The following is a 72,089-nucleotide window of genomic DNA, read 5'->3' on the forward strand; positions in this document are numbered from 1 at the left end:
TCTACATTTTGGTGCCATGTAATCAATGGAAAAGGGCAAGCCCCGTAATGGGGCCAGCCCTCCACAATGAGCACATCCAAACTTAAAAAAAGGGATTTTCGAAGAGGGGCTGGTTGTTTGTATGCAGTAGCATCTAGAGGCTGCACTGCATTTGGAGCTCTTCTGCAGCACTCTATAAATTCATAGATATACACACATATATACACATACGTGCTCTGTGTGTGTACATATGCACTACCCCACATGTGTGTGTGCACTGTATACATATATTCATACAATACAAATGGCTTCTCTACCTGATCTCTAGGAGATACATTGTTTGAGCTTAGTGAAGGGAAGCTGGAGCAGGGAAGGGGGGAAGAGAAAGAGAAGAAAGAACCATTCCATACCTAGGGATGGTTCAAGGTAACCCACCCCTCAGGAAACATCTGAAGACTGCTCAAAGGCAATGCCAGTACTATGATCCAGCCAATTTACAGAATGGGCTTAAGCAGGACAAGAAGAATAATGGAAGATCAAAGGATAAGCCGCATATGGATTTCAAAACTGTCAGCAGAATTATCATTTTGTGTAGGGAAAATCAGGTGAAGGCAAGATTCAGTCAAGATTTAGACCACCAAACTCCCCTTGTGACTACCTATATCCAAGTAGACAAAGGATCCTGAAAGCCTGCACGAGAGAGCAGCACTGGAGCCTGAGGATCCTCCCCAGGGCCCCTCTGGTGAGCCTGGGAGTTTCCAGAATCCCTTGCCTTAAGCACAGTCCTCTCCATGAAGAGGCACCCATCTTTCACACAGGCTCTGCAAGCTGCTGCTTCACATCCTGCAGACTTTACCTCCACCACTGAATGTAACAGACCTGGGATATTAAAATGCTCTGCACGTTGAAAGAGGTGTTTGCTGCATCCGGGGTCTCCTCTGAGCATACCTCTGCTACCCTTTGTGCACAGTTTTAGTTCAGTTAGCCAGAGCATGGTGCTAATAATGCCACAGTTGTGGGTTCAATCCCTGTATGGGCCAATCACTGAAGAGTGATCCTTGTGGGTCACTTCCAACACAGAATGATCTGTGATTCTGTGAATGTCTCTGGAGAGAGTGATTCAGGCTTTACCTACAAAGCTTACATAAAGAGCCCATGGTGGAAAGAAGTACCTTGCCACTGGAAATGCCTTGCCATTCTCCCTGGGCACCTTACCTGGCAGGACAGGCTGTCAAGAGTGAGCTGGAGGAGGAGGAGGAGGAGTTGGGGGGAAAAAAACCTCTCTATTCTTCAGGTTCATTGTCAGGGCATAAAGCTGAGAAGGGGGAATCAGAAATACCAGACCAGCTTCCATAGTTTTTGAGTCACTGCATGTCTTAGATAAGACCCATCCTCAGTCTCCTTCCATTTCCTAAAAACTCCTAGCTATACCAAACAGGTAATCTCAGGGAGCTGTTGCTCACACAGAGCTGGGCTAGTAAGGGGAAACTAAGGCAGCCTCTATTCCTGTAGAGGGTAGGAACACCATGAGTGGAGGCACAAGAAATGGCACATTCCCATGAAAAATTGAAGCGTGTCCCAGCATCTTCCTTCCAGATGTGGAGAACAAAAATATGAATGCTTCACTTCTGACAGCAGCCTCACAAAGCTGGGAAGGCAGCAGGGGACAGTTGAATGTTCACTCCTGCCCCACCATACAGACACTCAGAACAAACAAACAAAAAAGTTTTAATATTCATAGTTACAGAGTTGTGACTATAATATTTGGGGGTTTTCAGTGTCTAAATCTTGACTCCATTCCATTTATTTGGATTTGTTAGACCAAAACCCACCTCTCTCAGAGGCTTTTACCTCTTAGTTAAATATAGCGGTGAAGCAGTTAACACAGTTTTATGCATCACCGTGTTGGCATGGGGTTTTTATCTTTTATTGGCACCATTTTATCCCTGGAGACAATAGGAGATTGTTCTCGCTGTGTGTAAAAAGATCTTGTTCTGGCAAGTAGGGTTTTCCCAGTCAACAAGTTTGGAATCCTTGGTAAGGGAGAAACAGGCTGTGTTGGGACTGGCCCGCTAAGCACCTCCTGACTGCAGCAATCCCTGTGCCATTCACTGCTCACAGGGCTGCTGTAGCTCACAGCCCCTGCCTGCAGCCCAAAGAGGTGAAGGATGGAACACCAAACCCACAAGCCTCTGCTGTACTGCTATTACAAAGATGGGACAAAAGTCTAGGATTGATCTTCTCTAGGCATAAACTACACTGTAACTGCTAGAAGCTATGTGGCAAGAAGAAAATACATGTGCTTAGTAGCCTTTTTCTTTTCTAAAACCCACAAAATCCCTATGAAAATAAAGATTCTGATTCCCTGATTTGGATGCTTTTGTGTAGCCCTAAAAGATGTACAGCATTTTCTTTTTCACTCATCTCTTCCTGGTTGTATAAATACTACAATACACAATTACAGCAGTCAGAGGCATTAGGGATAAGAAGGTATTTACATCAGAGATGTACATACGAGATTATGTGAGAAAGGTAAAGTTTTTTATCTCCATCTTTAAATAAATATTATGCTTCATCCACACCCAAAGTCTTGAAAGAAAGCTGTTTTAGTGTAAACAATTAACTTCCTGGCCAATCATTCAATTTTTTTGATGACTTGCTGCTGAGAAATAAGGTTCTCTGCTGTAGACTACACCTTACAAATTTTGATCAGTCAGATAATCCACCCCAAAATCAGCCAGACACTGCAGTTTATTTGCAGTCATACCACAACATTTGGCAGGCCTGGTATTTCAGTTGTTCTTATTTGCAGAGGCTATAAAGTGATTTAGTTGCTACCAGGTTTGACAGCAATTAGGAATACAGGCATGAGTGATGGCAGCCTCTGCTGTATATTTCATGAGTGCCCATAGCTCAACCCTTCTGCAAAACATGCCTCAGATCTCAGATTACACTGGAAAATAAAGTCTCTAGTAGTTAAAGCTGCAGTCAGCTTTCAAAATGTTTACTGAGCATAAGGCAGTGCAAAAATGATTCCAAACCCAACCAAAGCCCCGGGCTCTGCGATGATAGGAACCGCCCAGGAGGTCAGAGCTGAACTGAGATCCTGCAGCCATGACTATTTTCCAGATGAACTGAAATTCATCATCTTGTGGCAGACAGAAAATGAAAAGTTATCTTCTTGCCCTGCAGGGATCAACCTGCAGCTGCACTTCCTTTGCTGCCTTTTCTCTGCAAGGCTCAGCAAGCTATAGATGTGTCAATAAATTCCTTGGGTTTTTTTTTCATTTTACTTAAGTCTTGAAAATAAACCACTGAAAGAAATTAAAAGGAATTTTTCCAAAGCAAAATGGGACTTGAAGAGCAGTGTCCTTAATGACATTGAAAAAAAAAACCAAACTGTTTTGGGGCACATGAAATGCTCAAGTGGCTGTGCTTCAGCATTATCTGCAAAATTAAGGCAGTAGTGCTTTTATTCAACTGCTAGCATGCTGGATTTCAGAGATACTGGTTCAGGATGTGGAATCCTTAGCAGTTATCTCATGGGAGAGGATCCTGCCTGCCCTGACAAAGCAGCCCTGTTCTGCCAAGCTCTGCTCCTGGAGCTGTTCCACTCCTTTGTATAAAGTAATTACTTAAATATACATTGAACAAAGAGAGAGGGAAATTACTTTAAGGCCTATCAGTTAGGGCACTCTGCTGGGAGGTAAAGCAAACCAGTAAATAATTCATTAATGATCTTGCTATTTCAGAGACCTAATAAATTTTTATTGGGTAAGAATAAAGTCATCATCAGGGACTGGCAAAATAGCCCCCAGACACCTTGTCACTTGGGGGTGCTGTTTTGGTATGGCATAACTGTCATGTTTTGAATGGATAAGGATTTAAAAAATCCCCTGCAGGCAGAATGAGAATTGCAGCTTTCCCTGGCAGGTGTTTTAGTGACACAATTTTTGGATAAAATGGGAAGTGGAGTTTGTTTCAGAGCCTTGGAAAGGCTCACATCTTAAAAGAAGAGAATTGGAACTAAGTTTTTTAAGGAGCTCAAGTCAGACCACATCTTTAATAAATTAAATAAACTGCAGAGTTCCTGTACTAATTGTTTTAAACACATCTTCCCTGCTTTATTTGTGGGCTCTGGACTCTGGGCAGGGTACCTCAAATGTCTGTCACAGCTCTTTTGCTCGCTGGCACTGCAGCCCAGGAAGAGATGGAGACAGACAGATGGTCTGAGAGCAATTTAGACGCCACAAAAATTAATAATAAGCTCCTACATTTCCTGAAATATAAGAAAGGAAGACAACCAAGATGCTCAACAGTGCCACATCATACTCTCCAAGTCTTGCTGAGGCAGGAACTGGCAAATGCAGCTTAATGAATCAAGTGTCATCATCAGGAGTAATGACCATGTCTGTCACAGAACTTTATGCCCACATTATTTTCAGCTTCAAACCACAGCAAAGAAAAGGAGGATGGCTAGCTCCAAAGGTAAGCTAATGTGACACAATGCACGCTGTTGGAGGATTTAGACACTCCTGCTGTAGAAAGTGGTGACACGGTGCCCTGAGGAGAGCTCCTTGTCCCACCTCTTTCCTGGCCATGGAGAAGTCTCCCTCTGACTTCCAGAGCCTGAAAACTTTGCCATCTGTTCTCACTTGAGAAAAATTCCCATTTTATCTTTTCCATTTGTATTAAATTGTTTTTAAACAGGAGAGGCTTAATATGCAGGCTGTGCAATAGTGTATGATACAGATAATTTCTCTCGCCATCTAATTTTAACAACATATGGAGACTGGCCTGAGCTGCCAAGGACATAAATCTATCCTTGCCTCCTGGTTTGTTCACTGAATCGCAATTTTCTATTACTGCACATTCCTCCACAGGACTTCACCAAAACACCTGGTGGGGACCTTCCAGATGAAAGAATTTCACTCTTCTCAAAGAAAAGACTCCTCTTCACCCCACCCCCAGAAACAGCCCACCTCCCACCAGTCTCCTTTCCCCCAAATCCAGATTCCCATTTCCATTGATAAAGCACATTCCATTAACAAAACTGATTCATGTCTACCATGTTATATAAATGTCTACAATGTTTTTTTAATGTTGTTTGACTTGTGGGTGACTTCAGGGCTCCTGATGGCATGGAGCATTAGTATCAGCTGGAGCAAAACCAGTGGCAGGCAGGTAGTGTGCCAGCTTCCTCACCATTTTGCCAGCTGACCTCACTCCTGACATGCCAGTTGGCTGCTGCTCCCTTCCCATGCCAAACTCTGCAGTGGTTTTGAGATGCATACAAATAAACTATCCAAAAGGCTGAATAAACCAATGTTTGAATTCAAGTTCCAGGGTGAAGATATTTACACAAACCTTGAACTCTGTTGCAACCAAATTTGGGCATTTCAAGGACACTGGCCATCACTCTTGTAGCTTTTATTACTTACTGTAGAGAAATAGCAGATGAAATACTGGGGATGCAAACTGTAATGACAATTTTGTACAGAACTGTAAATGGACTTACAGAGCAGCTCGCTGGAAAGCCATGGAAAAGGGAGCAATGCTGCAGACTTGAAATGGCTTTTTTCTTTCACTTTCCAAGTGCAACTTCAAGACAAACATGGATGGTTTTGTCCTTCTCCTTACATACAGCATTAAGTGTTGCATTCTTAGGTACATAGACTCTTGCTTGCAATCGACCTATGCCTCTGGTCTCTCACAAAGCCTGGATGTGAACAGTAAAATGGACTCAAATCCACGCTGTGAAACCCACATCTGCCTCAGGTGAAACCAGATGTTAATTGATGCCTGCTTATTCTCCTCTTTATGTATCCTGTCTCTTTACAACATATGTAATGTACATATTTCATCTTCACTGTAGCAGTATGAATAACTTTCAAGTCTGTCAGAGATGGAGGACTAGGCTGTCATCAATACAGTCTATGAACTCCTTTCTGTTAAAGCAAAAGTTAAGTATTAAAGTCAACTGGTAGAATTTTCTTTAAGAAGGCTTTGCTAACAGTCTGTGGAAAAAATCTGGCCAGAGTTGCCTGTGGAAGTTAATTCAGAACTATTTTAATAAAAAATACCTGGCCTAGTATTGAGCAATAATTCTTTTTTTTTCAGTATTTGCTGGAATAGCATATCATCATATGCCGGATTATTCATTATAAACTTCTGCCATATCGTCTTGCATACTATTAATCCATCTGGATTTGAAAGAATGTGCAAAGTTGCATCTTCACTTTTTCAATCACTCATTAATTATTTTGCTTTGGATTTCGGGCTTCTCCCCCATTTCTAGTTCTTAATCCCATTAGGAACTAGAATACATTATACCTAAATAATTTCAGCATGCAAAAAGTATTATCTCAAGGAACTGTGTTTTCTTTTTATGGAGAAATTAATCCAGAGTTTGTGTTTGGAGGAAGAATCCCAAACCTGAGAGCAGCAGGTAGAGGAGGAGGAGGAAGCAGGGCATGTTATGCCCCATCTAGACAGAGGCTGGGATCTCTCCTTGCAAAGCATGACACGCCAGACCCCAACCCACAGCTTTTTCGGTGCTGGGACGCACCTCACCTTTCACAAGCAGTGAAAGAAAGGAGGCTGCACAGTGCAAACGCGATTTTATCGCTATGTCAACAACGGTGTGGGCCCCAGCATTCAGCAAGAGATGTTTGCATTGGACCTGAGAAGTTCCTCATCAGCCGGGGCAGACAGCACACACCACCAGTTTCACCACAAGGCTCCTGTTTGTTTTGGTGGCGATACAGCAAGGTGCAGAAATGCCTTGTCCAGCTGCTGTATTTCTCAGGTGGCGAGTTCAGGTCGAGCTCTCACTGCCTCAGGCCCCATGGAGAGGGGATGAGAAGGAGGAGGTGGCTGCAGGGCAGAGAGCACAAGGAGCTGCCTCCCATCCACACTGTTTGCCAATGTAGAAAAAAGTCTCACAAATAGGTGACTCATTAAAACTTTTTATGGCTGAATTCAGGAAGCCTCTTCTCACTAGAACAATGGCAAAAGGAAAAAAATCAACAAAACAGGTTTTTATAGAGCCTTCTGGGTGGGCACAACCACCAGGGATGAAGACAAAGCCCAGGTGAAGCATTACCTCCCAGATACCCATCCAGCCCCTCAGAGAGCAACTGATTATCCTTTATGCTTGTGCCAACAGCTCTGCCATCGTCTCTGAACCTCATTACAGAAAACCAAATGAGGAAAAACACAACTAAAATATTAAACAAGTCACATTTTCTGTGTTTGTTCCTTAACCAAAAATATTGATTGAGATTTTAAAAAAATCAGAGATAACCTCAACCCCATAACAAAAAGTGTCTCTTCTAAACTCCCCCGCTCTTCAAGAACAAAGGGACCACTTACAAATGCAAAATGAAGATTATGTGCTAATGTTGGCATGATTTGAGGCCTTACAGCTTGTGAAATTACCCAAAGGGTGGTCTCCCTGCCTGTGTATTCGGTAACACACCTTCCTTTCATGACTGTTTGGACCCGGTATTTCAGAGCGCAGGGTATTTTCAGAGCTCTCTGAAACTGCTTTCCTTTGTGTGGAAACTGCCCTGCCAGAAGATGGGATGTGGAGTGGAGGTGGCAGCAGGCAGGCACTCCTATGTCACACAGAATGAAAATTAAATATTAACATGCTCCTTCTGCTACCTGCCTGGAAATCACACAGTCACAACATTTTAACTCATATAGTGGTGGTGAGGGTAACTTTGAGCTTACTAGTGTTAGGCTCTCCCATTCTCCATTTTGGATCACTTCTCATGTCATGTAACAGATTAAAACATTCAGGCTTAACCTTCCAAACCACATGAAAATCTTGCTTGTTTAGGAAAACTGACTCAGTTTTCTAGAGCTGACAGAAGGAGTCTCCACTACTTAAACAATATGGAGGCTTTTCTCAGGCTTTACCTGATTGAGCTCACAGCAAAGTAAATTTGTGGTGCTGTGAAAATAGGTTTTAAGGTTATGCCCACATTGCTCAATGAAGGAGTCATGGATTGAAAGCAAGCACCAGAGCCCCAGTGTTCTGCACACAGGAGTTGTTAGGTCATTCTCTGGTGCTATTTTGGACTGCTCTGAGTAAGTTCTCTCCCCATTGACTGGACTTGGATGCAGTTCAGGCATGAATTTATTCTAGAGGAGGCACCCAACAGGCAGGATGACTAAGACTGTACCAGGTTGTACTCTCTTGCCTCTTCTACAGTCTCAGTCCTTCAAACACTATCATCTCAGAAGTCTTAGGACAATTGAGCATTATATATATATGCAGCATGGATGCAGTCACTCTGCTGCAGGTCTGCTGCATTTGCACAAATGCAAGCTATTCTGCACCACTGGCCTGGGTGTCAAGGATCCCTTTTTGCAGCTACACAGCACTGAGTGTCCCAGGCTGTCTCTGAAAATCAGTTCAATCCATGCCAGTGCCAGTCCCTAACTTTTCCCATCTGGAAAGTGTTGTCTAGCAGCTGAACAGCACTCCTGCAGCAGGATTGTTCTTCTTTGTGCTAAGTGTCTAAGTAAAACTCAAACTGGGGGAGCTCTTGCAGTTACAGAGGAAGGATTCAAGAATCAAATGGAGCTGTATGCCTCAGAGTGCTTGGGTGACCCCTCAAAATCACTCAAGTAGCAAATAATCCCAAAATAACATCCAGAAAGATTGTTCATAAACCAAGTGAATGAGCTGGGAACATGAAAATTTTTGACCAGCAGCTTGCTGTGTGGCACTCTTAATGCACCTTGCCAGCTCTATCATGGAAACATACAGACCCCACAAGCCACACCAAAAAGTAGCCTGGCTGTGGAAACTGGTTTCTTTGGTCTTTGTAAAGAACTCAGCCACGTTTAATCACAAAAATTACCAAAATACTGGGGGAAGGAGTCCCACAGCTCAATGGTATGTTTTGTGAAAAAATTTTGAAATCTGTATACTTGCTTCATCATGTCCTGACAGCTCTTGGATCAGAAGGGAACAAACAGCTGATCCTTATTTGCTTATGAAACAAAGTCTGTAGGAAAACAGGATTTCACAAAGCCCAAACCATTCCATTCGAAACACCACAGAGTGAAGTCTATTGCCAAACACAAGGCAGGATCCGGGAGAAACCCAGGGGACTGGCAACTCTGGAAGTTGTGGTATCCTTAGCCACAGGACAGATGTTCCCCAAGGGCAGGAACACTGGAAACCGTGGAAAATTGCACAATTGAATTTCACAGAAAGAAAAGCAATTTTCCTATAACTGAGGAACTCTTCAGCAAGTCCCAGTGACACCAAAAGCTATTGTTTTCTAAAGCACATTTTTTGAAAGGTATTGAAAGGTGCAGTTTATAGTCCCAACGTTTTAAATGCTGATTCCATTGACTCCAGTTTGGACATATGGCTTTGAGTGGAAATAAGCATAATTTGAAATTGCAGTTCTTGATCTGGTGACAGAGTAATCCCTGGCAAGTAGCTTAGACTAGATGGCAAATGAATGCAAACTTTTAGGCAAATGAAATTACATTACATGAGTGCTGTGGCAAGTGATCCAGGCACTTAAACCTACAGTTAGTTAGTCGGAAAAAGGAATCATGAGAGAACACCCAGATGCCATGTATTGAGGAAGAGGCCTCATGAGGGAGATAATTTCAGAAGCAATTAAGATTATTCACAGCATCCAGTGCCCTGAGTGCTACAATGCTTAAACAAGCTGGAGGGAAATAGTAGGAGACCCACAATCCTTTTTTCAGTGTTGGAAATGTGAGCAATTCATTAGAATTTGAACATTCTTTCCCTAAAAATGCCTTCTGCCCTTTGTCACTTGACAGCAGAGCAGTTTTCAGGGCTGCTCCGTAACCCAGAGACCTGGGTTACATTTCTGCTCATGGCAGGGCTCCCCTGTCAAGAGAGAGCTCAGAGCTCTGGGGTGCTGTGGAAGGAGGCACTGAGCACATCCCTCATCAAATACTTGGTCAGGGACGACAACACACGGGGATAATCAAGCATTGGGACAAGTCACCCACGGTGTGTGGAAAATTGATGTGCTCTGGGGTTTTTAAGATCCATCTGACAAAGTCTTAAGCAATGTAGTCTGAATTCAGTACCAGTCCTGCTTTGAACAGGAGCTCACAGCAGATTACTTCCTGTGGTCCCCCTCCCACCTGAAAGACTGACTGACTGTGCAGTGAGTGTGGAAACTACCACTCCAAAGGAAGGCAAGTAAGAAGCTGCCCAGCCCTGTAAACAGCACTCATATGGGACCTGGGATTCTTGGGAAAGGTGGCATTTATTTATTATAAATGTAGAAATAATCCTGAAAGAAGAAATTCAGGCCAACCCGTTGTACAACCAAGTAATACATCTAAACCTGGCTTCATAAAGGAACTTAAATACATCAATCTAATACTCATTTCTCACTATCATTAAAAAAGAACTGGTTAAAATAGATAGTCAAGTGTGCTGAAGAGAGTGATGCTCATGCTCAACTTGGCCCAAAGGCGAGTGTTTCAGCCTCACCAAATGTGTTCTACTTGCATTACAATCAGCCATGTCAAACCCAAGCTGGCTCCACATCTAAATTTCTGCACCATAATTCCCAGTAGTCCTGACAATACTAATCACAGTCTAGGAAATTAAAGATAGCTCTGGATGCAGCTAGATCAGTTGCAAAGGTCTTATTAGCTCAGGATCAGGGAGGTTGGGTCACTGTGGTAACTTTTCCAACACAAACCTAAAGCCAAGCTCTCAGCATGTTCGCTGTGACTAAACAGATCCAAACACAGACTTGAGTGCCAAACAAGACCAGAGCGGGGGTCAGTCCATGGGATTCACCATGAAGATAAGCTGCCTCTGGATAGCTGAGAGTTAATAGTATGGTATCTATCATTTGAAGTACAAAACAACTCCATACTAATCAGGAGTACAACTAATACTGGACTGAATTCTATGCATTTCACAAGCCCCAAATCTGGATTAAATCACACATGTGATTTGTAATGTGAGCTGTTTAATCACTCTTGTAACACAGATGGTCTATAATTAGAAGCTCTGAAAAAGATGGGGAGTGGGACTGAGCTGAACACTTGCCCAGCATTAACACAGGCATGAAAAAAAGGATGAGAAAAAATCCAAGGAAATAAGTATGCAAAAATAACCATTACAAGTAACAGTTTAGGGCTGAGATGCAGAAGTAATAAACAGGCTGCTGAAACTTCAAAGTGAAACAAAAGCAAACTTCACTAGACTTTTTATTTTAAAAAACCCACACATCATCTTTTCTCTTGATAACTTAAATGAATACTGCCCACACATAAAATATAGTAGGTCACTTTATAAGCATGAACCACAGACAGAGATCAAATTCTATATAAAGTACTTATATAGCACAAATACCATGAGTAAGTCTTTAGAAAAGCCACAGGGAAATAACAAGAAACCAAAAATGCTGTGATAGCATTTATGTAGTTAGTTGTAGGAAACCTTTAAAGGTTATCTAGTAAGAAGGAACATCCTCCAACCTGGCCTTGAACATTTCCACATATGACACATTTACCACCTCCCCAGGCAACCTTTCCAGCAGTTCATCATCCTCATAATAAAAAATTTCTAAGATCTAGTCTATATCTAATATATTTCAATTTAAAACCATTACCCCATATCCTATCACAACAGACATTGCTAAAATAGTTTTATCCCATCTTTCCTGTGGGCCTCCTTTAGGCACTGTAAAGCTGCCATAAGGGGTCCCCAGAGCCTTCTTTTCTCCAGGCTGAACAATCCCAATTCTCTCACTCTTTCCTCACAGGAAAGCTGCTCCATCCCTCTGATCATTTTGGTGTCCTTCTGGAATCACTCCACCACGCCCATGTCCTCCCTGTGCTGGCACCCCAGAGCTGGATGCAGCACTGCAGGTGGGGTCAGAGCAGAGCAGAGGGGCATGTCTTCCATCACACACACTCAGATTTAACATCTACAGCCTGCCTTAGGAATTGTACTGGCTTCATGACAACCCATTGAAGAGTCTGATCATGGAGGTAAAAAGAGAATCCCATCAACCCTTTACCCCAGACACTCCTTAGAACTAACAGCAAGTGCAAAAAATTCCAAGTTAATAATTATCATAGGACAGATACCTTCTCAACTAACAAAATCATTAGTTTTCTTTGTAGGGAATTTTTATATAATGAATTATATGTGTGCTCACTGTGGGAAGACTCCAAATACCAATTCAACTATAAGGGCATAATTGTAAGGACACTTTCTTCTGCTGAGTTCTTATTAAGGTCAATGATGTGCAAGGCAAGATATTGCAGAACTGAAGATACTTTTTTATACCCAGGAATGGTGAAAAGTAAAAAAACTGACAGACTTATTTGAGGGAGTAGAGAGAACAACACACAGTGGCTTTTGCTTTATTTCTTGGGTATACCTCCTTGATCAATTTGATTCTTAAATTCTTGATACTTCATTGCTCTTGAAACTCAGATTCACACCTCAAAAATGCATAAGCCTCTAAGAACAAACAAAGTGACTCAGTCTGACAACTGTAATGTTCACCATTTAGATGTGTTCATTCGCCATTCACATTAAATGTGAAAATCAAAGTTAGAAGTAAAATAACACTGCAACATAAATAATTTAACATGGTACTCAAGAATTTTCACTCACTGAAAAATGTATCCTATTAGACATGATTAGTAAGAAGTGTTATTGTTTTGGTCTATGTTACCCCTACAGCTGTTGCTGTTACTGAAAAGATAACATTTCTAGTACGCAGCAGTTTCCCTTTTAAAAAGTGCTAATTTTATGACTAAAATGTTAATTTCTAAGCAGCCTGTCACAAAATTCACTGATTCTTTGCACCAGATAGTTGTAGAGAAGTCCTGCCAAGATCAGGAACAATTGTCAATGAATGCATCACATCCACTTCTGAGATTTTAAAAAGCATTCAGGGAGGGAACACACCTTTTTCAACCCTAAACTTGTGTAAGTACCACACTAAGCAAAAGGGTAAGGAAGGCACCAGCATCATGAGATTTGTGACAAAATACAAAGTTGAAAATACTGATTTCTTCATTCATATAAATTTCAGTGTTGAAAGAGTTGAGTCCATGACATATTATAAAGAAAAAAGATAAGGATCTCTGGATGGTGGAAAAGAATAATATACATTGGAGAAACAGTAGCCTGGACTCTGCTGTTTCTGGGTAGCTATGCACATGTTAATCATGTTTTAGTGTGATTATAAATATTTTTTTGCCCTAGTAAGAGATATTTACTCCCATATCAGAGATTATTCATCTTCTCTTCAAAAGTCCAGGAAGCTATATACTGTCATTTCATGAGATGAATGTTTTTTGCTCAAGTGAACAATGTAAGCAATGACACAGAAGGGACTAAGGCAGAATATCATGGGAAAATATTCTCAAAAAGTGGGAGAGAGATTAAAAGCTTTCTGATGTTATGATAACACACAAATAAAGCCACTTTTCCTCACCTGTTGTCATCATTCAATGGGAGGGAAGCAGATACAGAAAGAACAGGGTGTTGAAATCACGTTGAAAGGTGTTGCAGGATGAGGACTGTATCCATACCTTACGTGAGACAGTCAAAAAAGCTTGGAGGCAATCTCTGCTCTGTAAGGGGACTGAAAGCATGAATGACTGATCATTTCTGAAATGTGTTAATAGAGTCCCACAGGCTACCTGAATCACATTCAAGATGTCAATCTTCCTGTGGTATCTACAGCAATAGAAGTAGATGACAAAACTAGAAAAATTTCAGTGCCATCTGCTCAAATAAACCAGAACTTTCTCTCCTCACCTCCCTTCTTCAGCTGTTTTAGTCCCAAGCTTCAAAGCCTTATTTGCATTCATGCAAAATCTGTTTACAGTCAACTTCACTGCAATACTGGAGCTTCTCCCCCATACCCCTAAGACACAAAGCAAAGCTGGCCAGGTGTCTCTAAACCACAGAGCCAGCTGCTCCAAACCAAGCTTACAGGAAATAGCAAGGAAAATATGCAGCATTTGACACATCTGGAACAGATTGCAGAGTCTTTGAAAATACTGTCCCAGTTCCCTTCCTCCTGCTGATGAGATTTCAGGCTTCCAAACTGATGCATCAACTATAGAGGATTAGATAACGTGTACATTTTTAACTCTGCATATTTTTTCTGACCAAATGAGAATTTTTCCAAGGTAGTACACAAAGTATGTGTATGAAGCTTCCTATAAAATGCTTGGACCAAACAGAAGTAATTCTACCAGAAGTTGCTACTTAATATGGGAAAATTGATACAGTTGAAAGATAGTGCTAGCTGATTTTGGTAAGCATAGAAAATGAAGAAATATTGCCTGCTTTGCAAGGTTGCATTAACTCTTTATAAGAAATGTCCTCACAGCTTGTTGCCATAAAACATGAAATGAAAAGGAGCAGGGAGGATTGGTTAGTACCTATTTTGCCAAGTAATTTGTCTGTAATTCCATGTTGACACAAATACTGCAGTGTACATTTCTCAACGTGGAGTACAAAAAAACCCCAAAAAAGCATTAAGTCATAATTAGCAAAACAAAGCAATGCTTTATTATTCGCTTCTTTTTCATCTGGACAATGAATGCAAAAGAACACAGAAACAAATAGAAGTTTAGAAGGAAATCCCAATAGGATATTGAACATAATACTTAACTTTCTTCTTCCATAAAAAGCTGAGAAGTAGAGGTGCCCCTAAAGTTTTAGTCACTAACAGTTATCTCTGAAAGATTAGGAAAATGAAAATGTTTACATATGTATATTTTAAACATTAATTATAGATACAAAACTCAATACAGCACTAGCTTAACACAACATAAACCTCACTGTTTTTAACGTTAGTAATAAAAAAACAGAATTGTAATTAAAAAGAAAAATGGAGGAAACTATTTGTACATTTTTCCTCAAAGGTGCAACCAACAGCCAATGTATTTTTGCAACTGAGATTCCAGTTGTACAAAGGACTGAGAGATGTCGTCTTCTATTTAAAGAAGAAGCATAAATTTCACAAACTTTAAAAGAAACTACACGTGCATGAACTGCAGACAGTACCCCTTAAAGAGATGATATTTATAAGAACGTAATGGCATACCTTAAATGAATAAAGGGAGAAGTAAAACACATTTTCTACTTTCAGAGCTTTAAAAGAATTTTTTCCCTTCATAGATTACTTCCCAAATTACCTTGCATTTAAACTTGTTTGATCTTATGAAATGGCAATGTGTTTATTCTAAACAAGCATTATAAAGTAGTTGTATGATTTTTTTTTTGAGAAGCACTCAATGTGGATGTTTTATTTATAGTGACCTCAAGAATGCAAACCTCCAAAATTACATCTACTACTAACTAAACCTTTAATAGCCAATTAACAAAAAATATCTATATAGCTCTAGGATTAAACAAAATTTAGAGAATATGCTGTTACAAAATATATTTTGACATATTTCCTAAGAAGCAATTAAAACAGTCATTTATGCAGAGTTATTTACAGGGGACTCAAAGTGTATCAGTTTTAGCACAAACCAGTATATTGGGCTGAATTCAATAAAATACTGGTGAATATAAGTTTGTGACAAGGAATTTTGGGGTTTAGTAAACTTAAAAATGTTCTATACAATCATTAGATGAATCTAAATTATATAAAAAACTTGTCTAAACTGGTTAATCTGAATCATTTAATGCATTTCATTGTACTCAGAAGTGCAGATCACCAAGTCAGTGGTACACACAAGCTGTGAAACAAGTTACCACTCAAATCTTTCAGATACAACAAGCACAGATTAACTGAGTCTGACTGTACCTAATCTATACTTACAGATAGTTTGTTCTTACTTCAATACTATCTTTGTAACAAGCACATATTCAAATGTGCTAAAACAAAAGGCAGCAATTATAAATATTTACTAGAATGACCAGAACTGGTACTTGATCATAAAGCCATCCTGTCATTCATTTTTGAAGCCATATTTTCATTAATTTGTCTTCTGGTTTTAGTAGTCTTCTGTCTTATTAACTTGGAGGGTTAGAGATCATCTGGAAGTTTCACACCAGCATAGGAAAGGAATGTCTGTTCGATGCAGTCTGGAGATAAAGAAAAATTGTACTTGAGTTCATCACCATGATTCGCCAGAAGCAGTGTTGCTAAGTGACCAGCAAACCTGAACTGCAAGTAAAACAGCAGCCTCCCTACCCCCCTATGACAGGATGGGAGAAAAACCACAAACATTTTCTGTTATTCTGTTACGATTTCAGAAGAACGCCTGAGAATATTTCAAACTGTAGGGGTGTTATTATTTATTAAAACTTAGAATTAGTGTAGAGGAGTCACTTTAGAGGAGCTTACTTGTCTATGCAAGAACAAGGACACTTAAATGCGATAGCAATTAATTTGAACTTCTTGTTCCAGTACTTAAGATGCTTCAAAAACATAAATATTATATGTGTTCATCTCTCTAAACAACCCACAGACCTTATAAGCCCACAACCCATGCATCTCAGTGGTGCTTACAGGTAAAGAAAAAATTCAAAGCCACTGAACTCTGATAGGACAGCTCATTAACTTCAGTAAGTCCTGGCTTAAACAGTGCTTTATCCCAACACAGAATTTTAACTGCAGAAGAGCAAGGAATCCCAGACTGCATTATCCTACACTTTCACTTATTCTCTTCAAACTACAGTTCTCAAATACCATTTAGTCCTAACAACTCTTTTTAAAAACAGTATTTTAAACTTTACTGTACTGAAAGCTTACAGATATTTTCAGTCACATCTACAAATTACAGTATTCTGAAGAGGTTACCACAACGCTAAGAAAAGAAGCCATATCTAACTGTTGCAAAAAGGCAATACTGCCATGTAGTTGCTAATTTATATTGATTGCTAAAAAGCAATACACATCTCAGTTAATTAAGTTACTGCGCAATTTGGGGGAAAAAAAGCACATTTAAAAGAAATGTTATGTCACAGTTACATTAACAGATTTTTTTTCATAATCAAGTGCATATTGTATAGCACACATTCATCATTAGCTGTTTTTAAATGTTTGTGCTTGTCTTATATAAAAAGAACCAGGTTTTTTTTCCCCCAGTCAAATAGTGTCTCTGTTTTCAGACTTTGAAAATGTGTCGCAGGTTAATTCAAATTGATCCTGTGATCAATCCTGAAGAAAATTGATAAAAGACTTTTTTTTTTTTTTTACAACAAACATAGTTTCTCGGGTATGTCAAAATACAGTCTTTAAGCATTTTTAGTTACGTGCAGAGCAATGAAAATGCTGCAATACATATTTCTAGGCTAAATTTATCTTGTCATGCAATTTAAATTTAAAAAAAGTTGAATGCAAATAAAGACCCCTGGTTTAAGTTACGTAGTGAAGTCCAATAAATCCACTTAACGGATAAATGGTATTAAAAAAAAAAGAGTGGATACGTGCCAGACTGATTAGTCAGCTACCTGAAGGATACATAAAGCACATTGTTGCATACACAATAATCATACTTGTACATGACTGTCTTAATCCAGTCATGTAAAGAGAGACAGTACTCAACTATTGTTTGCATGTTCAGACCCATGTCAATCAGATTTAATATGCAGGCAGATTAGTGCTTCCTAACTTGCTGATGACAGGTTGACTACAAAAGCCAGTTTTTCCAGCACAAAGGACAGTATCCTGACAGAAGCAGATACTGTTTCTTAGGAAAAACATGTTCTTCCTAATTTTTGTTGCTGAACTTTCCAGGGCCAACAAGAAGCATTGAGGATGATTTCAAGTAAGAAACTTCACACATCTCCAAGCCCATGAAGAATATATATACAGTATTTGTGACAGATGTTTAAAAACCATGCAACATCTGCTTCATGACAGGAGTTTGACTATCTATTTCTAATATTTCTTTCTTCTTCATTTTCCTGGGAAAGATAACCACATTACTAAAAATAGCTTACCTTCAGTACAAGAAAAAAAATCTTGTTCTGTGAGCAGCTGCCATGCTTTCAGACATATTTCTGACTTTAAGATAATTAACAAAGCCTCGAAAGAACAAGAGGAGTCCTGGAAGTGTAGAAAATGCACAAAATTAAGTATATTAACATAAATACACACTATCCCACATTATTCTTATTCGCATAATTTTTAAAACCTAGCCTACAAAGTAAACTGAAGTCTTCATTTATCATTCACAAATTCAACAACTAAGTCAGCTTTCATCTTGTGATGCAAGGATTCAATTTTATGAAAGGTTTTCCACAAATTTTAGTGATTTAGACTTCAAGTCTCATCGGCTAAAAATACTGCTTGAAAATACTTACAAAGATGAAAAAAATCCTGAAACATAAAAGAATCTGTTCTGCAAACTCTTTTCAAGTAGAGCTCTCAAAATAAATTACTAGTGTGTTAGAAGAGTACCTGCTTCACAAAATGTATCTTTAGCAATAAGCACAATAAATATACTGTGAGTCAAAAGAGGGAAAAAAAGAAAGTAAGGATTGCTCTAGCAAGAAGCCAGTAATGAATTATAGTAGATTAGGACTTGAGATTTAGCCATCTGTAAAAAAACCACCAGTCCAAGAGGAGGAAGAACAATTGCCAAAGAAAATTACTCAACATATGTCAATATTACAGTTTTTGTCAACTCTAAATTTCAAAATCTTATAAATTATTTACATTTCACTGCATTTGAAAGAATATTTCAGCTAAGAGGAAAAAGATGTACACAACAGTCACAGAGAAATTACATTTCCAATAATGGCACCTTGAAGATATACGCTTACGTGAATATACACATGTGTGTTAAAACTCCAAAGGTTCAAATGAAAATCTAAACTGAGGTTCTACAAATTCAGGCAAGAATTTAATTATTTTTTTTCTACATGATTCACTTTTCCTTCCTGCTATCCTGGATGAGCCCTTGATTTTTTCCAATGATCAATTCCTCTCTAAATTATTTTTGTTTATGATTGTTTTAACTTTCCTCAGTAAGATCTTGACTGCAACTCTGCTACAAAACTTGCTACCCAAAAGCTACCAGAGACAGTCCCCCTTTCAACTGAAAAGAAGTTGAAACAGCAAAATGAGGGCAGGCAGCTCTTTAGGTGCTTGATAGAGTATTTTCGGCATCATACATGTTGGAAAATCAGTCCAAGTTCAACCCATATTTTACATTTCGCTGTTAAAGGAAGAAAGAAAAACCACTCCACTTTCCATTGTGATCCTCAATAAGAAACGCTGGCTAACACTTAAATTTGAAATTTAGAATTGTGTCTCTCCAATTTTTTCACTGATACATGATAGCTCTCTGGAAGTAGACCACTTTGCTCTTCCGTGATGCACATGCAGATTTTTCCAGCTGTTGAAAGAAGGAAAGCAAGCAGAAACGATCGATGAACAGCAGAAGAGAGGAGATGGCAGTAGGTGGGCTGAAGGATGTCAAAGGGCTATGCAAAAGAAAGACTCCAAGTCATTGCCTTCTGGAGAGAAGCTGGACATAGCACTTTGTGTGCTCTAACAAAAGGTTATCCAAAACAACAAAACACAGATCTGGTTGGCAGTATTCCCATGACATGATAATACTCCTCCATGTCATTGTAAGTAGCTTTTTTAGGAAGACTCCTTCTATGGTCTTCTAGCAATACCATAAAGCCACTTCATCAGTTTAAAAATTTTGTTGGCATACTTCATGCAAAACCTACATAAGACAAGGGAATGCTGACTGCCAGATGCACACTGTATGCCTCAGAGTGCTTTTTATTCCAACTCGTGATTTAAAGAAAAAATAAATCCTCAAACACTTCAGACCAAAAATAAGGCTTTCCCAAATAAAAGTGAGCTACTTCCTGAATATGTGCAAAAGACTAGTAAAAAGAAAAATGACAGCTTTTTCCATAGAGGGAGCACTAGGGGAAGAACACTATTTTTATCCTAATGAAAAAAGGTGTCAAACCTCAATTTCAGGCACCACGGGCTTTGTTTTAATTAAAGACTTATCTGGAGATGTTTGTGCCTGCAAAGAGTCATTTCACCTACTTCAATACAATAACCTCAAAAAAATACAAAAGCATTCAAGGGACTGATGCTGTGAGCTGTTAAACATTTGCAGGTTTTATGTATATCAAGCAACCAAGTGCACAAGAGCAGAGCAAGGTGGGCATTAGAGAGTCTGATGAATGCCCTTAAACGCTATTAAGAGGCAGATAGAGAAATTTTTAGGTAATGTTGTTTAAGACTTTTGACATTTCTTGCAAGATAAACAGTGAGTCACAGTGAAGATCTCAGAGTTGGTCTTTTTTCTTAACTTACTCAATGCTTCATTCTAACATTTGCTGTTAGCCACTTGAATCAATTAACTCAAAGGGAAGAGTGCCACCTACTGAACCAGCAACAGTTTACCATGCTTCCAGAGCTGGAAACAGAAATTAAAATGCATAGCAGCATTCACTTCTGTAAAAGAAAATCATTCCAGATTCCATATCCAAATTACAAAATCCACAGCTGGAGAAAAGTTATAGTGGTTGGGCTTTGGTATACCTTCGTTAAAAACAAACACAAGAGCAGAAGATGTGCATCAGACTTGAAACACTGGCAGACAGAGCTCTTAAGAGAAAGCTGACATCATGGGACCACTGTGATCAGCAAGCATGAAACCATTCTCTCATCCTACTGAGCAACTGCTGATGCAGTTTGCATTTCAAAGGACTCAAAAAGGACATTTTGTGACCTATGCACAAGACAGCAGACTCCACCTTCCTGGGTTCAGACACATTTCTTAAAATTTAATACTTGACATATAGGCTTATACATGTAAATACTACTTATCACATAAGGCCAAAGTTTCATTACACAGTTCTGCACCCCTAGAACAGTAGAAGCAATTTAAAAAGCACAAGTTACAAGTCTCAGTTTTACACATAATCCCTTATGCAGAACAAAATTTTTTGAGCTGAAGGGTATTTGAACAGTCCACAGTTCACACAATAACACCACTATGGTAACCAATAACCTCATGAATAGTATGGAAATAAAAACAAAACACAAAATTATCAGCAGCTAAGGAAAAGCACATAGCTAAACATGTTACAAAACTCTTATTTACAGCTACATGATTCATCTTTGAGTACTTCCACATCAAAACAGAAATGAATTCAACTGCCACTTACCAAGTACAAGAAATATCCACCAAAGCCAGTACTGTCCATTGAAATATCCAGTAAAATAATCTGAAAACTGAAATTCATAGAGGAGGCTTAGCTGCAGTAAGATAGATGACTAAGACATATTTAATGCACTATGCAAATAAAGAAAGCATGGAGGAAAGAGTAAGTTAAAATAAATGTATCCTACTAAAATGCAAAACTAGTATATGTACAGCAGTCTATTACACAAATAAAACATTTCTATTGTCAGTTGGTTTGCAACAAAGTAATGAAAAATCTCTAAAAAATACGTGTGTGTACCCATGTAAAATATACATGTATATATGAAAACACCCTTGTATTACTTGCCAGTAATCTGTCATTTTTTATTATAATGAGTCACCACTTGTTGATTTTCCCCTTTTCCCCTCAGTGCCTGCCATCCCAAACACATTACAGCAGCCTGCTGCTTTAGATATTAACACGAAAAGCCACATTAGTTTAATCTTATCAGACAGGGATGTTCTGCTGACCCTACAAAAGGGGAGCTTTTGACCTTCTGTATACCCCCTACTGTTAATCGCTGCCATGAATACCAGCCCCATAAAGACCCCCAACTCATTAAAGTCTTTTCATTTTCAAACCAGCATTCAGTTCCCAGCAGTGAGCTGAACGCAACTAAATGAACCTTGAAGTGCCATTTCAACTGTTCCTGCGAGTGACCACGGCAGACAGTTTTGTCCTCCCTGTGATGTGGGAGGCAGCTGGAGGGCAGGGTGTGATCGTACTGGAGACAGGTATCTGTGCCTTTACCAGACTCCAGACTTCATGCTTCACTGATAAAAAGGCTAATCAAATGTCTCCAAAACCCCCACAAAAAGTAGAAATGGGGAGATGAGTGAAGAGTTGCCAGAAGGAGTAAAATAACCTACTCAGCAGCTCTGCACACTTCTATACACTTCTACCCTGCTATCATTCATTATGTTTACTGCATCCTGACTTTTGTGCTTAGTGCTTCCATTTGCCCTTTCTAGGACATTTCAGTATATCAAACAAGAAGTAATGGGAGGGGAAATAATAAACCCTGAACAAACAAAAGAACCCCCACAAAAACAACAAAACAAAGAAACCCAACAAAAAAACCCCAACCAAACAAAAGATACTGGGCCTCATATACCACCAGATGAAAATCTAAGACATATAAAGAACTGTAGATAAAGGTGTTTTTTTCTTCAATTAATCCACGTGCTTGTTCCAGAATAAAGCCAGATTATGTGAACTCTTTGAGCCAGATTATGTGAACTCTTTGAGTATATATGAGTATACTTGTATAAGAGTATGAGTATTCATTTCGACCACCAATCAAAGAAAAAAAAGCAAGAAACAGAATTGCTCAGTTGAACTAAACAATTGCTATTTTACATTGCCCTTATATAAATACGCAATTCCTAGGATTTTGACAACACATTGACGTTGATCCCATCTCACTTGTTAGTCAGTATTTTCAATTCTCTAAACATTATATGTGTGTGTGCTTATAAATATATATCTATATACATACACACACAGACATATCAAGATACTTTTCCAATAGTTACCATTTCGTTTAATTGAAAAGAAGATTCACTAAAACCAACAATCAAATACTTGCCCATGTGCATTGCTCTCCTCTCCTACTTTCCTTGGGCAGAATCAGCCATGGCTGCAGAATCTCCCCAATAGCAAAATCGTGCTTTTGTTCCCCCTACCCTTCCTTTTCCCCAGTAAAAACTGATACAGATCAAGCATACATGAATTCAGGCTGTCTAGACACTAAAAAGTTTTGTACAGTTTTGTACTACTGACCCTGAGTGAAAAAGGAAGAGCTTGAAAGAAAAGGACAGAACAATTTGGTGCACACAGGCCTGCTTGTGTGTCACCATTAAAATGACTGTCAACATACACTTCACGAGCTTTCTGCTCTTGTCTCTAGAAAGGGAGACAATAGAGGAACATTATGATCTTCATTATGAAAAACTCCATCCGTGAGGTCTTGGCATTGGCCAGCTCTAATATTTCGTAATTAATAATGGATTACATACAATAATTTAATTATAGTCTAGAATACAGTAATTCTGTGTTCCAAAGGACGTTCAGCATATATTAATTTGTATATTTGTTTTGAGCACATTTTCCAGCAGAAAGGACTAATGAAACTGACATAATGAGCAATTTCTCACCTCTGTTCAGTATGCATTAAGGGAAGCTGAAAATATCCCAAACGAACGCATAGCTGAAAAATTTATGTCTTCTCTCTCTATTAAGATATATTCTATCCCAGCCCCTGAATTCCAACAAATACACCAGAATCACATCTGGTCCAGCAGCATTTCCCTGCTCTGAACGAGCAAAAAGGAAATTAAAAAAAAAACTTCTAAGAAAGATGCTGTACATGTCCAGGAAGGACCATGCAATCTTCCAACAATTTTTTTACTATCATGCTAAGTCTAAATCAAGTTGCTAACACACACACTGAGAAAAAAAAATTAAAAAAAAGATTATTGGTGGCAGAACATGAAAGATATCTAAGATATCCAAGATCTTTTTCTTCATTAAATGGGACAGGATTTTAAATGTTGTGTCTCACAGATAAGCCAAATTCAAGTTCAGAAAGCACCATTACATTTCATCTAGCATCCACTTAGCTAAGTATTTGTAGCATTTGGCTACTGTACCTTTTGGAAAAGTATCTAGTTTTGCAGTGAAAACATCAAGACTCAAGCATTTAATATTGTAAAAATGTGACTAACTTCATATTTAAGTTGGACTTGGTCCCATATGTATCTTACAAGGAATAAAAGAATCAAATACAAGGAAGAAATGCTTTCTTATATTTCTTTCCCAACAGTCTAAGACATCTATAAATTTTTCATGCTTGACACTATAATACCAGTGATATTTTAGGTACTTGCTCCACTTCTGTGGACTTTTAAAATAGACTTTTAAATACTTGTACAAGGAATGAGTCATTTGGTATTTATTTTACTAGAAATGTGAACATCAAATGCTATGTCAGGTAAAAAAAGAAAAAATACCCGTTTTCAATTCCCTTATTATATCCTTGAATAAATTATGTGTTTGTTGTACAGAGTCTGTATTGTGTGAATCAAGAAACATACCCGTACAATGAGAATCCATTTGATCAGGGAGAGACCAAATCCACAGATTGCACCATACCTTCCAGCTATGGTATTTGTTATACAGAAGGATAAACAAAATCCAATCCAGTTGAAAATAAACGCCACTATAAAATAAAAGAAACAGTAGCTTCTGTTAATCTGTATAGCTAAGCAAACAGACTTCACAGTAATTTCACTTTTAAACTACTAAGGACATGCTTACACAGTCAGTTAATTCTCTTCCGGTAATTCAGGCTTTCAGAGATTGACTTTGAACCCAGACATTGCCCCTGGTATAGTCACTTAATGACAAAGCAAATGGTAAACAGGCTGGAACCTACTACTTTACACTAGAGAAAATTCCAACATAAAAGAAAGTATTATACTGCCATAGACATCTAACCAGATTATACTGGACACGAAAAGTAAATTCACAAAAAGGACTATAACACACAAGATTTGGATTAAAACAAAGAAGAAAAACCCTTTCTGCACCTTTATAACCAAAAATATAGTTACATGCACACATATGTGCATGTATAAAGGCTGCAATGTTTAGCTTTATCAATTTTCGATCTAACAGAATAAAAGTATCCACTCTTGCTCCAGAAACTTAAGTGTAGAAATGAAGGTAAGTTGAGAAGCTGATGTTTCATGGGTCTCTTAGATCTGTATTTATGCCTTCTCTTTTGGCTCTATATCCCTAAGACATAAGTAGCCTTGGCAGCTTTACACAGAAGTTAAAAAAATCAATGAACAAAAAGGACATTGAGCATAACTACCACTATTGCTTCAATTAACACTTTTACACAACCCCCAGTTTAACAATTTAAAGTTTCATATCTGCATATGTACTTGGCAACCAGCATCATCATCTGCATTGACTACAGGTTGCATGCATTATATCAGAGCGTGAGAATTCACAATTAGGGGAATGACCCAGCTTAGAAATCAGTGAGGGCATCCAAAAAGAAAGCCATCAAACAGAAGAGATGGAGGAACTGGTAGAGGAAGCTAACTCAGGAATTCTGGAGAGAACATGACAGTGGAAAATTGAAAACATTAGGGAACTCCACAGTAAACACAAGAATCACAGAGGAGGCTAAAGAGGAATGGAAGAGGGGCAGCATGGAACAAAACCCCTGCCAACAAGTTCTCAGTGTTTAAAATCCTATGCTTAGCTACATAAAATTCAGACATTAAATCGTCAGAGGAAAAATGAGTCTGTCTCTTCAGTTAAAGTTTGAATACACAACTAGGAACTGAAAATTGCTCAATAGTTTTCTTTAATTAAAGCATTTTGAAATACTGTCTATAAAACCCCATTATTTTTATACTTTAAAACCTAATTAAAAATTTTCCAATAGTCTACATGAAGATGCAACGATATGCTCACAAATGCAAAATCAAGTCTGTAAAACTGCAGCTGGATTCCATGAACTTTAAACACATGGAAGTTCCAAAAGTTTTGGAGGACTTCAAAATAGTCATTTAGTGCAAGTGGGAAAACATCTTGCATTGCTCAGAGGCATGGGTAAAAGATGGTGGCAACAAGAATTCTTACTTGTATACAATTTACTAATCTAAAAGGACCCCAAGAAACAAAATTAAAATAAACCCAAAACTTTGAGCAGATGCTGATCCAAACTGGCATATGCAGAGGAAACAAACAAAACCAATCCAACCCCTGCTAAAAAACACCCCTATAGAACAACATTGTGACCCCAACATTTACCAAGTTTTCCAAGACACATTTACATTTGAGAGAGCCTAGATAAATTGTTTTGATTTCCCTGTTTTAAGCAAGTTCTCCAAAACCACCATCTTTTAACAGTAACAGATTTCAAAAGCTCCTTATTCAATGCATTCTTGGATCCTGCCTCACCATAAGAGCTCACTGCTCTTTCTCCCCACTACTCAAGCTACCAAGGGTGAGTTTGACTATGGTGAGGTATACCTAAAGACAGGTATCTTAAAAAGGACACAAGATTCACATATTTCTAATGGTCTATGAGCACTAGAGAAATTCTCAGAATATGAACAACTTTAATATATTTTTTTTAATTACCTCAACTCATTTGTAAATGCATGAAAAATATCAGAGATTTCCCCATCATAAATACAGGAGGGGAAAAAATAGCTTTTTATAATTAAAGAGGAGCACTAACAATTTTACCCTACTTTCAACTTGAACTAAAGGAATATTCAAAATAGATTGCATATAAGTATTTGATGGATGTTTAACATCAAGGTATTTGCCCAACTTTTGAAAGTAAAGGCATCAGCATGTTCCAGTCTTGTTCACAGTAGGGCTTTTTTTCTCTCTAATCAGTCTGCTGTTCTATCAAGTTACATAAGTAGCTTTTTACAAGCAGAAAAGACAAAGCTTATAAAAATTGTAAACTAGTGCAAGTTCAAATATTCCAATAAAACTGAAGTACATACAGAAGAAAAATCTCATTATTTAGGTTTTTATCTGCAACCATTTGCTAGAAAACTTGTACAGTCAGGACCTAATCAAAAAATCTGTGTCTTCAGCAGCACAAGGAAGATGTTACTTCCACTGCTCTAAAACACAGGCAATCAGGGAGATTCTCCCAAACTGCCTTGATGTTGTATCATTTTAACAAACTTAAGAAAGGCAACTATAATGTCTACATGTTTTCCATATTTGCCATTGCTTCTCTCTTACATCCCATGTCCCACCACTATTTTGAAAATCATTCTCCTTGTTTCATTCTGGTTATGAAATACAATATTGACTCTCAGAAATGCATCTTCTGAGCAGACTGCAATTCCCTCCGATTGCTTTTCTCTACATCAAGATCAGCCTCATTTGCCCATCTGTATATCTTTTTCCATCATGTGCATCCATGTGTATCTTCTGTCAGCCATGCAAGCTCTGAGCTTAACAGCTTACACTGTATCTGGTAAGAGTTGCTGCAGTAAATTCCTGTATAATTCCTGTCTCAACTTATTACTGCAATGAAAGTTCTTCATAATATTCATCCCTATGTTGTCATAGAGAAGCCATAGCACAAGCTCCCCCATCAAGCTGAGGGAGAAAATAGACCAGTGAGGGGAGTGATCAATAAAAGGAATTATGCACTAATTTCTCTAGAATTACCAACTTCCTTCTCTAGCTACTAGAGACAACTAAGTCGTTGTACAAGCTCCTTGCTGTAATAAATGCTATCCTCCACTACTTTTCTGCATCCACTTACTTTGTGCAATGTAAATGACACTGCTCAGCTGTTCAAGAGATGATCTCATCCATCACAGAACATATGATCTCATCCATCATGGAACATCAGCTTCCATGACATTCCTGCACAGACAATGTACCTGCCATGACACTAATAATGTGCTGTCATAAGGAAAGCCATTCCTAAATGTGAGGGGGAAAAAATCTGGTGAGGTGCTACAACCACATCATGACCCTAAAAAAGAATTCTTAACTTCTGCTTGCCCATTTTCTACATGCAGCCAGATTCTGTGTGCATCCTGTAGATCTCCTCTGCAAATCAAACCACTGTGCAAGATTTGTTTTCTATCCCAAAAGTGCTTACATGCCTACTTGAGCCCAACTTTCAATTACTGTCAACTTTCCATTAACATATTTCAGACATTTAGACTAAACTCACGCTGACTGCACTGGCATCATGATTTCAGTATCTACTTTTAATACTCTAGACCATTCAGAGAAGTGGGACTGATAAAAGTATCGTTTTTGAATTTTGTAATTCCTGAGGTGATTACAAAAGGAAAAAGTCCATATAAATGCAATTCATATAAAAAGAATATAAGCTTTAGCATTATCTCCTCATGACAACAACTATATGGGTGATAATGACCCACATAAGAAATGGGTTTTTGAGAGGAGGGTTGGACTAAAGGTCTTTTTTAACAGAGTGTTTGTGAGGCAATGTAGTCCCTACATTTATACTGTATTTCTCCTCAAGGTTTTCAGTAAAATAATCCCAGCCAAAATACAAAGCACAAGACTTTTGAGTTGTACGTATTGAAATACAACAGATGAAACAATAATGATAAGCACATTACATTGTGATTTTTCCTTAGCTGCTCCAGCACTTCACCTGCTGATCTTTTTTACTTGGCTTTCCACAACTACACACTATTCACTTAAGTTTTTAAGTATCACGAAAAGAAGGCAGTAAAGCTGATCTGAAGCTTTATGTTCCAAATTTTAGCCATGAATCAAGCCTGTAAAAAGATTATAATGGCAACTACATATACAAAAAGCAACTAATGCTCAGTTATGGTCTTTACTCCACAATTTGTTTGTTCATTTACTTGCTATTTTAATATATAGCAAACACCAAAGAGCTTAATGCTTTATACCTGGCCTAGACTTACTAAACATACTGCAATAATAAATAATTCGTTCCAGGATTTCATGGCACTAGGAATTGTTCTTCCCACTCCTGCATACAATTTGTTCCATTCTTTAACTGGGATATAGATCTTTGCTCCATCCTGAGGGTTCACTTACAGACTGATGATCATCACTGGAAGTGTTGGCTGTCAGCTTCCACAGAAAATGGATAACTTGTTTCCTAAGTAATTAATGTTCAGAAACATTCCTTGACAATTTATTCCTACTTCTTCATTACTCTTGTTGCTATGTTTTTCTTACTACCCAACTAGAAGCTTTCTCGTTCCAATTGTTTTGTATTATATCTAATGCATACAGAAAAACTGTGTAAGTCAAATTATTTCTGCAGTAAGAAAGAAGTTAAGTGACTGTGTATGAAGGTCAGTCAGCCTCCCCTAATAACCAGAGAGAAATAAGAACTCAAAACAGTTTCCCTATCTCCCAACATTTAAAATTTTAATGAAGTAACTTCCCCTCAGCTTCTCTTGCATGACTAAGGGAAACCTGCAGAACATTTGTGATATAGACATGCAGAAGTCAGGTTCCTAAAGTTACACAGAGGAAGCCTCCCATGGGAACTTCAACCATGCTTACCACTCCTCAGGAAGCACATACAAGGAGACTGTGCTCACCCTGAACTTGTGCTACAACTCTGCCTTCCAAATTGGGCCCCCTTGAAACCCCCAAATAAGGTATCCCAGCTTGTGTGCAGTTTATTGACTGCTTGAGACAATTAACAGGTTTGAAAACTGTATGAACATTAATTTACAAAACTTTGGTATGGTAATTTTCTGTTCCGGTATAGTGTCTAGGACATTTTGTACATTTGCATTTCCCTATAAAACCAGGTTTTATTGCAGTGAGTTGTATACAGTGCTTAAATAGCCTAGATGTTCAAAAAGATCAGATTTATGTATGAGAATTTAAGCTCTGGTTGTACTACTAAACACTTTTCTTCATTTTTATCGCCTTATTAACCTATCTGTGAAGTTCAACTTCATTTTTCCTATGCTGTAGGGACAACCCAAAACTCCCTTACATGGTTTCAAAGAATTCAGATAAGCTCCACAATTCCTCTTGGGGTCACAGGAAAAAAGGTTGGTTCTAAAGCATTCCTTAAATATAAAGGAAAACCATATAAGCCTTTTAGTAACGTCCAAAATGATCTCCTTCAGATAACATACCAGCATGAGTTTATCAGACATAATTCAAAAGACTTTCACTACAGGCAGATTAGCAGGAAAACCAAACCCTTTGTTCATGACAGTTACTTGCTGTATCACAATAACAGCTGTGTTCAAATTGGGAAGATACAGCTCAGAAATTCCTCCTTTTGGTTGTGCATACAAAAAAAAAAAAAATACTCTGAGAAACTCACCTACTAACTTCCTCTGACATTCTAGAAAATTTCTACCATGCTGTACAAGGCACTTAAAAATACAGAATAGAAAAAAAACATATGAAGTGGTCCAATATAATTTTTTTTCCATCTTGCCTTCATAGCCAAATGAATATTTACTTATATATTCATTTCCTTCAAAATAAGAAACTGACAGACACCGTCCTGACCATTGGAGAGCAGATTCTTAGCTCATCAACATAATCACAGACTAAGGGCAGCACCGATTTCCTGAAACAGGATTTTACCATATATCGGAAATAAAATTTATTGTTTCAAAGTTTGTATCAAAGGTTTTTCACCACGTTTCTGGATCAAGCCGAAAAATCTAGCTCTTCATGCAAAGAACTTCACTTCTTGAGTGTGTATTGTATTATTCTGTTTCATCCGGCTAAATAGAGCAACACTTTATAGCTTAGATGGGAAACAGGTCTGTAACGGGCATGCAGCAGGCTCCTAAAACAACCAAAACCCCCCAACAAACAGATCTGGCCACTAGATGGCCTGGAGAGAGCAATTTTATGCAACGTGGGCAGCTACCACTAGACGGTGAATACATATCACTAAGTGACTGCAATATGCAGGTAAGCTCAGTATGAAGTTTATTTTGCTACACTTCACTTGCATAAAATGAAATTAAAGAATTCTAACTTATTCTTATACTTAAAGCTACCTGCCCCTGCTTCCATCCCCAAGATCTTCCAATGCTGTACTTGACAGTCAGGGAGGAAGTGGGAGAGCATATCTGGAACAAGGCATTTGTTCATTCTCCTTTCACTAGAGAGCAGTTCCTGATACAGTTCTCTTACATTTTACCTATGCCAGGGAGTTTATTTGAAGCTTTCTGTGATCTGCCAACTCTACTTGCATTTAAAAATATCCCACTCTGGGGAAAAACCCAAAAGATAGTCTTATAATAAATTCATTTAATTGCTGCTCTCCTAAATCTGTATACATCAACTTCCTGGAGACTTTTATCTCCTTATTGGACAAGCATGAATACACGACCCACACATAAAGTATACCCTCATTATGTTAAGATCATTTTTAATTTAATTCACCAATTTCCTAAGAAAAATTACTAAAAACTAACATTTCAGGTCTATTACTATCTACAACTGGTTTTGTGAACTCCTCATACTATGAGCACAAACAGCAAGTAAAGTTTATCAATTTCCCTGTGTAACCAGTATCCATTATAACCAACACATTCCAATTAAAAACACACTTGCATAAATACCTTACAATGTGTACACACTCATTTTATGCGTTTCCTTCATAGGCAAGCAAAGTTTGCAATAAAATAGTCTCAGAACAATCATGAAAAATTATGATCTACAGAGTATTTTTGTCCAATGTTTAAGAGTACTGTTCTGTGCACTCAGACTCAGCTAAATACCTATTTGAAGAGAAGGTTGCCAATTTATCCAAGTACATACTTGCATTTTTGAAGGTGGACACCAGGTTCTGGGAATCCAATTTTGGACATCTGTGACTTAAAGGACTTAAGACATATTAAAGCAAACAATTCCCTTGGCCTCCTAGCGCAGTGCTAATGAAGGCCTGAACCAGAATTTAAAAGGAAGAAGAAGTTCACACAATAAAGGAACAAAATAGGTTAAATACAAAAAGTTATAGAACATAGAAAAGGGAAAAGAAAATAAAGCAAAAATGAAAAATTAAGTCATACCTCCCTTTGACCCCAAGAATATACTCTTTCTATGCTCCAACTACAGAAAGAGGTCAGGCTACAAAACTCACTTTGCTACTCTATAAACATCTTTATAGATTTGTTTTGTGAGGCAGACACATATATTTTGATCCCAAGATGCAAACACCACATCATATACCAACATGAAAAAACCTTCTGTGAAAGCATTGTAACCTGCATCTGCAACTGTTAAAGAGATTGCAAAAAAGATTACAGAAGAACTTCTACAAAACCTAGGGTAAAAGACATAATTGAGGCTTCAGTGGATAATCAATCAGCTTTAATCATGATGAATTCTCAGCAGAACAGGTATATTCTCAACACCAAACTTCCATCCAGGTTGCCAAACATTTATTTCAGAAAGGGAAAAACCCTCAAATTCAGAATAAATAAGCAATTGGTAAAACTAACGCAGCTTCCTCGTAGAAACAGCTTCTAGCTGCTAAATCTAACTTTGCTTAATGCAGTACACAAGTTACAAGACATGCACAGTGTACACACAGTACATGACAAAGAGCTACAGGAGGGCTTGTTGAAATCAGAGATTAGCTGAAAACAATACATTTTTATATAAACAGTGGTTAGTTCAACCTGAAAATGAGTATGGTTGGATTTGTTCCAAAAAATCAATCCATGGCTGTTTAATTCACTACACTAGCACCAGCAACTTTTATACAGCACATCACCTCTCTCAATTTTTTTCTAGTTAAAAATCAATTGCCAGATTTCTGTGATCTGATCTTTAATTCAAGTTGGTGGTCTAACCAGAAGATGATAGAATTTCAGTGCTAGACTTTCAAGCATTTACTATAATTTTGCTTTGTCTCCTTATCTGTGACAGATGCCACCAAAAAAAAGGCAACATATTTGCTGTATCTGGAACAGGAAGTGTTTATATTTGAGCACAGGCAGAAAAATCTGTTCATTACAGTACATTATTGCAATTCATCACAGCTCTCTTTTATATTCCATAGGAAAAAGGCACAATTAATATATACCTCAGTAGGTCTGGGATACAAGATAACTTACTGAAAAATGCCAACATGAAGATGCCATCATTGCCCACTCTAAGCTGATCTGCATCACTGAAATCATCCCGTGGTGGATACTCTTCTTCCTGGATTTACAGGTTAGTGATAATTTAGTGAAAAGTTTAGAATAACTACCTATAGGATAAAGTATTAATCATGTTTCTAAAGCTAGAAGAAAATTGACATTCCTGTAACATGTCCACATAAAGGAAGTTTTAAAAAAATAATTTATAAGTAAAAAACAAATCTTATTTGTTGTTTATATTGACAGAGCCCGAATTTTCTGTAGAAGATATGTACATACTGTCTATTCATCTTAAATGAAGCTAGAATTTTTCCAGATTAGTACTTTGACAATGAAAACCAACATACATTTTTTTAAGGTAACTATCTTGATATGTAGCCAAACTATTAAATATTTTTTTGAAAAGACATCACACAGTATACTCTATACTTTTCCTGCTGGAAAGGTCTTCTAATAATTTCCTTAATATAAAATAAAAGTTATAGCATAATGTTAGTATCTTAAGTGCTGATGCAACAGCACTGCACTAACCAATTTTATAACCCACAGAAAAACATAAGGAAGGCAAAGAACACCTCCAGGGTCACTAGAGGGCGCGAGCACATTAAAAGTGTCTAAAAGGCTTCCAAACTCAAAAGGCACAGCGCTTGAAGTAAAACAAAAGCAAACAGAGACGTCAGTCAAAACGATCCAAAGATTTCTCCCATTGAGTCAAAATGTTGGACCTTAAAATACTGAAAGTGAGTTCTGCTTCATTTCTCAGCACTCGATTTAGAACAGAACTTGGCAGATATTATATATGCAGTTTTGGGCACAGGTGGGAGATTGCTCCAGCTGTAGACTGGTAAACACAAAAGTTTTCACAATGACAGTTTTCATCAGGCTCTTTAGGAAGTGCTAACACCAATTAAACACCATTTTTAACCTTAAATGAGTAACATCAAAACAATGCAGGATGATACAAGTTAAATAATGTTGTCAGTAGCAGTAGTAAAATGGTCTAAGCAGAAGCACAGGTAATTCTTTTCCTAATTTTTCCTCCTATTACCATAATGTACTGGAACTGACATAAGAAATTTCCTATAAAAATAAATGAAATCAAGAGTGATCAAGGGAAGTTTACTTGGCTGTTTCACCCACAAGCACTTACTACAGAAATAATGTTTATGACTAAAAGGGCATTAAACAAGCACAATGACCTAAAGCTCTGTCACATGTTCCCCTTTGTCAATAGAGCAAAATAATTTACCAGGGTATGGCAGTTAGGTTAAAAACATCCTTGAATGACTGCTGTACCAACTCAGAGCAGTCAGCTTCACCCTTAGTGATACGGCTATGAAATTCCAGCTGTGCTCTGTATTTCAGATTAAATAACCAAGACACTGTATCAGATAACTTTTTTTTAAAAAACACTGCTATTCACACAGACAATTCCAATGGAAGCACAAAAAGCCAGTTAAGCGAGAATTCTAAGGGGCTATAATTCAGCTCCACATGATTTCAGGCATTCCTAAATGGTCATCTTAAGTGACTAAAAAAGCATCAGTTTGTTCAGCTCAACTTTGCTGCAGATACAACACTGATGGAGAGGAAGGGAACGGGAAGGAAAGAAGGGCTGAAAAAGCATTAAAAAAAGAGCCGCATTTGAATGTGTTTATCTCTGAAATGCATGCCATAAAACTTCCTTTTTCATGTCGGACAAAAAAAGCGCATTTTCAATTTTAATTTCACAAGGTCTACAAAACCCATACATAATAATTTTGGGCTTTTTAAAAATTGTCTGCTAACTATTGTACTTCATACTGGCATTTCCAAAACAATTAGTGAATTATGCCCCATGTAAATGTTGCCTCAGAAAAAAGGAAATTTTGCTCAATGACAGTAACAAATTTAGTTGAGGCTTCTCTGATGCTTACACATGTGAGAAACACAGGTCAATAAATACAGCTCAGGAACACGACAGCAGATATTTGCAAGAAGCACTGTTGTATTAAGCGTGAACAAGTATTAATTAATCACATTCCATGTCAAAAAGAAAGATTAAAGTGAGTTCTCTTTACTGTCTACAAAAACCAGTGTACAAAAATTATAAGTGTTTTAGAAATTAAATACTTAGAATACTAAGAAATTAAACCAGCCTATATCCACATCATTGAGGATTTTGAGGTTTTATGAGCAGTCCTGCAGACAGAAAACACTAACTGACCACTGCTCAAGCCCCACTAATACTGACTGTCTTTCAGTGCTCTCATTTGATCTGGTTGGTGTCAATTACCCTAGTCTTTCTTCAAAATATAATTGTTTGCCACCATGTATTGAGGAATGAAAACGGGCAACGAAGAACAATTGTCCTCTACGCTGATGCTCAGATTTAAACAGATTTTTACAAAATGCTTCTGTTAGATAGTGATATTTTAATCAATGAGGTCATATATTTTATTTATATTTTTCTTTTGAATGAGAAGAATGTAACACAACACACACAAATCTGTAAGATATGTAACACTGTTTCAGTATACCATTGGTTTTTGGCAAATTTAGCCAAATTAAGGAAGATGGACAGCATTCTTGCTTTCTAAATAAGTTGACATCTGTAGGAACAGAAAGTTTACTGCTCCTATGACCAGAGAAACATCTGAACAGCAAATTATATTATCAACATAAATGGCATGTCACACAGAGTAATTTCTCTAAACAAAAGAACATCAAATGGTACAGAGCATCTATTGAAGTTTAATCTATTAAACCCCCATAAACTTCAGTGCTCTCTGTAGTATTCTGCAAGAGAACTGCTTTTTCTCCTCAATGTTTTTTAGGTTTTTTTTTCAAACAGAAATCTAGCATGGCATATAGGGAGACAACCACCCTAATAAAGTAAAGAGTGATATAACTCTTCACAATGCAGTGTTTACAGAGAAAAACTTCTGAGGAAAGGGTCAAATTACTTAATAAACCCCATAAATTATACCTTCAGCATACAAACCAATAGGGAGAAATTAATAATGGGGAAAAAAGGCACAATTAACCCCAGAAGCATTTGTTCGCCAGCAGGAAAATTCATAGCAAAGTCTAAACTAGAGAGAACTATACCATACCTCTGGACGACTGAGGAATATTTCATCAAACAGACTCCTAGATTCCCTAAACTGGGCGTGCTAAGCATGTAAAAACAGAAAAACATAAGACAAATGCAACTGAAAAGCATTAAGTAAAAGCCATTCATTGCAACATACAAACAAAGTCATTAAATTGTTAGCAGCATTTTTGTCCATTTAAATTGCCCTTTCAAAACTGACCTTGAGGATTTGAAAAGAAAAAGCCAGGATTACTAATGCTATCACCACTGGTGACACAGGGCTAGTACAATTTCTTTGAAAAAATGGGATCTCTGGGAGCATTTGAAAGGAACACATGATTATACACAATCTATTCCTGCAAGACAAGCTATACAAAGAATTGTAAAATTATTGAAAGTTTCAGTAAATGTTAAGTTTGGAATTTTCATATTATCTGTTAATACAGGGCCTATGATGAAATATTTCATATGATCACATTAAGGATCTTTTGAAGTGGCCTACATGATTTGGGGGAAAATTTGAAAGCTGTGTAATAAGTGTGCTGCCCTTCCATGTCATTTTCCACTCTTTTGCTTAATGAGTAGATTTAAACCTTCACTGCACACTTTGGGGTACACCATGAAAGTGATCACCCTCACACATTGCTCAAGGTAAAATAAGGACATTCAACTTTTTCCAATTGTTTACATTATTGCAGCAAAGAGGCAATATATCCTCGTATACAAGGAAGAAACCAGAAGCTTAGAACACAGCAGAGTTCACATCTGTAAGAGCACTAATTTCATAAGGCTGAAAATAAAAACTGAAAAACCTACATGTTACATCATTTGTCTATGTTTTGCAAAGTGTGTAACATGCAGGTCAGATAATGTCTGCAGCTGTCACTTGTGAAAGTGAGAAAACAATTGAACTTTGCACTACTGTTACATAATTAAGTTACTTATCTGTACTTCCATGGGTATTCAGAGCTAAATCCTTCCTCTAACGATGGCAAAGCACCACTCAAACTGTAACAAGAGCCTTCTTTCTTATTCCAGCCATCTGCCACATTAAGACAGCCTTATTACACAGTCTTAGTCTATCTCAGTGTAAGTCCAGAGGTAAAGAAGGTAGGGATTTTGTGGAAGCATCACGTGGTAAGATAATTAAAACAGCAGTAATTAAAACTGCACTGGCACTTAATTTTAATATTATCTACAAAGCTGAAACTCAGCTTCAGCATTTCTTACTTTTTCCCCAAATCCCAACTTTGCAACCTTAATGCCGCTTCTCAAATACAGCTTGTGTGTGTGCACGCATTTGCTAAAAAAAGGAAAAAAAGAGGAAAAAAACCCAAAAAAACAGAAGCAAACTAAGCAGAATTACTGATAAATGTGAGCTCTTCAGCAGTCAACAAGAATGTGACTTTCAGATACACTTCTGATACTAACTTAATATTGCCATTAAGTCTAGAATCTTTTAGTCCATCTCTGCTTTGAGGGAATGACGTGTTCCTACTGATTCTTCATAAGTGAAATTCTTGTGGTGTCACGTAGTTCTTGAATTTCAAGCTCTCCTGTGTGTTCTAGCAAAGCAGTCTGTGAAAAAGTTTATTTCTCACTTCATCACTGTATCCAGCTCTCTTGCCTCTTACCTCCAGATTCTTTTTCCCTCCCTGGTCTTCTTTTCTCACACACTAGCTTCAGTTCCTTTCCTAGTACTGCATTTTGTCCCCACTTGGGTTCCTTTCTCTTCGCATCTCAGTTAAGCCTTTTCCCTTCTGTCTCTCATTTAAGTCCTTCTACCCTGTCCATACCATTGCCTTCCATTCATCCTTGCCTTTTCCTATTTTGACTTAGACTCTGCACCCTTCTAGTTACCTCCCTACTCAATCAAAACCAGACTTCTCTTCCCACAACATGTAAGTTTCAGAGGCTCAGCCACTGTCCTTTTTCCCCCCACCCACCACTAAAGAGAGCTGAATATAGTGGCTTTCCCCTTCCCTTCTAACTGAAGGTTAAGAATAATAAATCTGCTTCGGGGAACACCAAAAATTGCTATTTCTCAGGTCCAATCTTTTCACCAAAAGCAGCAAAGAGCAGCCATAAGGTGTACCTACTTTTAGTTCTGTAATTCTACTCTGATACAGAACATTTGAGAATGCTCTCTGGGAACAGCACATCTGAAGTCCCATCCCCTTCAGAGCTATGAGCAGCCTAAACTTTCTCATGCAAGACCATCTCCATGCATTTACAAAACTTGAAGCTGTATTTATCAACTGAGGAAACTAATTTTTCAAAAATTTGTGGTTTGACCAAAAGCAGGCAGATTGCTTGAGGAAGGGCAAAAGATGTTTCTGTTACAGTGACCTGAACTTTTAAGAAAGAGTAAATAAAAGTTTAAAATGACAAGACTAAAAATACTTGCTCTGTTTTGGGGTTTCGTTTGTTTTGCTTAGCTTTATTCTGGAATTTGCCTGAACCTCAGGCTGAGTCATCAAGGGAGATTGCTTGTATGTCTGAAATTCGTGCATCATAGGGTTCTAGATGTGAGAGCAAGAATCTTGCAAGAGATGCACATCCTGTCTGCAGTGTCACAGGTACTCTACAAGTTAGAGTTTGGTTTTAATGCTCCAAATTTGTTATTTCAGAATAAGGATTTGAATCAGACCAGTATTTCAGCAAAAGTTTTACTTATGTGACAAGCAGTAAAGACAGACTACAAAGAATCCATGCTCCTGTTAGAGCAGATAAAATGTGACAATGGAGATCATCCCCTCACTACTAAAACTTGGCAAGTCAAATCTCTGTGGCTTCCTACTGAATTCAGTCAAACAGCTTTGTGTGACACCGTCATTGGTGATGTTACCCAAACCTACTTTAACATCAGCTGTGCATACCTCAAAATGAGTGTTGTGCATTGCAAGCACTGTGAAGCAGTCAAGGAAGGACCTGCCTCCTGCTGAGTAAGTAAAGGGTTTTTTTTTCCCAGTCACAAGCACACCACAGCCACTAAGATTTTAAATGTATATCAAATATAATCACATTTGACCTCAAGGAAGACATTTTTAGTGAAAGCACTGGAAGCCTTTTTGGGTACAGTATATTATGGTCAATAGCAGCAGAATTTCCACAACCCAGAACTTCAGAGAAAAGATGAAACTTGCTTACAAAACTAACATTTACCACTAACTGCAGATACCAATCTTCTATTTTGAAGACTGTATTCTTCATAAGATTAATTCTTACAAAACTAGAGACACTGGATATCTGCCTATTCATTGTTTACCACAACTCACATAGGGGCTTTTTTAAGTACTTGGAACATTTCTTTGAACTTCAGTATTTAAGTTTCCATAGATCAAACAATAGGAACCTTTCTTTTTAAAAGCTATCTACACTATTTTGGGTCATATCTCTTCCAGACTGTTGAAATTCTCCCTTCCTCTCTAAAGGTATTTGGTAATTCTTTTATTTTTACCATCCACAACAGTACACATTAGTGATAACTCTACAAAGTAATATTAGTAGGGGATACCTGATTAAGAGTTGACAAAATACTGGATAAACTAGTAAAACAGGGTAAAAATTGGCTTTTAAAGCTGTTTAGACAGCTATGTCTTTCAAAAGACTGAATATGATGTGCTTTTTATAGTATTCACAAGTAACATACACTATCTATATAAACATTCAAATATTCCTAAACATCCAAAATATTTAAATCATCAACCCACCATTATTATAGTCATGGGTCATAAAATGGGCCAAATTGTTACCAATAAGTAGCCAAACACGTTTCACAAAACCGAAATACAGCAGAACTGTATCACTTACTCGCTGGGCAACTTCAGCTGCTGCAGCTGCTATGGCTGCAGCTTTGGCCTTCTCCGCTTCATCGTACGTAGGAAGAGAGGTAGCTACACTGTATGGAGGTGGCACAGGATAAAACTCATTGTGTGTGTCTGTTCAAAATAAAGAAGTTATTTATTTTTAAACCAGAAAGGTGTCAAGAATATTAACTTTCACATGCACATAATTATTTACCTCTAAAGTATATTTTTTACAGAGGCTAAAAATGAGGATATTTGCATTTGAAGTTCTTAAGAATATTTTTAAAAGAAAAACTTTTAACAGTTTGATGGTACTTTTAGCTGCTACCCAAGGCAGAAACCTTAACACAGATGTTGGCAAGAAATCAACAAATTCATGAAGAAAAAAATTATATTTAGTTAGTTATATCCCCAGGCATTCCAACCAAATACTTTTTATCTAACCATACATAGATATACACACAAAAATCTTTTTTTAAAGAAGTTTTTAAGTATCAGTATCAATCTATTACTTCAGTCGAGTAATAGCCATGCTGTATTCTTATTAGTGCAGCCTTGTTGCCAACTCTGGTGGCCCTCTGAAAATCAATTTTTCCAAGATTTCAATTTCAACACGTTCTTTTAAAAATTGTTCCTTCCATCAAAATCAACCACGGACTTCATTCTTCTGTGTTGTAACAGTAAGACATCACCCCATAGAATAGAATTATTAACAATATTAATTGAAAGTACTTAAAATATGCCATGAGCTTCCTCCTACAGCCAGCAGTAGCTTGTTAAAAGGCTGTTTACATGATTAAGATTTGTCAGCACAGGTCACATGGTCAACAGATTTGTCAGCACACCAACACAGGGATGTTATATATAGGGATAATTCCACACAGCTATGTATTATACTTGCAAACACTGTCTCAAAGAACAGGGAAGGGAAACTGTTCTTTTAACAAACACTTAAAAAATTAAGTTGGCAGCTACTCCTAAAATATTTATTTGGCACATTGGAGACACAAATCCATGTAACTTTACTTAAACAGGAACTTCAATGTTGCCTGCTGCTAAATCTCCCATATCCCCAAGAAAAGCCACAATCTCCTAAGAAAAGGAGCAGTGAATAAATGAATAAAGAGAAGTTTTATCTTTCATGAGAAGCTTTATCAAGAGCTTTTGAGCAAAATTAACCTTTTCATGGCGATATTTTCACCAAACCATGTCACACACCAAAGAAGTCTGAAGAGTTTTTATAAAGAGGCAATGAAACTTGCTCATGAGGTCTATTAATGGAGCACTATTCAAAGATGTAGTGTATTAAATGTGGAAATGAACTATAAGCAGACTTGAATAAAACCTATTCAGCTAATTAATGACCATCCATTTTGCCTAGCAATTTGGAACAATCATTGTAATTTACAAGAGTGCTTCTTCTGAACAAACCAAAGGGCTGCACATCAAAGGACAGCTTTTTACTGCAATTGTGTGCATGGAAAAGAAAACCTACATGGCAGCATCAGACCACTTTGAACCAAGAGCTGATTCATACATGCTCATCCCTGACAAGCTGCTATTTGAGAAAAATACCTGAGGTTGCAGCTGCTTCCACAGCTATGCTACAGTAAGGAGGAGGGGAAGTATCTGCCTCAGGTGAAGCTGCTGGCTGCGGAGCCTGTGGAGTCTCTGCAGACGTGGAAGGCTGCTCAGCTGCTGAAGACTCTGGGGGGTCATCCTCATTGTGAAGCTTAGGAAAAAAACACACACATTTCAGAGGCATTCAGGGAATATTTCCCATGACAACCTAATACGTGCAGAGACATGTTCAAAGAGAGACAAGATCACTCTCATCAACAAAACAAATTATTTACAAAACAGCATGTGACCACTTCAAGTAGTCCAGCTAAATTCTTTTAGGCAATTAGCACAAGATTATGTTAGCTGCCTTGCCTTTGTTTTTTCCCGGGAATGTTCTTCTTCTCAGTGATTTTCAGGGAGTCTTAAAAATCTGGAGTTTTCCATGTTTACTATATGGCAAAATACTATTATATTAATATTTTAATACAACTATATTTTTATTCTTATGTACAGTCATAAAATGTATCAACGTATTTTAAATAACTTCAGGTGAGAAATACTATTATTTATTGTATTTATCTTGAAGAAAAATAATTAAGACACACATCTACTTCTGTAACTGGGACCTTCATTCTCTTGCATCTTGTCAAAGAGCTTCTCCATGCAAATTCTAAGACTTCAAAATATTCTGCTTTTCTTTACACTCTAGAAACAATCCTTTCCCTACAAAGCCTCAAGTTGTTGGTTTGGTTTTATTTTTCCTTGATTAAGATGCAGTTTTACAAAGACATGTCCACTAAAGCATATATAGAAATAAGAATTTGGATAAGGAAGAATGCTGATTGAAACTGTGGAATTCAGATCCAGCTGCTAAGATCTTTTCTTAGAGAAGATATTTTTATTATTTTAGCTAACTTGATAGTTCTTAGAACGTATCAAGCTTTTAAAAAGAAAGAGTACTAGAATTAGAGAAGTGATAGTTCCCAGTAGCATGAACTAAAAGATAAGATTCCTAGAAGGCAGCAGCTGAAGCACCACATGTAAAACCCAGACCAAAAAGTAAGATTGTAAAACATATCTAAAAGAAGAATTCTATAACCTTAAGTTGGTACTTTTTACAAACACCCTACAGCAAAATATTATTTCAGTAACAAATATAAAGAATATAACTACAATTATTTTCTATTAGGCACAGTACAATCAGGTTACTGGGAAAAGTGCCTTCTAAGAACACTAAATTTCTTATTGAGCACTGGAATACTGACACCAAAGTTTCTTTAATATCCAGATTATATCAAAGTTCACAGAATGATTGACGCTGAAAGGGACCTCTGAGCCCATCTAGTTCAACCTCTCTGCTCAAGGAGAAGCATCTACAGCTGGATGTACAAGACCACATCCAAATATCTTTTGAATACCTTCAAGGATAGAGACTACATGAGCTATACAGAAAACATGTTTCCAGGCTCAGTCACCTTCACATTACTAAAAATAAGGAAAAAAAAAAAAAAGGTTTCCTGATGCTCAGAGGTCACCTTCAAATGAAATGATAGGTGTTTTTGAGGGTTTCTGGGTCCTGAGCAATCAGGTCATTTAATGCCTAATCAGCGATCCAGAAGTATCAGCAATATGAGAAATATTTTTAGCCATTTTGAGTAGTTAAAGCTAAAGAAAACAAAAGCACTTCAAAATAACCTAATATATTCCAGGATACAGAAAGCAAGTGAGAACACAAACCAGTCAACTCTAAAAAGGTCGATCAGATCAGAAAAGCAAGCTGAGAGCTATAAATGTTATGGTTCTAAATTAAGTACAATAATTCACAAGAAAAATCTAGTGTTGCAATGGGTATAGCCAAAATAAGCCCATTCTTAAATAAAACTAATTTGATTATTTAAGGTATAATGAGCAAAACACTACTGGTATAGTTCTTACACTAATGGCTGGTACACTCACACTCATTTGGGATGTGTGTGTAGTTCTGACTACCCCACCAAAACAACCTGGTCTTTGGGCAGGGGAAAAACTAAAACAAACTCAAATGGATCTCTATTACTTCCATTCTTTCTCTCCTGCCCTCTTTGCTCTTCAATCATAGCAACATTTTTTTCTTACCACACCACAGTAAATGTTGTCACAGAGATCCACAAGCACATCATTGGTCAAAGAGCATATTATTCCTAAAAAAAAAAAAACTAACAAACAAAACCAAAAAACTTTGCCATTACCCAGAAATTTAATTTTACAACTTCTACATGCTTTCTTGAAAGCTGCTTTACTCCAAATTATCTGTTATGTACTAACAGTGGAGTAATTTAGTAGATGATGGAGTTAACATGAAGATCAGACAAGACAAATGTACATGAGACTTTTTGCCTTCAAATACAAAGTTAATGAGTCATTCAATGGTTATAGCAACTGCAATTAGGAAATGGAAAAATTCCATCCTAAGGGTTCCATATAATAGAGACATGTTATACCCTTAAGTGCTGCTCACAGTGCCTTTATTTTGTAAGACTTATACTTAGGAACCATATTTCTATTTATCCTCTCTTTTATTATAGAGGCCTCTCAGAAATTCTGAAAAGCACCAAGGTTACCCTAATGCAGCAACTTAAAAAGAAACCTTCACCCCTTTTATTAAAAAAAAAAGCAACATCAAATAAAACAACAACAACCCCACAATAACTGGATTAAGTAGCTTGAGTGTTTACAGCTAGAATAATAAACACAAGTTGTTCCATGAACACAAACTAGCTTTTGTTAGTTCTTGTTCAAGTGTCCTGTATCCTACTCTCTCCTCAGTAACTTCAGTTTCTTTCAGAGGACTACTTCACTGGGGAAAAAAAAAACCAAAACCAAACCCTCCAACTGCAGCAGAACTTGCCCCAGTAAACTGGAATATTTGCCCACACCAGCAGGGTAGAGAACAGTGATTATATCATTTTGTCCTGTAGCAACTCTGCCTTGTTTTCACAGAGCATTGACTCTCTGGAGTCACCAGCTTGCTTGAAACCAGTAGGAATCTGACTACCTTTGAGCCTCCCCCTTCACATTTATTTTGGCTTCTACTGGAGGTAAATTTAGAAGTTATTTTTGGAGACAGGGGAAGAAGAGGCCTGACACTCTTCATAGGCTTCATTGCCATAGAAACCAAGCTAAAAACACCCAAAAAGGAACAGAAAATGTCTGTTTCAAGGCATTACTTATGCTATGTACTTAAATGTCACCTGAAGCAGCATTTTACATTGAAAGTACATAAATAGTATCCAAGATTTTCTTTTTCCAATAGTAAGAATGTTTCACCAAACATTTAATTAAGGGACTGAGGAGAACTGGCAGTTCATTATCTCAGCCCCTCCCATGCCTCCAATGAACCATAATTTGGTAGTAGGCAATATAGTTGCTTTTGTCAACATTATGATCAAAACAATTACCAAGACCTATTAAGCCACAGAGAACTGTAAATTAGTACCTTCCCCTATTCCCTCCCTCACATTTTAAAAGTGGGTGACACTGAAATTTTTTTCCTTCATGGTTTAGTCTGTACTTGGGGTATCTGGCTGACTACATGAAGCTTCACTATAAAAAGAAAAAGTGAGAACTTTGCTATTAGACACATTACTCTTAAACTGTTAATGCCAGTATTTCAATCCCTGCTTTTGCAGCCCTCAAACTACAGTACATTACAGGCTCATATTCTCAAAAAGTATCTATGATAGGACACATAAAATTCAAAGACCAGTCGAGGAGCAACAGCTGTTCTGCCAACAATGACTCAGTCTCAAGGTAGCTACAAAAGGGTGAACAACACAGGAAAACATAATAGTTTCCTTCATATGATTTTTACCTTACACTATCTTCAGTTTCCTTCCCAGAAAAGATCTACAAAACAGTGATTCACTATTTCATTTCAGAAGAAGTTAAAATCAACACCAGACCTTTCAGCACCAAAATATTGTATAAAATACAGTCATATTTATTTTCTACTTTTACATTAATATTTTTGAAAGACATTATTCTTATACAATATCCACAATTATTCCTTCTACAATTGATTTCCTTAAGTCTGTTATTTTGTATAATTATTTCCTAAGTAATCACATGCAACATCTGAAGTCAGCTGACAGCTAACAAAGAAACATGACCCACGAGAAAGTGCTTAGAACAGAAGCTTTTACTGAGGGGATAGATTCAGATACTTTAAGTGTTTAGGCTTACCAAAATAAAAACTAAAAGTGGAAGATCTTATTATCTACTTAACACTTTTTATCTATCTACAGATAGCAACTTTATCTGACCTACAGATGTTTGCTTTCCAGGCTAATCAGAGTTTGCTTCATTTCTGATGAACTGACTGATTGTACAAGAGTGGTGGTAAAAACAAGTCATTCAATTATAAAATAATAAAAAAAAAAAAAACAGAGGAAAAGGATATAACAAGATAGCTGTTATCACCTGTACCAAAAACGCACAAGATTAGAATGATGGTCTCTGATCAAGTGCATTGAAGTAGCACAAGCTAATTCTAGCCACAGTATACAAACACCACTCAATTTCTTACCTGATTTTACATTTCAAAAGCTGATCTTTACTTCTTTCATAAAATATGATTATGGAAATCAGTATATTATAAAATTATTGCAGCACAATTAATTTCAACAGCATATTGCACATATTTTTAAAATCCTTTTTCTTTTAAACATGTTTTTTTCACTCTGCTTACATAATTTCTTTAGTGTAGCAAAAAATTATGTGGGGGATACTGCCATACAAGTTAAAAACAAAACAAAATCTCAAACAACTAGCCAGCTTTCTTGTCCTGTTTCTTTTAATACCTTTATTACCAGCTCATCTTGTCAAAATGTGACTTTTAGGTAAATTTTCACAGTGATGGCTCTGTCTGGGGCACCACAGAGCTACAGAAAATTCTCATTAGCAATCATAAATTACAAAGCACTTTAAACACATCCGTCTTTCTACCTTTCAAATGAAATTACGTTTTCAAAGAGGTTTTGCCTCGTCCAGTTTTGACCTTACACTGACGAGTTCCTGGGTTCTTCCAAGCTGTATTGAAACTAATACAATACACCGAAATTACATGATGTTGGACCTAAAATTTTGCTTCAAATAAAACTGTGGAGACAGCCAAGTAGATCATCTGAGTTCAACCTTTGTATGCAAAACAGTCATTGATGCACTTTCTTCAAAAAAAGAAACACTCTTGGCAACTAAGATTTATCTTCTTCACTCGGTAGAAGTTACTTTGGTCTTCTAGTATCAATTATTCAGATTATGACAAAAGGCCAACTAAAAATATCCATTTATTGCAGCTTCTAGCATTGGAGGGAAATGCATGACAGACTCAAGATTGCCAGTGTAGTGCACAAAAAGAACTCTGAAATTTCTGCATTAGCTTCATGACATATTCCATACTGGTACACACACATATTTATTCCACAGAAACCATAACATTGCAAATATGATAGGTGCAACAAACAGTAGCTTAAAATAAAAGCTAGTCTCTTCAAAAAGCTAACAGGGAGCTTTTCACATCTGTGTTTCAACTGATGCTTTCATTTGCTGAAAAATTCAAGTCCTTTTACACTTGCCTACTGGTAGTGATTTCTAAGTCTGCAATAAACTGCTCTCTACAAATGAGGCATGAAAGCAGAGATCTCTTGCTACATAAAAATAACTTCAACAAATACAGGCTGCAAATTTAATGCTTGTTTTATAACCACATACTGCATTTTTCAGCTTTACTAGTCTAAAAATAAGATTTATTTATCTGTAAATAGCAAAATCTTAATCTTGGGATTGTCAAGGCAAAAAAAAAAATCTTGAAATAAAATTTGATTCTGAACCCATTAGAAAAACACTTCATGATGTTTCTGTTTTCTGAATGCCACCTACTTGTATCAATAACTCATACTATCAGCTACTATGTTTTTGTTTTTAGAAAAAAAAATGTAAAACCGATATCATTAAACCATTATCACCAAGAACAGAATCACAGAATGATCTGTGTTGGAAGGAAGCTTAAAGATAACATAGTTCCAAATTGCCCCACCAGGGACAAGGACACCTTCCACTAGGCCAGGCTGCTCAGAGCCCACTCCACCCTGGCCTTAAACACTTCCTCACATGGGGTGCTCACAGCTTCTCCACACAACATGTTCCAGTGCCTCACATCCTTCACAGGAAACCATTTCTTCCTATATCTAACACAAACCAAACCTACCCTCCTCCATTCTCCCTTGTCCTATCACTGCATCTCCTTGTAAGAAGACCCTCTCTGGCTTTCTTGCACAGCCCCTTTAGGGACAGTAAGGCTTCCATAAGGACTCCCTGGAGCCTTCTCTTCTCCAGACTGAACAATCCAAACTCACACAGTTTTTCCACATACAAGAGCAGCTCCATCCCTCTGATCATTTTGGTGTCTCTCCTCCAGACTCACTCCAACAGGTCCATGTCCTTCCTGTGCTGGGACCCTACCCCTAACCCCACCCAGAGCTGATGCAGCCCTGTAGATGGGCTCTCACCGAGCAGAGCAGAGGGGCAGAATCCCCTCCCTGTCCCTGCTGCCCACGCTGCTCTGGATGCAGCCCAGGACATGTTTGGTTTCTGGGCTCTGAGTGCCCATGGCTGGGTCATGCCCAGCCTCTCACCCACCAGCACCCCCAAGCCCTTCTCAGCAGGGCTGCTCTCCATCTGTTCATCCCCAGCCTGTGTTTGTGCTTGGGATTGCCCCAACCCAGGCACAGGACCTTATACACTGGGCCTTGTTGAAATTCATGATGTTTGCCCCCACCCACCTCTCAAGGTCCTTCTGGGTGGCATCCCTTCCCTCCAGCATGTCAACCACACCACAGAGCTTGGTGTCACCAGCAAACTTGCTGAAGGCTAAGATCAATCAGCTCTGATTCAGGTCACTAGTAGCCACTGAAAAATCAAAACTAAACCAAATAATCTGTAATTACACTTAGAGAATAATTTTAAGAGCAGAAGAGCTAAATAAGTCTTTCTGCAAAACAAATGTTTTAGTTTTCTTGCTTATTTGGAAAAAAAAAACATACCCACAACAGCTTTTTGAAAGTAATATTTCACAGTTTTCACAGTTTTCTAGAATACAAGGATTATTGAGAAAATAGGCCAAAGTACAAACCACATTGTACTTTAACTTACTAGCTTTCTCCACAGTATCAGGTTTTTTTTCTCCACAAATAAGGTAGTTTACAACATGCTTTTTTCTTCAAATGTGTGTTTTAACACCAATCTCCCATGAACCCATGCAGACCAGCTAGCAGGAAGGCAACTATTTCCAGTTCTCTACCAAATGCATGCTCTGCTGCAATATAGTCCTGGCCACAGCCACAAGCCCTCCAGAGAAACACCATCCTCTAAAGACTGGTGAACCTTAAGATCAATAAACACTGAACTACTAAGCAATTGAGCTTATAAGGCATTTCAGTAAAATGCAGAAGTATACAAATTTTCAGCTACTTTTTCCTTTTATGTATTCAAAACTAAGAGATCAAATCTGATTAGAATTTTTGACTGCACAGAACAGATGCACATAATTTTCTTTTCCTCACCATCCCATCACTTGGCAAGCATCAGCCATCCAACGCCCAGATCTAGCAGTACCCCCTTCATGATAACCAAGTGGGTTGGCATGTTGTTTGTTTCTGTTGTTTTTGGTTTGGTTTTTTTTTTTTTTTTTTTTACAAGGCATCTCTGCAGAAAGTTTTCAACAATAGTTAATATGTCAGAAGGTCAAAGGTGTAAATCTGCACTAGAAGCAGGAAAACTGACAGAAGTCCATTGCTGCCATTCCACAGCTGTGTGGAAATACCAAGTGTGTCTGTTAAACAGGGATTAGATACCATGGAAACCCAGAACCTCTGGAGGAAAACTTCAACTGAAAAAGAAACGAAAAGAAGCCAGAGATTTATACTGAATGTTGTTGGAAATAAGTTGCCAAAAGAATGGCTTTTCTACCACAGTGAACTTCCTTGTGCAAAAATTAACTAATCTGTAGCAAGTGAAAGTGCTTCACATGTATTTAAGCAACGCTTAAATTATCTTAGTACTCTTTTAGCTAGGGATCTTTAGGCTATTGAATTTTTCAAGGTTTTTTAAAAGAGTCTTATAAATCTGATTAAAAAAAAAAGACTAAATAAAACAATGGTGATCAGGACTTTGTGAAGGAAAAGAAAATAAAAACATTATAATGTATGTGTAGATAGAGCTACACAGACGTGTCTCTCTGTCCATCCCAACAACCACCTCACTTTTAACATTTTATATGTATTATAATTCAGATTTAACCAATTAATTACACATTTAGAAGCACGACATACAAAGCTGCATTCATTCCCTATGGCTTTTATTGAGATGTATTCCTTCTAATCCCTCCCATTAACAGTAAAAGTAGAGGCATTAGCGAATATGAGAACATATCTGGTGTGAATGAGTGAACTCTTCTGGAAAAATAAATGTTCTAAGACTAATGATGCTAAAAGTATGGTCTTATTCTTCAAAGTATATCCATTTCTATCCCCTTTTCTTGAAGGTTTCTTGTCTACTAAAGAATAATGCCACAATAATTTTGAATACTGGAATTTTGGTATGATCCCAACAGATCCATGCTTCATATTCATTGTAAAATTATAAACTGGGCATTGTTTCCTAGGGTTCTTTGTATTACATAGTTATAGGAATTAACAGAGAAATGTGCCAACAAAAAGCTGACTAAATACTAATAAAAACAATGTCTGGGACCAACATTTTCAAATCTTCATACATGATATAAAAAAATTCTAGGAAAAAGAAGTTGTTAAAAGCCTACTCTAAAGTTTGTACAGAATGAGGTATTGCAACTCTGACCTACTCCAGAATGTAGAAGCTACTAAAAACATTACCACCTATCATGTAGCCTTCTGTTTGTCAAATAGTAACTTGAGAATAGCTTGAGGAACTGGTTTAATCTATAAACAAAGTATAAAATGAGGTTTTCCTCCTTGAACACTTTCTAGATAGAAGAAACTCAGTAACAAAACAGAAGCATGCTACCGAGACCAGAGGTCAGTCTAAGGGCGTGTTCTGTCTCCAACACAATCATCAGTACACCAGCCTTAATCACTTCTCTGGCAACCATTTTCCTCAGATTCCCCAGTATGCACAGCAGCTCCATTGCAGCTGGTGAAGTGTACATCTCTGCCTATTCCACTTGCATCTCTTACAGATTTGATGCATGGGAGTTTGTTTTCTTGAATCTGCTGGTACAATCTGCCTGTATAATCTTGTGTATCAAAAAACTGCATATGTTTGCTTCTCCTGTGTACTTTCTTTTCTAAATCACACATCAGTGAACACTCTACAATTTTAATATTGCACAATTTGGTGAATAACAGCTCCACAACTGCTTTTACCCACTGCCTTGGTGACTCTGCAGGTGTTAGTCACTTCAATTACCGCCACTTATTTCAGAGTACTTTCAAGAAGTCCACTTCCCCTTCCTTTCTGTAGCTCCCCTTGTGAGCAACCAAAACTGTGGACAGTACTACCAACACAAGGGCAGGTCTTGTGTCTCATACAATACTTCCTGTTCATTCTCCCTGTACTCCCTAATGATGGACAGTGCTGCATCAGGATTTGCTGGCAGCTGCCACTAACCAACAGCTTCAGCAAACCACCAGTCACAGGTCATGTCTTGACTCAGCAGCAGCTTTATAGAATCAGAACAGAAAGTAGATCCTGGTCACTCTTAAGTCACATAGAACACACACAACATGAAAACTGTAGAAGTAGAGGGAACAGCCTGTAAAATCAGGAAACATCACCAAGAGCAGACTCAATATTCAACAATTAGTTCAATTTCCATTTTAGCTTCCATTCATTTGGGCTGCAAAATTCAATGTTGATTGAAAATGCTGAATATTACTCTAAATGTTATACATATTTCAGTTAAAGTACAAGGAGAGAGCTTAAGAACAAAAACTTCTTAAAGACAATGCAGGAGGATGATAACATGATAAATTTATTTTAAGAGGGAATAACAAAGATGAAGAAGACTCTCTTCCTGGAAATGTATTATGGAAACTGAACTGCAGAAGCAGCATACAGTTTCACCTCAAGCCTCTGATTTGAAAGAAGTAGGGAAAAAAGGACTCAAGTGTCTGTCTCCTGTACCATGCATAAGTGTTGTTGAAAATTTTTCAGAAAAAATATGAAGAACTTAAAAAGTCTCAAGATTATTGACAAACCAGGAATATTATGTATTACATGTTAGCATGTGCACTTAAATAAAGCCAGCCTAGCAAAAGAGTTTCCTACTCAACAATATGGCTCAGTAGCCCAACATGAAATCATTAATTAAAAAAAAATATAAATCACAGGACACTATTAATCAATAAGAGCAAACTCTACTCTTATTAGCAGGTCAGTCATGCTTGGCTTTTTCAGTATAACCCCTTTTCTTAGTAACAGAAATGGAGTAGTTGAGCTCCTCAACTTACAGAGATAATACAGACAAATTTTGACAGCTTAAAAAAACACACATACACAACACCAGCTGAACACACTTACTGTGAATTTCAAGAACAAGCTCTTGTGAAAATATTGTCATTTTGATTTGCAACTCACACAACACTTATAAACACTCAGGGTCCTTCCTTTAAAAAAAAAGCATGTTTAGGTCTCAACAGGTAGTTGGGAATTTTTTCAACACTACGGTTAAAGAGTGCTGACTGAGCATTTCAAAGCAATCCAGCAAAATATGTGGCACAAAGGACCATTCTCTGGACCTCTCAATTGCCAGCGAGATAATGCACACACCTGAAAGCAGGCACTTTCCAGCAGGTTGGTTGATTATAAGGCAGCTAAACAAAACAAAGCACACAAGAGGCACACAAGAAAGGAACATAAGCCACACTGTTCAACATCAGCTGTGGCCCAGCACTGCAGGGATTTAGTGGCCAGCTCCTTTATTTGAATTATGCACTCATTCTAGAATTTGGAACAGATTTCAAGGAGCAAACAGCTTGTGCAAGTCTTTTTTCCTAACCATGTATTCCATGTATTTGATGCAAGTGAATTTTATGACCACAACTCTGGAGATTCAATTAAGAGCCTTAAAGCTTCAGTACATTCCTTGAAAAATACCTTAAGGACTGCTTCTGGTAAATTTCAAGATACAATAATTGATTCCTAAGTACCACAATCAAAATGGACAATTGGCCTCAGTATCAGCCAAGACCTCAAACCCAATTGTTTCATGTTTTACCAAAGGCATCACTTATTCCTCAAAGATGACAAGTGTTAATTAAACTAACCATTGCCAAAGCAATGTTTGTCCACCAGCTTGCACCACTTCAAAAGAACCCTAAACTTCTTTCCTGCAGGAAAGAAAGAACTGCTACTATAAGTACCCTCTTTTCAATAACCTCTCTTCAAGGCCCTTTCCTACATTATCTTTTCAGATTAATCAGGGAAAAGCAAAAGCATGTTCAATAGCTGAATCTACATATGCATCTTTATCAAGGACATGACTCTGACCTCTCCTACAAGAACAATCAGTGAACATTTATAGGATTACTTTCAACAGGTAAATATTGCTCAAAGCTAAAATGGACAAACCATGTTTGTGAATATGTTAAGTTACCCTGCAATAGTGGGGAGGCCAACTTTTTCTTCATTTTTTTACAAGAAATGCACATTTTATAAGAAGGTGCTGCCAAGCACCTAGTAACTAAAGAAAAATAAAGATGGGTTTACAAAGAAAAATAAAGCAATATACAGCTTATCGCAGATATTATTTCGTCTACATCACTCAAAGTTCAGAGGACTTTTTAAAAATTGTTCTGTGGATTCCAAACACAGCTGGAGGCACAACCATGGATGAGGTTGGGGGGCATGACTCAATATCTAATGTTTTGGCTATGAAGTGGTTGAGGAGTAAGTTAGACTATCTCAGTTTTAGGCTAATCGTAGCCTACGATAATGGAAACAATACCTAAGTATTGTAAGTGGAATAAAGAGTTACACGTTAGAATGGAAACTTATTTTTCACTTTCACTGCAAATCAGACAAGCTCTGAGTGCGGGCTGTGCCTGACAAGACTTAAGCACAAACCAGAAAAAGTTAGTCATTCTCATTAAAAGACACAGCTGGTGAAGGGGGTGCCCAATTTGCTAAAATCAGCTACTTGTGACAGTACTTGCCCAGGAAGTGGGAGACCCAAGCCTGAGGCAGATCAAACCCACAGCCTTGGCTCTGCAGTAGCTCAGTTTCAGTAGGAAAAGTTGGCAGTGCCTCTCCAACTTTATAAGTTGCCAATTTTTTTCATTCTTTTTTTACTCAATCTCTTAGGATTGCTTTTCTTCATTTGAAAATGGCTTCCCTGATTTGAGTGTACTGGTATATGTTCATTCCCGTTTTCAAAATAGCTAGATATCTAGAGGGAGATTTGAGGCTATGAAACTTCAGAAAACACTGGAATCTATGACTAAGTTGAACACTGAGGTCTCACAAAGTTAAGTATGACAACATTACCGGTTGCCACATCTTCCTTGTTTTGTCCACACTGTCACAGGGAAGAAAATTTCAAAATATGCCTGTAATTAGCCATTTGTCAAAAATAACTCATTTTCCCCATCTAGAAGACTACTACTAACATTTTGTATTAATGCAGTGCTTGACTTCTGAGGTTATCCTGATGTGGTCCCTACTACATTTTTCAGCTACAAACGAGTTGAGAGAAGGCTTACAGCTTCTCCTTTTTCAAGTACCACAGAAAGAACATCTAGTTTGGCCATAACACAGCTGACTCCTGCTCAGAATCCTGCTATTTGAAGTAATTTTATTCATGTAACTGAACTTTTCTAATATGATTAGAAAATTTACTAGATGTGACACACACTCCACAGCCTTTTTACATTATGTGACTTCATGTCACTGCACAAATCAGGTACCTCCTTTTTCAGGCTTCATGCATCTTTCAAGAACCTAAAAATCCCCCTGTTTCACAAGATGGGCTCAGCCACACCAAGATCTCGCTGCCACTAGAAAGGTCAGTCCTGCTCCCAGCCTCTCCTCCTGTGCTACCTTTGCACAGATCCAACCTTAGATTCTGGCCTACCAAGACCTTTGGTGAAAAACCTGAGTGGAGTAACCCGGGTACACTTTGCTGCTTTTACTCTTTTTTTTTTTTTTGCTCAGTATGGTAAAACTTATGAAACTAAGCCAATTTGTGTGCAAAATTGCTTAGGTCATTCTATGCCCACATCAAAATGAAAGGCCACTGCCCACATAAAAACCCAGAAAGTTATTGTAACCACTGATATTCCAGGGTACCAGTGAGCCAGGGTTTCCTCCTATGAATCAGCTGCAGTGCAGGGTGTTATGTCTGTGGCCCTCCAAGAGATTAAAAAATCAGATAGTAACAGCAAAACACAGCTAAACAGACCTGCTTTAAATGTATACAAAAAATATTGTATTTGTCCAGTACCTCAGCACCTTTACTTTGAAGCCACATATCGAGAGACTTGAAATTTATTTCCTTGTCCATATAAAATGAGAAAGTACTAATAAATTTAAATAAAAAGTGAAAAAAAAAGTAAAATGTAGTCCTTTAAGTATTAACTGCATCCCTACTGTATCTGTGAATGTTTCAACAGTTATAATCTTTCTTGTTTGTAGCAGGAATCTTCTGTAAAAATAGCAAAAGATGTTTACAAAAATATTAAAGCTATTCATTCAAGAGAGAAACTACTGTTCAATAGACAAATTTCTAACAGGTAAGTGCTACAAAAATAAATTTAAAAATTTAAATGGCTAATATTACAGCCCAAAAAATAACTAAGATGCAAGGACAGATCATTGTCTGAAGGCACCATTTACCTAATTTCAGGAGAGTCTCATTTGCTTTTTAAACCATTAAAAGTCTAATCTGGGTGTTTCATGTGCAAAAAGTCAGTGCAATGAATAATTGTATCTTCTTATGATTGAGGCTCCTACCTCTAAAAATATCTGTGCAACTATCACAAGTAAGCAACTGTAACACTTATCAGTTAATGCATCTTTCCTCAGTACTTTTCAGTATTGTAAACTTAGTGCTCCAGATGTAGAATTTTATCTTCCCATTATGACATCACCCCATATCTGTGGAAAGCAGCAGAATTTCCCTAAGCTAGCTTGAGCTGTTCAGTAACACCAATTACATAAGAGTTTTCCTAAGACAATAAATACTGTAGAAAATACAGCAGATATATAGATATAAGCTAGCAGTCTTACATCAAAGCCATAGAATTATCTACATTTGGGAGTTTATTTGCTAATCACTATTAGGCTCAGTCCCTGGAAGAGAAAGAAGGAAGAGATTTTTTTTGTTCATATTTCCTGCATAGGTTGACTTTCATGAGAGTTACAAAGACAACTTGACTTTGATCAAGGTTTTTAACTAAATAACATTGGGAGAGTAAAGAGTCAGCGACAATAGAGGTAACAGATACAGAAAATAAAGCCTTATCTTAGTTTGTTTTTTGCTATAGTGTTTACAGAACAAATTTTCATCTCTTAGCCCCATTTCTATAAGCACACACAACTTATACAAGACTAAGATCCCTTTTAAAAAGCCACAATTTCTTTATCCCTGCATAGTGCCATACAACAGCAGGCTGCCATCAGAGTCTTGCCTCAACCATCACTTACAAATCCCACCAAAACCAAGTGCCACAGAGGCATGGCAAGTTCAGTAACAGCTGAAGTGACATTGTGGAGAGCTGCCTTTGGCCCCACCCAAATCGGTTTGCTACCTTCCCATTTTAGCATTTACCTGTTTAGCTCTGACCAAACCCTAAGGCAAAGACTCAAGACTACCTGACCCCAAACTTTAATCAAGAAAGACTGGTTATTATAATTCATGAGCAGTACAGCTTGTAAGTCCTGCAGCCTTCAATACAATTTCTGTGCCTAAATCACTCACATGCACACGAAGTCTTCCCTCATGACTCAGTTATCTGGAAAGCCACATTTCTAAGTAAAAAAAGCAAGCTTCAGCTTTAAAGCCTAGCTGCTCTCTCAGTTTTACGTGCTGCAGAAAACAGCTGCATTTCCTCCTCTTTGTTCCAGTACAGATTCACAAAGCATCATTCCAATCACTTTTTCTGCAAACAGGCTGGACTAGAAGCAGACATTTCAGACAAGATGGTAATGCTATTAAGGTCAGATGACAAAGAATTAGAAGGTAAAAACAATCAGGAGAATGATTACTGAAGAATTTTTATTATAATTTTCCTAAACTTGATGCCTTATCCAACAAAGAGCAGAATAGGGAAAGAAATAGACAAAATACAACAATAAGTAAATGATACAGCTGTAACTGACTTTTACCTGCAAGGAATGTCAAATGTAAAATTTAAGATACATTCACCAACAGGAATGCAGTCATTCAAGTGACTAAGGAAAAGAAAAAAGGAAGTAAAGCAAGACAACAAAGGTTGGCTAATTTACTTCTAATGTCATACTCCTGCAGGGAAGCATGACAAATTCTTACCCATCAATTATTTGTCTTTTTGCCCTACGAAGAGAGACAAAACAGGAGGGCCAGAAAGCAATACAAATCACACATGCCCGCGGCAGAGAGTTACGTAATGCTGACGTACTGCCTGCTCTTTGCTCACAACACTTACTTTGCTGCAATTCCAAGTACCAGCTTTTAACAGCTGCCCGGTTTGAACACTTCTAACTGCTTTGTAAATAAAATGCAGACACACAAAGAAGAACAAGATACAGAATGAAGCTTTAGAGCTATTTCCAACAGAGATAAAAATAAGAAAAGCGGAGGGTTAGCTTTATGATGAGACATTTTCTGTTTCATAAGAAAATGTCATAGAACTGGCTTTTTGTGCTAAAACTCAAAACTAAACTGCCTGCCAATCTACAGCCTTTTAATTTAACTAACTTGAAGAAACCACAAATAAGAAGAGAAACATAGCTCCTTCAACTTCACTGAAGTGCTACTACCAGGAAACACAAGGCAGTAACTTTTTGATAATAAAACACACCTAGAAATCTCTCTATTTAGAAAAGAACTTGCCCTGAATAGACTCAAACTGATTAGCTAGAAGTAAAGGCAGAATAGGTACAAGCAGGGCCAAAAAGTATTTATTACTAATCATGGGAGAAAGAAAAAAAACCCAAAACAAATAAAAAAATAGTGTACACAGCAGAACTGGCCAGATCTCACAAAACTCAATTCATAAAACATTTATAAAATATGGTATTAGCCATATTAAGTCATCTTTTTTTCCTACATTTTGTCTTTAAAAACTAGGACAGAACCATAAAATCTGCAATAATCTATTGCTCAGTACCTATCATAGCCATTATGTAAGCAAATACATCACAACACTTGAGATCACATGCTTGAATAATCAGCTGCTAATTAAGTATATCTGCAATTGCCTTGGTCCTTCCTTTCTCTGACCCAAAACAGTAAGTAAACAACATTACAAAAATCTCAGTCTTCAGCAGTCAGATATAACAAAGAAACCAAAACAATATGCTCCTTCCTATGGGGCAGTAATCAGTAAGGCTGTATTTTAAACTCTGGAGCACAGCAGACTGATTTATAACAAATGACTACACAATTTAATGTACACAGCAAATTGAGGAAGCTAACTCATGCAGACAAACATTAAGCTAAGCCCTTTTGGAAGGCCACACCAATTAGTTTTTACCCAAAGCTGGGCATCAGCACCATCACTGGAAGTTCCTAACAAGCATAAGAAAAAAATATTACAGAGACAAATTATTTCTTCATGTGTTGGGGTTTTTTATTTACTCCTTTGAGTAACTAAATTAAAGTTTCCCTTCTACCTGTCTGACCTCTAATAACATATGGTCTTTCAAGGCCTCTTAAAACATGCCCAGGTTACCTCAGGCCTCGAGGAAGATAGTGTTTGTAGGCTCTTAAGAAAATGCTCTGCCAGCATTTTTCTTCTCTGTTGCAGAGAAGAAGGAATGACTTTAGGACTTCTACTGATTTCAAGTTATGGAAGCATAGTGCCAGAAAAAAAGCAGCTGGTGACCAACTACCGCCCTAAAGGAATACGTCACAGGGTGTGTGGTGAGTTCATCACCTCTATGACAATCCCTGTATCTAAGTGCCCAAAAGCATACAGAAATTTACAGTGCTGTAAGATTATCAAAATAAATATTCTGACTATAATAAAAATGTTTCCTATTATTTTTTCTTAAATCATAACCTAGGAACAATCTGAATATAAATACCACTATTTACATATGGACAGACATAAGTGTGATTACTTCTGTGGACATTCTTTTCACTACTCAAGCTGTAAAACACAAACACTAAGATAAATAATTTAGGATTTAGCTAGAAGACTGCAGTAGAAATTTGAATCACAGAGAGTAACAAAGATTTCAGACTTCTTTATCTTTATATTCATAGCAAAGCTATTAAGTACAAGGAGTTTAAGGATAAAATTTAAACTTTTGAGGAGACTGACTTCACCTAAGTCATTTTTACACCAAATAATCACGAAAGTTTACATATTTTGAGTATAATTGACCTTAAGCTCATGACTGCAAGATTTATGTAAGTGACATTAAACTGATGACTGCGAGAAACAAACAAGACAATTAATTCGGGCAGGATAAAAATCTTTGTATTCTAAATTATTACTTCCATGATTAAGTTCAGGAGCAAAAGAAAAATTGGTCTCAGTGACCCACAAAGCTGCAGACCGTTCTTGAGAAGAGCCTGTTCGTGCATGAGCATACACACAGACATAAACACACACAAACACACTGAAGGTCAGCCTTCTCCCTGCATTTCACACTTCCCTCCTTCCCTCTAATCTTCACATAGGCCTTGCACTCCATCCCTGTGCCAGACATCTACGGGCTTTTAGAAATCTCAAGGTTTCAGCTGTTCGCTCCGTGGCACGTACTGAGCCGAGACAAGGACCCCTGCCCCTTCCTCTCCCGGCCGCTCCGCACCGGCGCGCCCCGCTCTCCTCCCCGGCCGCGCTCTCCCGGGAGCCGCCATCCGCTCCCGGCCGGGGGAGGCGCCCAGGAAAATCCACCGAGCCCGGGCCGGGACCGGCGGCCGCGAAGCCGGCGGGAAGGGAGAGGGAGGCCGGCAAAGGCGGCTTCCCGAGCAGGCCGGGCAGCCGCCCCCTCCGAGGCCGGGGCTACCGGGGGGGGGGGCGAGGGAGGCAGCCCCCGCCGCCCGAGCAAGGCCCGGCTGTAGGAGCCTCTCCGTGGGACGGCCCGCGCTTGGCTCCGGCCCCGGTCCTGGTCCCTGCCAGACCCTCGCCCATAGGACCCGAGAAGCGGGGGCGGGGGAAGGGCGCCCCGGTCGCACCGTGCCCGCCGGGCCGGCCCGAGGGGCAGGGGAAGGCGAGCGGGGCCTCGCCAGGGACTCCGCACTCACCACTTGGTAGCGGCTGACGGGCTGGTGGTGATCCATCCTGGCCGCCCGCCGACACGCACGGGCGCGGCCGCAGCTCCTCCGACCTGGCGCCGCGTAGCTCGGTCGGTCGGTCCTTCCCTTCTTCCTTCCTTCCTTCCCCCGCCCGTTCGCCCGGCGCCGCCGCCGCCCGGCCCGGCCCTGCCCCGTTGCGGCCGCCCCCCGCCCGCCCCCGCGGCGGTGGAGCGGCCCAGGCCCCGCCCCGCCGGGAGCCGCGCTGGCTCGGCCCGGGGGGCTGGCTCGGCCCGGGGGGCTGGCTCGGCCCGGGGGGCTGGCTCGGCCCGGGGGGCTGGCTCGGCCCGGGGGGCTGGCTCGGCCCGGGGGGCTGGCTCGGCCCGGGGGGCTGGCTCGGCCCGGGGGGCTGGGCGTGCGCGCCCTCCGCCCTCGGCCGCTGCCCAGGCCGCGCTCAGATCGGGCGCTTCTACCGCGGCTGCCGGGAGCGGGTGTTCGTCGATCACCGCTCTTCGCTCGGCAGCAGTGTTCTGTGAGGCTGTTACATCCCAAGCCCAGGCCTTGCCTGGATATTTATCGCTCTTGATCACCGCAGGGCAAGAAGAAGTACAATATGGCACAGAAGACATACTGGGGACCCGGAGAGCGATTTTGAATTGGCATCTACCTAAAGTGATTAAGAATGCTGAGCCCGTTTGCCTGCTGTTCTTGTGAAGGCAAAGCACCGTTCTGTGGCAAGGAAATGTGATTTTCCTCTTCTCTCTTCTTCCTAAAACTAAATATTCAGATGTTTATGACCTCCTGGAGTAAAACCAGTTAAAAACGCCCACACCCATAAAGGTGTATGGGATGAGACTGGCTCATTTCTAGGTTCCCGAACTGCCAGGTGTGTAGCTGTGGCACGCAACAACTTCAAATAGCCGGAGATTCATCTCTTGGCTGCAGCGGAGAGGAGCGTTCGCGAGTGCTGCTCTGTAGTCGATCTGCAAGGCAAATGCCCTCGCAATGCTGGCTTCTGGCTTCACTAATGGCCGGCACGCAGAACCTCATCCTGCAGCTCAGGTCATCGTCACCTTTCCGCAGCTGCCTGCTGACCTGAGCAGCAGGGTGAGTGTTCCTGTGCAGGCAGCCATCCCTGCCGAGCGGGGTGAAGCCGCTCCTGTGGGAGGGCAGGGAAGTGGAGCGAGCTCCATTGTTGGAGTTATGTTTCTAGATGGGGGTGGGAGTGAAGATAGGCAGGATTATAAGGGAGGAGGAGGTGGAGGCGTGAGACGTTGTGTGTGTGCCTGGGACCTTGCTTGCAGCCCATACCGGGCTAATGCAGCAGTTACTAAAGCTATCCAAATGAAAAGAAAAACGGGTTTGGAAAGTTCAGGCCTATTCTGTTGGTTGCATTTGTTTTGTTTCTTTACAACTGTGTTGCACATCAAAAGCATCAGCAGTTAGGAAACAAAGCTGGTTAGAAATGGATGGGATTCTATAGGTAAGAAAGGAATTAATATTATTTTCCTAACAGGATTTTCTCCTATTCCTTCATTATACATAATAAGTGTTTAATTATTCTGTCCTTTAAGGAACAGTTATTAGTAAAGGTCGTCTTGAGTTTAAGAAAGTTTGTACAGAGTATTGCAGTGTTTCAGTTACCAGACCCTCTTAATTATATTTCCAGATTTCACGGGACATGGAAATTGGACCATTGGTGTAATTAGTTTAACATCTTTTCTGTCGTTAGCAACAATTATCTCCAAAGCAAACTTTTTCTGAAGTGCTGCATGTGACATCTCAGCTCAAGAAGTTGTCACCTGATCTCCATGGCTTTTTAAGTGCTGTGTCTCAGCTCTGCCATACAATCCTAGAAATTCCAACTAGTTAAGAGCTGCCAAATGGAATTTGACACTGCAAATGCTGGAATACAATTGAGTGACCATTTATTAAGATGAATTCAGTTTTGAACTCGTGCAATTTATGTCTTTTAAGGGAAGAAAGGACAATAGGTGAGAACCAAAGTGCATTTAATAGGAAAATTGGAAAATATTCCATAGCGCTTGGGAAAAGAGTCAGCAGAGGCAGGAGCAGATTCAGTAGAGATAATACAGTTGTGAGTGGAGAGGGAGTTTCATATTTAGGGACAAATTTTGGATGGATGGTCTAGCTTATATACAGAGACCAAACTTCTTTTACTTCAGGAATATAAGTGTAGTTATGGGACTTATAACAAAGCAGGCCATTTGACCAATTTAGGCTTTAAATATGCCTTCTTTTGATTCTCATTCTTTCTGGAACATCAAAATATAAAAACAGATAATGCAATTTTTTTCAGACCTGTATATTTTCAAAAAAGTGTTATCTGCATTTTTTAATTTAACTGTCTGATCCCAGAGGTTTTTACTATGGCATAACATTAATCTATAATTCAAAGCAATTAGCAAACACTAAGGTTCCTTAAAATCATAGAACCACAGAATGGTTGGGGTTGGAAGGGACCTCTGGAGGCCATCTGCTCAAGCTGGGGATACCTGGAGCAGGCTGCCCAGGACCATAAGAGAATGGAGTCTCCACAAATCCTCGGGACAACTTAAGTGCTCAGTCACTCTCACAGTAAAAAAAATTCCTGATGTTCAGAGGGAGCCTCCAGTGCTTCTGTGTGGGCCCATTGTGCTGGTTTTGACACTGAGCACTGCTGAGAAGAGCCTGGCTCCATCTGCTAAGCAGCTTCCCTTCAGGTATTTGTATAAATTGATGGGAGCCCCCATGAGGCATTTCTGCTCCAGGCTGCAGGGCCCAAGTCTGGAAGACTTGCTTCACAGGGAAGATGCTCCAGTCCCTTCATCACCCTCAAGGTTCTTTGCTGGACTCTCTCCCATGAGTCCACATTTCTTCTGTACTCTCTTGTACAGAACATATATTGAATGTAGCATATGTGTCTTTCAGAAGTGCTAGGACTTTATTACTTAGATGAACAAATCATGTGGACTGTCCTATTAACTAAAACCCTTGAATGCTAGTTTTAAGATTTACTTTTTTGTTTTGACCTTCTTAAAACTTAGCAGGCCTGGCACGACAGTAATGGTTAGGACTATATTTTTGATCCTGAAAATATTGTTTTTCTGTCAAAGAACTGTATTTAAAGAAACAGAAATAGTGCTCTAAATAGCATGTAATCAAAATAGTTTCCAATTTACATTTAAAAGGAAGTATTGCTTCAGACAGTTTTTTTAGGGAAAAAAAAAAACCTTAATTGCTGTTAGTCAGCAAACTTACAATAGTTTAAACTTTGTTCCACCATGAAAATGAGCCAAGAAAAGATTCTTGGTAACAACAGCTCTTGCAAGCCCAGTTCTGTGAAAAGTTGTCTTGAAGGATGGCATCTGAACTCAGACAAGTCTGAACTGCACAAAGGCAAGGACTGTTAGAAATTTTAATCGTGTTTTTCATTCATTATTCAATCAATGGCCAGCAAATAAAAAAAGCACAGTATTTATCTTTACATTCATTCACCAGTTTCTTCTTCAGTATTTATCTTCATTCCTTCATTCAAATTTTTAAGGTTTCTTATGGAACTTACAGAGTAGGTAGGTTTCAGAACTAAGTTAATTTTATCTTAATAAGGATACACAAACAAATACTTGTATTGGTTATATACAAATATTTATATTACTTATAGTACATAATTTTGTACTATTTTAAGTATATATTGCAGTTACTATAGTATACTTGCTGTACCATATAAATAATTTAAAAAATTAAAAATAAAAGCTGTACATACCTTTCCAAAACCTGGGAAACAAATAAAATTTCAGGTTTTATAGCTTTGTTTTATGCCTTTAGCATGTGTTTTTAAATGTCTAATACAGATAATGTCAGTGAGAAATAAATGTTTTTTCCCAAATGTAAATCTAATGAAATTAATGTACTTAATTTACTCATGGACCGATCCTAAAGCAGGCTGTGAACTTATTGACTGTATTTGTTTTCCTCTGTATTTTCAAACTCCTTTTATAAGCTGTTTGGTTTTAGTTCTATGTTCCTTGTTATGTAAACTGCACAAAATTTGCAATCTCTGTATGGCCTTAGATAGTTACTTTAAGCAGGAAGTTGGCTTAAACAAACCACTGGGACTGAATTTCTTAGAAAGAAACAGCAGGACTTTGGCTTGGTTTTCTTCATGTTTTCTTCTCCTTTTTTTTAGGCAACATAGGCAATGCCAGAACCATCACTAGCAGGAACACTGGGTTTCTCTGAAGATTTTGTAGCCGAATGTAGATTTTTGATTGCATTGTCATCATCTGTGTTCGGTGTGTATATACATGGGTACAGTCCTGCAAACCTGGCCTTTGGATATGTCCAAATACCATGCAGATGTGTCTAAACCAGGTCTAAAAGTCATTACTGCAACACAGACCTCAGGCTGGGAAATATCTCAAATATTTGCCTTGGTCTAGGACAGATTTTGCAGCCTACATGGATCTCTTTACTGCTGCAGCTATTTCCTGCTAAGTCACAGAGACAGTTCTGAACTAGCTCAGCTGTATTCTGACAAGCTCCACACAGCTGTGTGTTGCACAGCTGTACTTTGTCTAAGCTGGTAGCATGGTTAGATCCCTACATCTCTGTTGTCTCCCTTGCAGCCTACATTAATTACCTTTGCTGACTTTGCTGCACAGTTAAAGCAGGACACCACAGAAGTGAAGGAACACCATATTTTAAAAAGTCTTCTGACAAGTTCAGGGAGCCAATGCTCACATTAGCAGCAGTACAGCTTCTTCAGTACAGCTCAATGGTTTTACAAGGAGAAAAAAAAAAGCATAATGAGCTGCCACTGCAAGATGATTGCTTAGCCAGTTCTGTGCAGTAAGCTATGAGTCTAGAGGAAATAGTACAGGGTCCATAAATAAAATCTGAGGCAGTGTGTGCTTGTCTCTCAGAGTAGATTCTTCTTAAAAGTCATATTTCCATATAATATGACACAATGAGAATGAAGAATGAATGCAAAGGCTGCTGGTGTTCCACACAGGTGATAGAGGAGGGTCTAACCATGAGAAAAAAGGACCTGGCAAGTCCCACCTTTCTGGAGAGGCACATGTACATGAGAGAAATCAGTTTAAAGCAGGAGAATCACAGGAATAGGCACATGAGTGTGTGTCAGTTTGAAGTTGTTCACTTTAAAACTAGATGCTCTCCTTAAAAATTAGTTTATAATTTTTTTTAATCCCTTGTAACAAAACATAATAATTTAAATATTTGTGTGTGATAAACACTGATGGTGGACACTACCTAAACACACCACATATGTCAAAAGCTGAGAAATAACTAGAATTTTCTAAAATTTATATGGCCTAGCTTTTCACTGTGTTTTCAGCTACAGATCTGATGTTAAAAACCTGATGTTGACAGTTGCCAACATGTGCTATTATGTAAATTCACAATGTTTAACAAACAAAAAAAAATCCCTCTATGGCTTTGAAGTTTTCATTTAACAAGTGAGGTTGAACAGAATGTGCAGAAGTCAGTCAGAGTTGATAAAACTGATGACAGTAAATTCGAAATACAGAAGAATGTAAATATACACAAAACTGTGAAGGAATGTGGGAAATATGTGAGAAAAGACCTCCAGCTGGAAACCAATGAACAACAAAGCAGTCCCCAAACCCTTGAAATCTGTTGGGGGAAAAAAATGGAGGAAATGGTAGAAAATACAGATATCTGTAAGCTTAGTGCATCAGAAGTCAATAGAGATACATGCTACAAGAAGAAATCCAATGCTGTTATGAAGTCTTATTTGGACAAGATATTTCTATTCTGATCTTGGCAATACTTTTCATTTTTGTAACATCAATATGGCAGGATTAAGTAGAAAACAGTTTTAGCATATATTCTGCAGGAAAAAAAATTATTCAAATATTTGTTAATCCAGTTATCTGAAAGTTACTTTGATATTAAATTGGCTGTATGCAAAACAAAATCCAGTCGGTTAAGGACTTGATGTCATCTGAAAATCATTTTCTTATACAACTAGAAAAGGATAGACTAAGCAATACATACACAGGTAACTCCATGCTCTTGTAGTGCCAACGTTGCTGTAAGTATTAACTGCAAAGCATAGTCTCTGTCCTAAAGGAACAGAAGGAAGCTGGATATATATTCACAATAATTTACTGCTAGATCAGTTAAGTCTGAAGTGTTGGCATTTCTCCTAATGCTTACAACACAATATAAAGATCTGTTTGAAAAAGCTATAAGATGAAAATGATCTCTTCAGTAATCCAAATGATGCTGATTATTCAAATCAGATGTGCTGTAACACTGCCCGGCACAGTACTGTTAGTGGGTTTTTCTAAATAACTTTTAGTTGTTCATCACTGTCTATGTTCTCCATTTATACAGCTCTTGAGCAGGCTTTGTGCCCAAATTGATTTTCTTCTGCATAAAATACAGCTCCACATAAATTATAAACCTCTTTTATTATGAACTCCCCCCCTTGTATTCTGTTTTTGTAATGCAACTGCATTAAAAACCAAACAGTGGTTTCAGAACTGTTGAGCTGTTAAAGTGGCTCCTTGTAATGCCAGCTTAGTCTCCTTTGATCATAAGGCAGAATACAAACAGAAATAGAGCAGAATATAACAGAAGCGTTGTTAACCACCAGATCATCAACCAGACCTAGCCAGCGAGTGCTAACTCAGCCGAAATTCTGGCTAAGGCCCCATGCCTCGAGTTTCCTATTGAGTAAGCATTCGGTTTCTTGGTTCAAATGACTCCTCAAATGACTTTCAGAGGATTTCTGCTGTACATAGATTTTACCTATTATTTACCACATAAGCTTAGGTAGCATGTGAATACAACCACTTACCTCAACAGATAATTTCTTAAACATGAAGAAAAATGTTCTTTTTCACTGCTCCAGCATGCTGACAGTCAAACAACATTGTGTCCCATTGTCAGAATACACACTGCTATTTCAGATACACTTGCCTCAATTTTATTCAGTCACTGCTCAGGAACTAGTAATATGCAAACACATAAAAGTTGCTCAGGTCTTTTGCATACTCTTGTTTTGAGAAGTATGTAGCTCTGCAAAAAATGCTTCCTTTGGTGAATCTGAGTGGAAGTCTCCATCAAGATCTGATTTGACCCAGGGCTGCAGTGGCAGAAAGGAAAAATAAATGTTGAGAAATAATCTTCAGTGTAGATTTCCACTGAAGCTAGCTTTTGTTCCATTGTGTGGTATGTGTAGGTAGCTTCAGGCATGATATTTCAGCATTCCTGTCAATTTGGAGACAAAGAAAGCAGTGCTATGCTTGAAGGTCTTAAATGCTGCTCATAATATGCAGAAGGGCTCTAAACCAAGCAGCGCAGTAAGGGTCAGATCCCGCACGTACTAATTGAAAGGAGGAACACTCATCTTGAAATATTTGTCAGCTGTGTTGCCCTGATTTATTCTACTACAGAGCAGTTAGCTCACCTAAATTTAGATGTTTCTGTCACAGATGTCTGCATTGGATCCAGATATCTGCGTATTTTTTTATAGTGAGTGGAGAAAAAAAGGCACTTTCATGATGCAATCAATCTCATTCTAAGATACACACTCCTGGTCTTGTCACTGGGCACTGCTGGAAAATGTGTGGCCACCTTTTCTTCATTCCCCCCCTGCAGGTATTTATACACATGGGTGGAATTCCCTTGAGCCTTTCTTCTCCGTGCCAACTCTCTCAGCCTCCTCAAGGAGCCAACAATGAAAGGTACTTTTCTGAACTTCATAGTTATAAACAAGGAATAATTGGTCAGGGATATGAAAGTTGGAGCAGCATTACTTGCAGTGGCATATCACCACTGGAGTAACAGGATTCAGAAGGATAGAGGGGGAAGAATATCCAGAGAGGAGGGAGAAGGGCAAAAGTCAGGACTACAAGCCTGCATTTTGGGAGCTCAGACTCCAACTTCTTCAGAGAACTTCTTGGAATAGTCCCATAGGATCTGACCCTTGACCCTAGATAGAAGAAGGTTCCAAGAGAGCTGGTTTAAATTCCAGTATCACCTCCTTCAAGCTTAAGAAAGCTCCACTCCAACAAGTAAGACATCAAACAAAGGCAGCCAGAATCCTGCATGGATGAGCAGAGAGCTCCTAAACTAATTCAGATATAAAAAAGAAGTGTATGAGATGAGGGAAATGACAGGTGACCCACAGGGTGTGCAGAATGTATCTTGAATAAGGGTATGTTTTTCAAAAAAATAGCAGAAGGTACTTTACTTCAACATTGGAGCTGTTTTATTTTATTGTACTTTATTTTATTGTATTTTGATATCTCATTTGATTAGCCCTTTCTACCTGGAAAGTTGAGGGAAAGGGTGTCTAGGGGCTATTTTTTTTCACCACAAAATAAGGGAGGAAAGATGAAAGAGGGAAAGGATATTCAAAAATTTGAACAGGAGATAAGTCTCCTATGCTTCTGGAAATGTGTTCACATGCCAGCCGTATTCTCTTGGAGATGAGAACCTTGTGGGAATCAACCACCATGCTAGTTCTGCAATGTGGCCAAAGCAGAAATTTAAAAAAACAGACCAAAAACCAGGTACATATCTCAGAAAAGAGAATGAGTAACTAGAGATCAGGATCATGGCATGTTCCAGCCATAAGTCTATAAGTGCACTGAGTAACAATTAAGTGAGGTTATTTCCATGTAATTTGGAAAGCTCTTCAGTGAGATCTTCCAGAAGTGCTGGGTCATGTGCTAACAATACTGCTATTAGGATGATGGGAACTGGAAATGGAAACCTCTGTAAAACTGCAGGCAAGATTCAAATATTGAGTCTCAGAAAGAAGAACAGGCACCAGAGAAGGAGAAAAAGGTGGAAAATCATTTGCAAAAATCTTTGGAAACTTGGAAACCAACAAATGGGAGAAACCATATCGTCTAAGATGCTGGCCAATACTTTGAGAGAGTTTGACTAGAAATAAGAAATAGTCCTTTGCTCCCAATACTTAGAGATCTAAGACTGCTTTCCTTGGTACAGTTTCCCTTGACCATATCCCAGCTCCATTTGAGGGACACACACAGGCACGCATTATACCAAATTCCCTAGCCTTTGATATTTAGCATACCATGTTTCAATTGAAACAAAGCCAGGACTTTAGAGCTGAATGGGACCCATAGTGTTTTACAGCATCTTTTTCTGGTATTTCCAACTGGAATTGTGCCAGAATCCCAGTAAAATTAAATCTACATGTAGCACCTGTAGTTAGAACTCAAGAAATGCTACAGGAACAGGACTTCAATTCAGGTTTTAACAAGTAACACAGAATGTTTAACTCAGCACACAAATGTCCTCTTGGCAGGACATGCTGGTCTCAACTACTTTCACTCTGTGACAGATGTCCCAGTCATGCAGGAAGCGTGGCATTTGTTTGGCTTATTGGGACATCAGACTTGATAGAAAATTTGGTTCCAAATGTGGAATATACCAGTTGTTCTGATGTATGAGTTCTTGCTGACGTAAAGCGTCTGAGATAAGACCATGGTATTTGCATATCAAAACAGTTTTGCCAAGCATGTGCCTTTCAGGATGACTTTTAGAAACATTAGTTTATCTGAGCACTATCAGAACTAGGTAAAGTAAATGTTAATAATTCACTCTCCTTGAAGACCAAGAGATACAGTCATAACTCTGAGCATTCATCACCAGGATTCAAATCTTTTGCAGGACATTATAGGCAAGACTGGGTGCCTCAAATGGAGGCATTTGCTCAGAGTGAGCTGAGTTATCTGTCCAGATCCTTCAGCCTTACAGCCCAGCACATACAGTACCAGTATGAGTAACAGGCTGCAGGCTCTGTGTGTTTTAAGCTGACAACACAATTATTAAGACATATCAGGATTCATGTGGACTTGCCTTGACCTGCCTGAAGGTTGAGGTTAGTTTGTTTAGCTGTAACAGCTGTTGTCTGATAACCAGCTGACAGTTACCTGATTTGTTTCAGCCTTTACTTATCTTTGTACAGCTGAATGGTATAAGGCTTATTACAATATATATTTTTATAAATATACATGTAAATGCAGCATGTAATTTGTCTTTCTTTAGTGATCTATGATGATGCTACAATAAAAATACAGGGTAGAGAAGTACAGGCAATGGATGATAACTGCAGCCTTAACAGTGGAGACACAGGTTGATAACAGAGACCTCTGGTTGTAAACAACTTGGGAGCAGACAGTTACTGGCTGCCAAAGGAATGCTGCCTTGGCAGATGGGTAAAATGATTTAGGGGTGACAAAAAGAGGAAAGAAAGGTATCTGATACATGTTAAAATACGTTGTACATAGTAGATTTCGCTGTAATAGGGAACTGTGAACCAATAACTAAGAACCAAGTAAATCATGTTAGGAAGTACATAATTATGACATTAAGAAAACCCAAGAGTGAGGAGGAGAAAACCATCAATAACACCACCATATTTTCAGTAAAGAGAAGTAAGAAACCCTCCACATCACATCTCTTCCATGGATGTCTTGCCATGACACACCCAGACAGAAGCTATCAACTTCAGGACAGGATCACTATGTCAGAGTAACACTGGAAGGGTGAGCATAATACCAGAGAAAGGGACAACTACTATAAAGTTTAAGTATTTTCACCCTATGATTATAGGGATGAACCATAATGTTTGGATAATTGGAATTAAAATTGATAGTATCATTATGTTCAGGCTAATAAAAATTCTTTGATTAGACTATCAAGACATGAATTAGACTAGCAGTAAATTCCCAATTCTGCATAAAATGTGACCCACATAAACTGCATAAGCTGTATTGTACCAAATTGGTGACCTAAGTTGTAATTTAAATGCAAAAAATCAGTATTGATTTTGTGGAGGACCTATATTGTGGGCCTAGATTCTTAAAACTTGATGCAGCTACCAACTCTATTGATTTGGTGTCCACAGACTGTGATGGGAGGTGCAGTGTCAAGCTCATATACAGGCATCTAGCTATATCCTGTTTGCTGTCAAAAGGATACTGAATGTGTGTTTTGACATTCTCATTTACAGCTGAAGAAATGCCAGATGCTAGCAGTCAATTCATGAAGGCTAAATACAACAATCAGAGTCACAGAATCATGTGGCTTATATGAGACATGCAAAGCTCAGCTAGGCCAATTCTGCACAAAGCAGGTCAAGTAAGGTCAGGTTTCTCAGACCTTACCCAGTCAAATTTTGGATATCTCCCAGGATGGAGAATCTGTTTCAACTGTAAAACATTAATTCTGTTCTCTCAGTTGGCTATAAGTAGGGCTTCTCTGGTAGCTTTAGACAAGGATTAATGAAACACTGAGGAACTCAATGTAAAATCACAGTGGAATGTGTAATTGTGGATTGGTGTCATGGAGACAATGATGGTCTAAATGTTTGTGGTGGAGTTTTTTTGTCTGACTCAGTCTAGTTATAATGCTTTTATACAATCTCAATTTTCTTCCTTCTTCAGCAGTTTTAGAGATACAGTCATAACTCTGAGCAAGCACTCACAAGGAGGAAAGTTCCTCTCATATAAACTCCTCATAGTTTTTTTAGCAAAAGAAGCCAATGGACACAAAAAAAAAATTGGAATCATACCAAGTCATGAATATTTTTAGTACCAGATGTCTAAATGAACTAGAAGACCCTTAATTCCATCTGAAACAGATGTCCCTAAGACCAGAGCTAAGAGGGGAAAAATACAGCTTTTCAAGCTTCTTTTTTTTTTCCCTCCCTGGAAAGAAAGGTATGGCTTAAATAGGAAATATTTTTTTCATGGGAGTTTAGGGATCTGTCATGTAATTAACCCCTTCTAGTTATGAGAAGGCTGCTAATCACCAGTATGGATCTTTGCTGTAACTTGTTACTCTGCTGTTTCTAAACATTATACCTCACATATGTTACTTAAAAGTATAGTGATTCGTATGACAGAGAGAATAATAGTGGTGCAGTTCAGGAAATCAGTGCCAGTATCCTCTATTTTTCAAGATAAAGAGGCTATTTTGCCCAAATTTGGCTGGCAAATTAATATATCAAATAGATCAAGTTGCTAATTCATTTCACTAGTAGTACTGTTGCCACTAAAAGCACATAATTACATTTAGTGCTTCCATTTGTAAACCCCATTAGAATTGGCTTATGTGATCATCTCACAGCCTGGCTATAAGAGCTCATAAATCTGAAAAATTTAGATTAAATGCCTCTATCAGGAAAAAAAATACTGTCTGTACAGAAACAAATGACTAAGGCAAAAATTGCAATGAGTCAGTCCACGGATGGCCCCAGCAGTTAGTGACTGGCTTATTTCCCAACAGCATGAGTAGGGAAAAA

The 72,089-nt window shown here is 38.3% G+C and overlaps 1 protein-coding gene across 2 annotated transcripts; it reads right to left on the minus strand.

Moving 5' to 3' along the window:
• Nucleotides 1–14,534: 14,534 nt before the first annotated feature.
• Nucleotides 14,535–60,039, minus strand: NDFIP2 (Nedd4 family interacting protein 2). Of its 2 annotated transcripts, XM_036406636.2 has the most exons (9): nucleotides 59,765–60,039; nucleotides 41,311–41,467; nucleotides 39,740–39,867; nucleotides 35,946–36,005; nucleotides 32,824–32,911; nucleotides 24,289–24,413; nucleotides 21,155–21,221; nucleotides 17,948–18,053; nucleotides 14,535–16,084 (listed from the first exon to the last, which is right to left on the minus strand). In XM_036406636.2, exons 1-8 carry the CDS (start codon nucleotides 59,798–59,800, stop codon nucleotides 17,950–17,952), a joined length of 765 nt encoding a protein of 254 aa, XP_036262529.1. In that variant the 5' UTR covers nucleotides 59,801–60,039; the 3' UTR covers nucleotides 14,535–16,084; nucleotides 17,948–17,949. The 2 variants fall into 2 exon arrangements, with proteins under 2 accessions (XP_036262529.1, XP_036262539.1); XM_036406646.2 differs by lacking the exon at nucleotides 35,946–36,005.
• Nucleotides 60,040–72,089: the final 12,050 nt, after the last annotated feature.

The sequence above is a fragment of the Molothrus ater genome, chromosome 2 (assembly GCF_012460135.2).
Source record: "Molothrus ater isolate BHLD 08-10-18 breed brown headed cowbird chromosome 2, BPBGC_Mater_1.1, whole genome shotgun sequence".
Taxonomy (NCBI): Eukaryota; Metazoa; Chordata; class Aves; order Passeriformes; family Icteridae; genus Molothrus; species Molothrus ater.

Excerpts from the sequence above, each read along its gene's own strand:
- NDFIP2 (XM_036406636.2), bottom strand. The coding sequence starts at position 59,800 with ATGGATCACCACCAGCCCGTCAGCCGCTACCAAGTG. Across the intron at positions 41,468-59,764 it reads CCGTCAGCCGCTACCAAGTG|CTTCACAATGAGGATGACCC; the intron begins GTGAGTGCGGAG and ends TTTTTTCCTAAG. Across the intron at positions 21,222-24,288 it reads AATGGATTCTCATTGTACGG|TTTTCAGATTATTTTACTGG; the intron begins GTATGTTTCTTG and ends TATGAATTTCAG.